Source organism: Pseudoliparis swirei, chromosome 4 (assembly GCF_029220125.1).
Source record: "Pseudoliparis swirei isolate HS2019 ecotype Mariana Trench chromosome 4, NWPU_hadal_v1, whole genome shotgun sequence".
Lineage (NCBI taxonomy): Eukaryota > Metazoa > Chordata > Actinopteri > Perciformes > Liparidae > Pseudoliparis > Pseudoliparis swirei.
Window position 1 is genome coordinate 33,545,923 of NC_079391.1, and position 70,937 is coordinate 33,616,859.

A 70,937-nucleotide genomic window follows, 5' to 3' on the forward strand; every position below is an offset into this window, starting at 1 on the left:
CCCACATCCCATATTCCATTACTGCACTCCTGCAAGAAAACATAACATTGGCAGACAGCAGTATGGAGGGTAAGGCTAATGGTGTCAGATACATTTACAAAATGTGTAGTAGGTCTTGTGTTATCAGGTACTGATGAGGTGAGATGAGTTGTAACTTGCTGCTTAAAAAGGGTTTCTGTAGTTTTCAATAAGTTTAATTTAAGTCCTTTTTTAGACCAATATGAATGCAATTTAATACGTTGATTCAAATCCAAACTAAAAAAATATACAGTATATTATGAAGGTTTTCACATGCGACTAATCCCACTTAAGTTGAGCATTTTCTTTTAATACATTAACAAGCCATATTGAATTTAAATCCACTTTCGAAAATGTGCGTCTCTTCCTAATCAAGTACATTTTTCAGAGCTGACAAAATGGTATTCAAGAAATTGTAAGATATTTCATTTTAAATGCATTTTTTTGTTTTTAAGGACCCACAGACACCCTGTTAAAACACCTCATAAAATGGGGATGATTTGTAATGTTTAGGGTACAAGGACAACAGTGTTTTCAATTACCTGTAAACGTCATTGTAGATGGTGAGGTTGTTCTTTACAGGCATAGTAGCTTGTCCAACAATTTTGCTGGAGAAGCCATCTATTGCCAGCACATGAGTCACGCCAAACATGACAATCTTCTCATTTTGGTCCATGTGGATTTTGTGACCCACATAGGCTGCATGGTAAGGAACAGGGTTGAGGTTCCTTGCTCCCTTAAACAGACAAAAAAGAACATCATGACCTTATTGAATAGCACAACATATTCTAATTTGAGAAAAAAAACCAACCTGGCATCGTGCCTTATGGTAAGGTGGGTGAATGTTGCGCAAAACAGCTCCAACACGACCCTCTGATGCGAAGACACCTGCAGCTGCAAGACTCCCAGTCATCATTTTCCTGCCATAGGTTGGACCACCCTGAAGATAAAGATAATATCTTTACTTTCAACACAAATCCTTTATGATTCATTTGGCTTGATTTTTAGTGGGCGGGTCATTATGACCCTGAACACAGGTGTCTCATCTCTATTTATCTACATCACCCCATGACAATTTTTAACTAAATGCTAATAAAATGTAGGAGAATATACATGTTATAGTAAACAAATGCAATTTAATTTAGATTTAGATTTTTTCAATGTACCTAAAAAATTGTTTGAACATGTATTTTTCATTAAATCTATGGAGGGGTGAATAACTCAATTCCACTAAAAACTGATTGGATTGTTAGTAATGGTGTTGGTGATGAGGTACAAACTATAGTTATTAGGATGTTTTGTTTCTGAACACTTTTGGGTCAAACTGACCCGGAGCATGACGACTGTATGTAAGAAACGAACATAACAGGAGGGTTAAAGTATAACATACTAACCTTACACACACTTATAGTTTCGTAGTATGCATTTTTTCGCGCAAATAAATTAACTGCACCCTACCTGTGTTATTGCATTGGAGACTGCAGCTTCAAGTTGTTGGTCCGTCACTCGCTGTCTTTTTAACCCGTGGTCTTTACAAAACTTCCGAATATTGGCCACGGACGTTCCTCTCGCAAGCCACATTCAAATATCAAGTGTTTTTATGTCCACATCACTACAGCCACTATGCATCATTTGTTGTACAATATCTAAGTAAGGTAACAGGCTGGAGTCCATCTTGCGTGCTTCAGTGCAAAAGGGTGTATATAGCAGTGGCGAACCTAAACACGTCTACTGCGGGAGATAAACACAGAATAAACTCAGTTACCCAAAATGCAACCCTTTGTAGTGTCAACTACATTTAACCCTCCTGTTATGTTGCGGGTCAAATTGACCATTTGTTTCTTTGTAAATGTGGGACAGTCTTTCTTGCTCCCTCCAACCATATGTTTCAAAACACACACACACACACACCCCGACACACACTCTCACACACACACACACACACACACACACACATTAAGTGAGAAGGTGATTCTTGCTGTGTACATGAATATTAAACTTCCCGTCGTCACCACTGTCGCTAACATATCCAGGTTTAATTCTTTATTCTTTATATTGACTAATTAATATTCTTCTAACGTTACCCTGCTGTGTTTGCATCGTTAAAATATTGTAGCGACCCTGTGATGGGCGGAGTAGAGGGGAGGCGGGGTTAACCTGTTGGGAAACGGGAAGTTAAGGGGTTGACGGAGAACTGTGGTTGTTGACGTTTGGAGCTGCGGAGCTGAGAGGAACACGCTGTCTGTGTTGGAGGATGCCCCAAATAAAGAAGGAGTAATAACGCCGTCCCGTCTCCGTGTCATCAGTCCATAACGTCTGAGACGTTACATTGGTGTCAGAAGTGATTTCGGACTAACAAGATTGATAAATCGGGTGGAGAGCTAACCTAGCGTGGAGAGAGCTAGCCGGTAGCCGACTGTTTGTCATGGATCGTGTCGGCGGACGAAGGTAAAGAGAGAAGATAGAGACATGGAGGAGGAGGGAGCTTGCGGATGGTCAGAGGACATCGCCAGAGAGTTCACGGGAGCTACAAGGGAGGCGAGGCATCGCCTGAGAGAGTCTGCAGCGAAGATGGCCAGAGACGCGGGTTTGAGTCCCGCAGCAACTTTTCGCGCCGTTTCTCCGCGGAATGTAGCGATACCGGAAGAGGGTTGCGGCCAACACTCAGTTGCAACGCCGACGGTAAAAACGCCGAAATACTCCGGTAAGGCGGCCTGGGAAGCCTTCCTTGCCCAATTTGAACTTCTATCACATGCTGGGCGATGGTCCACGGAGACTAAAGCACTGCAGCTGGCGTTGTGTCTCACGGACGATGCGCTGTCCTGCCTCCTACTGCTGAGCCCGGAGGACAGGCGGAGTTATCAAGCGCTGGTGGGGGCCCTGCAGAGGCGGTTTGGACAATGTTTACAGCCGGAGCTCCTGCGTAATGAGCTAAATAACCGCTGCAGAAAACCTGGGGAGCCGCTGCGTGTGTTAGCCAATGACATTGAATGCTTATCACGGAGGGCCTATGTACACATGCCCCCCGGGGTACAAAGCGAGCTGGCACGGGACCAGTTCATCAGAGCAATCTCCCCCACTGAGTTGCGGGTCCAAGTGCAACTACAACACCCACAGTCGTTGCAGTCGGCCTTGGAGATGGCCGTGGAGAGAGAATGTGGGTGTAGCGGCTGAACGCGTCAAAGAGGGTCCACCTGCCGTACGGTCTGCAATGCCGAGTCACTCAGAGGGAGAGAGACCGGCATGGGTGACTGAACTGATTAGAGCTGTGTCTCTACAACCAGCACACCGACCACGCCCCGGCCCCAGGCTCTGCTGGGGGTGCGGTCAGCCAGGGCACTTAGCCAGGGAGTGCCCCAAGTCAAGCGGGTCTCAGGGAAACGGTTCAGGGCTCGCATAGAGGAGGATATGCGGACCCCGACCCCAACTCCAAACCCCCATCCTCAAGTCTCGACAGCAGGAGCCCAACAGTACACCCGGGGGCACCAGACTCCACGTCCCCCAGAAGCAGACGACGACTCAGAACTGGAGCCTGTTGTGGCAGTGGGACGTACTGGTAAGGGAGACTCGTGCTATGTCCCCATCACTGTGGAAGGAGTGCCCTGCTTGGCGCTATTGGACACAGGGTCAACGGTAACCCTGGTTAGACCAGACATGGTCCCAAGCTGGATTCGTTTCAACGACACCACTGTTCGACTGCGCACTGTCACCGGAGAGCTGGCACCCATGAAAGGCAGAGGTCTACTGACCATATCGGTGGGGGGAGTGACGGTCTGTCATCAGGTGTGGATAGCGGCCGTACAGGACCCATGTATTTTGGGTGTGGACATTTTGAGGGCCACAGGCTGCCAGTTAGACCTGCAACGATGCACAGTGAGTTTCCAAGGAGGGCCTGCTATCGCGATGATCCCCAGTCTCAATTCAATTCAATTCAATTCAGTTTATTTGTATAGCCCAATTTCACAAATTACAAATTTGTCTCGGAGTGCTTTACAATCTGTACACATAGACATCCCTGCCCCAAAACCTCACATCGGACCAGGAAAAACTCCCAAATAACCCTTCAGGGGGAAAAAAAAGGGAAGAAACCTGGAGGAGAGCAACAGAGGAGGATCCCTCTCCTAGGATGGACAGATGCAATAGATGTAATGTGTACAGAAGGACAGATTTAGAGTTAAAATACATTCAATGAATATGACAGAGTGTATGAATAGTTCATAGTAGGCATATTCCACAATGGAGACCTCCACGATCCATCAGGCAGATGGCGGTGGGGAGGAGGAGTGGGCGGAGTCTCAACAGGACAGTGGCGTAGTCATGAGCAGGAATTCCACGACCCAGACGATCCATCAGGCAGATGGGATCTATGCCGTCTCATAGGGTCCGATGACCCCATGAGACGTAAAGTCAAAGGACTTCCGGGAGAAAGCAGAGTTAGTAACGTGTGATTGAGAGATGAAAATTCATCCTTAAGGAGAGAAAAAGAGGAGATAGGTACTCAGTGCATCCTAAACGTCCCCGGCAGCTATAAGCCTATAGCAGCATATCAAGGGGCTGGACCAGGGCAAACCTGATTCAGCCCTAACTATAAGCTCTGTCAAAGAGGAAGGTCTTAAGTCTACTCTTAAACGAGGTGACTGTGTCTGCCTCCCGGACTGAAATTGGAAGCTGGTTCCATAAAAGAGGAGCTTGATAACTAAAGGCTCTGGCTCCCATTCTACTTTTTAAGACTCTAGGAACTACAAGTAGTCCCGCATTTAGTGAGCGTAGCTCTCTAGTGGGCAATATGGTACGACAAGCTCCTTAAGATATGATGGAGCATCACCAATCAAGGCTTTGTAGGTTAAGAGAAGAATTTTAAAAGTGATTCTTGATTTTACTGGGAGCCAGTGCAGAGCAGCTAGTGCAGGAGTGATGTGATCTCTTTTCTTAGTTTTAGTGAGAACACGAGCTGCAGCATTCTGGATCAACTGGAGGAACCTAAGAGATTTATTAGAGCAGCCTGATAATAAGGAGTTGCAGTAATCCAGTCTCCAAGTAACGAACGCGTGAACCAATTTTTCTGCATCTTTTTGAGACAAGATGTGCCTGATTTTTGAAATATTACGTAGATGAAAGAATGCAGTCCTTGAGATTTGCTTTACGTGGGAGTTAAAGGACAAGTCGATCAAAGATAACGCCAAGATTCTTTACAGTGGTGTTGGATGCCAGGGCAATGCCGTCTACAGAATCCACATCACCAGATAATTGATCTCTGAGGTGCTCAGGGCCGATTAAAATTACTTCGGTTTTGTCTGAGTTTAACATCAAGAAGTTGCAGGTCATCCATGTTTTTATGTCTTTAAGACATGCTTGAATTTTACAGAGTTGGTTGCTCTCCTCTGGTTTTATCGATAAATATAATTGAGTGTCATCTGCATAACAATGAAAGTTTATGGAGTGTTTCCTGATAATATTGCCCAAAGGAAGCATGTATAAGGTAAATAAAATTGGTCCAAGCACTGCCTCCCTCCGGACCTCCCGCACCATCAGCGAGTACCGTAGAGACTGTAGACAGCAACCCAGGCCCCCTCACTGTCTCCCCTGGGGCAACCCTCGCTTCATCTGACCACACGATGAGCTTCACAACTACGCCCCCGTCCGGGTTGGTCCAGGTGGAGGTGGATGGGACGTTGATTGCGGTGAGGGAGGTGTGGAGCAAGAACTGTGGCGACCTACACCCTCAGCAGCAGGAGCAGTTGTGGCAGCTTCTGCTAGAGTTCCGAGGCAGTTTCGCAAAGAGTGAAGACGAGGTAGGTCAAACTCATCTAGTGCAGCATGAGATTGACACAGGGGACGCACGTCCTATCAAGTGCCGCCCACGCCGCCTCCCGCTGGCCCGTCAACAGGCATGTGACGAAGCGGTCGAGAGCATGCTGCAGGCGGGTGTCATCGAGCCTTCCGACAGCCCCTGGGCAGCAGCCGTTGTCATGGTTCCAAAAAAGATACGTGGCTGGCGACTCTGCGCTGACTACAGGCCTGTAAATGGGGTAACCAGGAAAGATTCATACCCACTGCCCCGCATTGATGAGTCTTTGGACCTGGTCTCTGGGTCCTCCTGGTTCTCTTCTTTGGACCTCCGCAGTGGATATTACCAGGTGCCTCTCGCTCCGGAGGCCCGGCCAAAGACTGCGTTTTGCACCGGACGGGGACTGTGGCAGTTCAAGGTCCTCAGTTTTGGACTATGTAACGCTCCTGCCACCTTCGTCAGGTTGATGGACAAGGTATTGGAAGGAATTCCACGTCAACAGTGCCTGGTTTACCTGGACGACATCCTGGTTCACGGTAACTCGTTCGAGCTAGCCCTGGCGTCATTGCGGTTGGTGCTGGAAAAAATCAGAGCGGCAGGCCTAAAGCTACACCCAGAAAAGTGCCACTTCATGCAGAGAGAGGTTTCCTTCTTGGGACATCGGATAGGTGGGGAGGGCATTGGCACAATGCAGGAGAAGGTGCAGGCAGTCGCCGACTGGCCCACCCCCACCAACCAAAAACAGTTGAAGAGTTTTTAGCCTGGCCTCGTACTACAGGAGGTTTGTACGAGGGTTTGCGTACTGCTGCGCCCCTGTTTCAATTGTTGCAGAAGGACAGCAACTTTGCCTGGACAGAGCAGTGCCAAACGGCGTTCAGCAGGCTTCGGCAAGCCCTGATTGAGGCGCCGGTGCTAGCCCCAGCCGACCCTAGCCTACCTTTCACGCTGGACACGGACGCGAGCGGATCAGGCGTCGGGGGAGTACTTTCTCAGGCAAGACCCGAAGGAGAGAGAGTGGTGGGGTACTTCAGCCGGGCGTTCAGCAAGGCTGAGCGCGCTACTGCGTTACCTGCAGAGAGCTCTTGGCAGTGGTGTTGTCAATCAGGCACTTCAAGTACTATCTGTGTGGCCAGACATTCACTGTGAGGACGGACCACTCTGCTCTGCAGTGGCTCATGACCTTCAAGGAGCCGGAGGGGCAGGTGGCCAGGTGGTTGGAGCAGCTGCAGGCTTCTGACTTCATCGTGGAGCACCGGGCTGGGACGCCACACGAATGCCGACGCGCTCTCCCGAAGGCCATGTGCCGCAGGCGAGTGCCGCTACTGCGAGCGGAGAGAGACTCGTGAGAAGGAACTGCGTGAAGAGAAAGGAGACTGTGCTGCAGTTCGTCGGTTGGAGGAGTTTGTATGCCGAGAGCTGCAGACGGTGGACTTGGCAGAGTGGAAACAACACCAAGAACAGGATGCAGACCTACAGCCGGCACTACGGTGGTTGGAGGCACAGCGGAGGCCACCGTGGGAAGAGGTGGCCGTGTTCTCCAAAGCAACCAAAGGTCTGTGGTCTCAGTTCGGGTCTCTGCGCCTGTCGCAGGGCGTGCTGCAGCGGGCATGGAAGGAGCCAGCAACGGAGAGGAAAAGTGGCAGATGGTGGTCCCCAAGGACTTACGGGATGCGGTGCTTGAAGCCATGCATGGAGCTGCAGGTTCTGGACATTTTGGGGTTTCTAAAACTCTGCGGCCTCCGGAAGGGCTTCTACTGGGGCCAGTGCAGGAGGGACGTGGAAGACTTTTGCCGTTGTGACCCCTGTATGGCACGGAAAGGTCCCCAGGTCGCTCTCACGCCCACTGCAGCAGTTTCCAGTTGGGGCACCGATGGAAAGGGTGGCCGTGGATGTGGTGGGTCCGCTGCCGTGCTCAGATGGAGGAAATCGGTATGTTCTCACCGCCATAGACTACTTCACAAAATGGCCAGAGGCGTATGCTATCCCAGACCAGGAGGCAGAGACGGTCGTAGAAGCCCTGGTTGGAGGCATGTTCAGCCGGTTCGGAGTACCGGAGACTATTCACAGTGACCAAGGGAGGAACTTTGAGTCGCGGGTGTTTGCTGCCATGTGCGAACGATTGGGCATGCACAAGACACGCACCTCCCCCCTGCGTCCTCAGAGTGACGGGTTGGTGGAAAGATTCCATCGCACCATGGGCCAGCAGCTTGCCATCCTCACTTCGCAACACCAGCGCGATTGGGACAAGCATTTGCCTTTGGTGCTCATGGCATGTCGCTCTGCAGTTCAAGAGACCTCATCCTGTACACCTGCGCTGCTCATGCTGGGGAGAGAACTCCGCACCCCAGCAGAATTGGCTTTTGGACGGCCCCCTGATTCCCCAGACGCCCCCCCAGGGCCTGAGTACGCCAGGAGACTGCAGGACTGCCTTGAAGTGGCCCATGCTTTTGCTCGAAAACAGCAACTGAGTGCAGGTGTGAGACAAACACGCAACTACGACGTGAGAGAAAAAGGCAGGCACTTTCAGGCTGGAGAACTGGTTTGGGTCTACAACCCGGTGCGCAAGAAGGGCCGGTGCCCAAAACTCGACAGTCAATGGGTCGGTCCATGCAGAGTGTTGGAGAGGTGGGAGAGGTCGTTTACAGGCTACAGCTACCTCCTAAGGGAAGGAGAGTGGTGCTTCATAGGGACCGACTCGCCCGTACAGAGGGGTTGCTTCGCCAATGGCATCAGTGGCACGGGAACCCTCCTCAGCCTCCCTCCTGCTCACTCCCTGGCCAGCTCTCCGGGTTTGACGGCCCCCTCCGACCCCACTGGTCCAGTAGACACAGCCCCACAAGCGGCTCAGCCGCGAAGACAGAGAAGGCCCCCGGGCCGGTTCAGAGACTTTGTGGTTTCTTAGGGGAGGAGAAATAAGTTAAAGTGAGACCGTAGGTTCCAGAAAGGGCAAGAATGCGCCCTGGTCTCACTGGAAGTGATGGTAGTCCACCCTGATCTTCTTTAAAGAAAAGGAAAAAAAAAAAAGGAAAAGTTCTTATTGTTTTCCCATTATTTTGGAGATGTATTGTTACTAATGTTGTTCCTGCTGTTGCTTATGTTGTTCCTCGTGTTACTAATGTTCCTGCTGTTGCTTATGTTGTTCCTCCTGTTACTAATGTTGTTCCTGCTGTTGTCAATGGTGTTCCTTGGGGGCAAGGAACTTTGTAAGGGGAGGGTAATGTAGCGACCCTGTGATGGGCGGAGTAGAGGGGAGGCGGGGTTAACCTGTTGGGAAACGGGAAGTTAAGGGGTTGACGGAGAACTGTGGTTGTTGACGTTTGGAGCTGCGGAGCTGAGAGGAACACGCTGTCTGTGTTGGAGGATGCCCCAAATAAAGAAGGAGTAATAACGCCGTCCCGTCTCCGTGTCATCAGTCCATAACGTCTGAGACGTTACAATATCTCCGTTTAATTATTTATTCTTTATATTGATTCATTAATATTCTTCTAAGGTTAATACGAATATGTATCACTGGCTTTTATTTTGACTTCATTTTAAGCACTTCCGTTCTGTCGTTTTTGGTTTCAGACAGCAGAAACGAAATACGGAGGTGGTATTCCGTTTTTCCGTTTTTGGTTTTCAAACGGAAAACGAAAAAACCACGTGATTTCCGTATTCCGTATTTGGAATGAAACGAAAAAACGAAATAACATTACGTACACGGACCCATGAGCTCCGCAGGACACGAGGAGACAATCCGGACGTTTCTACTGAAGCGGAACAACAGAGTCACGTGGACAGGGTCACGTGGACATTGTGGGTCGATGAAGGTTACGGTTGACCAGTCGGTCCCGTTAACTGTCGTCATAGTTACGGCAGCCGTTGAGAACAGCAAGAGAACACGTAGCTGTCCTCGTGAATGCCGGATTGTTTAATTCTGCATGTCTAACCTTCTCGTAAAGTCTCTGGTCTAAACATACCGGACTAGACGTTGTAGAGTCCGCTCGAGTTCTTCTTATTTTTATTATTTCTTCTTCTTCTTCTTTTTCTTCTTCTTTTACATTTGTTGGCGGATGGCATCCAGTGAACGGTGCATTTCTGCCACCTACTGTAGTGGAGTGTGGCCCAGAGACCCTATCCCCTTACAAAACCCAACAAACAAAACCAAAACCAACAAAATAATCACAAAACTAATAAAACAAAAAGAACGACACAAAACAAAAGGGAGATTCCAAATTCCAGTGATTTAAATTCTATTGCTCAATCCTGTTTCTTTCAAATATTGTAAAACTGTCCTGCCCCCAAATGTAATGCATCTGTTAGATTTAGTTCCTCCACTCCCAGCTGCCTCTTCAACCTGTGTCGCTCAAGTCTTTCTGGCAATGACAAATGAGATGCTCTCCAGATTCTGGTACTTGACAGATCGTCCTGTTGGGTGTTTATTTACTAGATGCATTGTTTTGTTCAGCCTTGTGTGCCCAATCCTCAGTCTGGTTTCTATGTTTTCTTCTGCGGTGCTTCTTCTTCTAATATATATTTAATATATTTAATTCACACACGTAAACCCTCAATTATAGTTTTAAAAACAACTGGTTCTGGGAGCTTTGCCGGCCAACCAGAACAGCAGAGGGCCGTGTATTGGATCCCTGGTGCGTCCCGATACGTCCCGTCTCGGTATGCTGGTGAGTTGATGTCCCACTGCTGCTGTAAGACAAGCTGCGGACGCAGAGACACACTTACTGGAAGGACTCCTCTCTGCCATTGATTTGATGTGTTGGTTTTTATGTTTACATGTCCAGCAAGAGACATTCAATTGATTCATTAATATTCTTCTAAGGTTAATACGAATATGTATCACTGGCTTTTATTTTGACTTCATTTTAAGCACTTCCGTTCTGTCGTTTTTGGTTTCAGACAGCAGAAATGAAATACGGAGGTGGTATTCCGTTTTTCCGTTTTTGGTTTTCAAACGGAAAACGAAAAAACCACGTGATTTCCGTATTCCGTATTTGGAATGAAACGAAAAAACAAACTAACAAAACGTACACGGACCCTCATGACGTCAGCGAGCTAGCAGGAGCCGAGCGGAGCCGAGCGACGCCGAGCGGAGCCGAGTGAGCAGAGCCGAGCGGCGCCGAGTGAGCGACGCGCGTTTCCCGGAGCTGTCTGGAGGAAACGTTTCTGAGCTCGTGAACATGTCTAAAGCCCAAATGCTGAGAGGATTCGTCAACCAGCGACTCACTGCGGCTGCGCAGGAGATCTGCGGGCTGTTTGAAGGAACGATCGCAGAGTACGAGGAGGAACTTTGTAGTTTAAAAGAGGAGAACGAGCGACACCGGAAGCTGCTGCACGCTGTGTTCAACCCGGAAGTCCGGGTCCAACGAGCAGGTGGGTTCTCTTTGTTTATCACTTTAACCCAGCGGTGCTCAAACTGTGGGGCGCGACCCTCACACGGGGCGCGGGGGGCATTGCGGATAACTTATATTTATAAATATTTACGTTACGGTTCCAGCGTTAATGGGTTACGCTTGCGCATGCGCGATTCCGACGTTTCAGACCATCGCAGAGAAAAGGAGCAAGAGGTCCCTGAAAGCACCACTGTGTTCACTCTGAGGAGACGGGAGGTCCCTGAAAGCACCACTGTGTTCACTCTGTGCGGAGACGGGAGGTCCCTGAAAGCACCACTGTGTTCGCTCTGTGCGGAGACGGGAGGTCCCTGAAAGCACCACTGTGTTCACTGTGCGGAGACGGGAGGTCCCTGAAAGCACCACTGTGTTCACTCTGTGCGGAGACGGGAGGTCCCTGAAAGCACCACTGTGTTCACTCTGTGTGGAGACGGGAGGTCCCTGAAAGCACCACTGTGTTCACTCTGAGGAGACGGGAGGTCCCTGAAAGCACCACTGTGTTCACTCTGAGGAGACGGGAGCTTCAGCTGCTCACATGAAGCTCGGTGGCTCTCACGAGGAAACGTGTTGTCTCGAGACTTTGAGCTCAGAAACATGAAACCTCCGTCATATGATGACGTATGTCATGCAGGACAAGGCAATTTAAATTGTACACATTATTCTGCAAAGTGGAGGTGGACTCAGTTTATCATTTATGTTTTCTTTAATATACTTTTTGAGGTCAAATGAATGAATTCAGCTATAATTATTCGGTTGGCTGACTAATAGTTTGTGATGAAATGGCTTATCTCAGTGACACATTTGGGAAGCTGAATGGATTAAATGTTCATCTTTAAGGCAGAGCAGTGGCGGCTCCTGAAAAAATTCTCAGGGGGGGCAATTTTTTTGATAATGATTAACCCTCCCAAAACCACAGACCTTCAGACAGCTGTCTATGTGTAGCTTTCTCACAATGCCATCAAGTCATGTGACTCCAGTCAGTGTGACGGCTGTGACTGAACTCTGTCTGTGAGCTTGTAGTTAGTTCATAAGCAGACAGACAGTCTGAGGCCGTCTGTGAGCTGCTGTCAGTAATCCAGCTCCTGGTCTTTGATTTGGTGATTTTTTTCAACAAGAATTAAATAATTATAATAATAATAAATATGAGATCCCCATTTGTGATTCCTGCATCTGTGCTTTTTCAAATAATAGAAGAAATACAATTGCAATCACTTTCAAGTAAACCAGATTGCTCCACCAGACAAGAAAAAGCTAAATGTTGAGCTTTTGTTTTGAAGGGCAACAGCAGAAAAGCCAAACTCACGGAGGTAAGACCTGGCAAGTCGCCAAGAATCTCGGCTGTCGCGCATGCGCAGGCGCAACTTGTAAATACCGTAACGTAAACATTTACATTAAGGTACAGGCATTTCAACATTTATTTATTCATGACTTAGTTTTATGTCGGTGTACTTTGACCGTGTGTAATATGTGGAGTTGTCTGCATTTCCCCTGCGCCTCACCTGTCGTCCTACGTTCCTCTTTCAGGAGCACAGCTGACAACACGGCTGTCAGAGAACCCGTTTACAGGCGTTCTTTAACATCAGGCGGAGATCTTTTCTGACGTCCATCTTCCAGTCAGGAAGAAAACGTTTCAGAAGACACCTCAGAAAATGTTCGAGAATGAGGAACAATGTGTTTCTGATTTTATTTTCATTTTATTTTGGAGAGCGACAGGGAACGTCTCCGAGGTCGACCGATCGACGTGTTGGCGACCGCTGGTCTAGGAGGTCCTACTTCTATTGTTGCCGATGTGTCTTCAATGTTACGCCGACTGAAAGGAGTCTCTTTCAAAGAAAGAATTGAATCGCTGCTGTTGCCCTGAGCACTGGCCGACTGAATACGCCTCTGTCGAAGCTGTATGACGTACTGAGACGCTTTTACGTCGATTAATTATGACAAGCCTGGAGGGGCGACTCCTCCCGGAAGCCATAGAGAATGCATTGAGAGCTCTGTTTTGTGAAAAAAATGGGTTTAACATTGGAGTCAATGGGAGAGGTCTGGGGCGATTTTCATTTCGCCCAAAATCGCCCCAGAAGGGGCGGGGCCATTTGAAGCACGACTTTAGGCTGACTGAATGACTGTTACCTGATTGGACAATGACATACAGAGGCAGAGCAGACGTCTAGTGGTAGAATGTGACTTTTTTCTTTTCTTTTTTCTTTTTTCTTTCCCCCGAGGCAGTGCGTCGCCCCAATCGCCCTAATGGACAAGCCGCCCCTGAGGCAGAGACAGACTGAACTAATACTGATGCAACTTGATGGCTCACACACATCTGCACGTTATTGTTCAGAACAGATATTTAGTGTAAAACTCTTTATTGCAAAATATTTAAACTTGTTTTTAGTTTTTCACAGGTTGCACTTATTGTTGTTATCTTGAAAAGATATTCAGTGCCAAACATGTTAATATCAGCCACAGTCAGCTAAAAGCTAGCTTTTTGCACAACATTATTTGCATTGTTCTAACTTCATATTTGTTTTTGTCTGATGCAGCAATTTGGTTTCATTAACAGTGAATGCAATGTTCTTTATTCTGTTATTTGAAAAAGCACAAGACCCGCACAAAGTTGTTATTTCAATATAAAGTCAGCGTGGAGCATTTAGTTTGTGCGGTGGGGCGTGAACATCTTTCTTTCTCTGAAGTGGCGCAACAGAAAACGTTTTTTAGAAGCAGTGGATTAACCGGATGGAACCAGTTCTGCAGGAAGTATTCACATCATGTACTGAGTTACAGGTACTGTGCTGCAGTATTTAAACATATGTTTACTACGCTACAGCTCACGGGTACATATTGTACTTTTTAGTGTTCTACACTAGGGCTGCAAGTATCAGTTAATCGGACTATTTTTTCGATTCATCGGATAAAAAAACAAAATACTTTAATGTTCAACCCTTTATTCAAAACGGTTTGTACGGTCATGGAAAACCTGGAAAAGTCCTGGAATTTTAAAATTATGATTTCCAGTCCTGGAAAAGTCATGAAGAAAATTAAATCCCCAAAGTTTTGGAAAAGTAATGAAAATGTGTTATGGTCATGTGGATGAACCTGTTCATTGGTCATGAGGATGAACCTGTTCATTGGTCATGAGGATGAACCTGTTCATTGGTCATGTGGATGAACCTGTTCATTGGTCATGAGGATGAACCTGTTCATTGGTCATGTGGATGAACCTGTTCATTGGTCATGTAGATTAACCTGTTCATTGGTCATGAGGATGAACCTGTTCATTGGTCATGTGGATGAACCTGTTCATTGGTCATGAGGATGAACCTGTTCATTGGTCATGTGGATGAACCTGTTCATTGGTCATGAGGATGAACCTGTTCATTGGTCATGAGGATGAACCTGTTCATTGGTCATGTGGATGAACCTGTTCATTGGTCATGAGGATGAACCTGTTCATTGGTCATGTGGATGAACCTGTTCATTGGTCATGTGGATGAACCTGTTCATTGGTCATGAGGATGAACCTGTTCATTGGTCATGTGGATGAACCTGTTCATTGGTCATGAGGATGAACCTGTTCATTGGTCATGTGGATGAACCTGTTCATTGGTCATGAGGATGAACCTGTTCATTGGTCATGTGGATGAACCTGTTCATTGGTCATGAGCAGTGGTCCCCAAACTGCGGGCCGAATCCGGCCCGCCTCTCCATGTGGCCCCGCCCCCTGAACAATACCAGAGACGCGTTCCGATTTATTATTTTTTTCACCTGGCCCGCTGCCGTTGAGATTGCAGTGAGACGCGGAGAAAATGTGGAGTGGTGCTCTTCGCAATAGAACATCTTCGATGGGACGTGTCGCGTCTCGGCCAATCAGCGTTCAGATGTCCACAGCGTTTGGGAAGTTAGGTTAGCTTGAATGTTAGTCCGCTACATCTGCTGCTGTCACGCTGCACGGTGTAGCGATACTAACGAAGTACCCGTACATTAAACACGATGTGATTTAGCATATTTTTAGTAACGATACTTCATTAAAAGAGCGATCAGAGCGCACGCGCTGCTCCGCTCCGTTAAATGTTGTCTGCACGCACAGCCACAGCGAGTGGCGCGCGCATCGCTCAGCCGTGATGCGCGCACACAGGTGAGCACATTCTCACTAGCACCCCCCCCCCCCCCCACATCCCCCGGCCCTCCAGCAGACAAGGCAAACGTTATGTGGCCCTCTTAGGAAAAAGTTTGGGGACCCCTGGTCATGAGGATGAACCTATTCATTGGTCATGAGAATGAACCTGTTCATTGGTCATGAGGATGAACCTGTTCATTGGTCATGAGGATGAACCTGTTCATTGGTCACGTGGATGAACCTGTTCATTGGTCATGAGAATGAACCTGTTCATTGGTCATGTGGATGAACCTGGTCATGACTCATGAGGATGAACCTGGTCATGACTCATGAGGATGAACCTGTTCATTGGTCATGAGAATGAACCTGTTCATTGGTCATGTGGATGAACCTGGTCATGACTCATGAGGATGAACCTGTTCATTGGTCATGAGAATGAACCTGGTCATGACTCATGAGGATGAACCTGGTCATTGGTCATGAGATGAACCTGGTCATGACTCATGAGGATGAACCTGTTCATTGGTCGTGTGGATGAACCTGTTCAACGCAGCGTTCACGTTGGTGAAGCAGCAGCTTTTTATTTAGAGGTCATGCTTCTGTCATTCTCACTAATTCACTGCTTTTTCATTGATGAATCTCTTGGATAATAAAGAGTTTAATATGAGATTCATAAGATATATTAATGTATTTTATTATTCCCCAGAGGACCCAGAGCCCCCCCACATTAAAGAGGAACAGGAGGACCCAGAGCCCCCCCACATTAAAGAGGAACAGGAGGACTTAGAGCCCCCCCACATCAAAGAGGAACAGGAGGACTTGGAGCCCCCCCACATCAAAGAGGACCAGGAGGACCCAGAGCCCCCCCACATCAAAGAGGAACAGGAGGACCCAGAGCCCCCCCACATCAAAGAGGAACAGGAGCACTTAGAGCCCCCACATCAAGAGGACCAGGAGGACCCAGAGCCCCCCCACATAAAAGAGGACCAGGAGGACCCAGAGCCACCCCACATCAAAGAGGACCAGGAGGACCCAGAGCCCCCACATCAAGGACCAGGAGGACCCAGAGCCTCCCCACATTAAAGAGGAACAGGAGGACCCAGAGCCCCCCCACATTAAAGAGGAACAGGAGGACCCAGAGCCCCCCCACATCAAAGAGGACCAGGAGGACCTCTGGACCAATCAGGAGGGAGAGCAGCTTCCAGGGCTGCAGGAGGCTGCTATCAGGTTCTCAGTCTCTCCTGTAAAAAAAGAAGATGATGGAGAGGAAGCTCAGTCCTCTCAGCTTCATCAAAGACAAACTGAACCGATGGAGACAGAAGCTGATGGAGCGCATTGTGGAGGACCAGAACCAGACAGGAAGTTAGATCCAGGAAGCGATCCAGGACCAGATACTGATGAGACTGAGTACAGTGATGATGGGGAGGAGACTCAGGAACCTCAGTCAGATGAGAACCCTCTGCTAAACAAAGAAGTCCCTGTAAGGGATGTGAACTGTAGTCCTGGAACTACATCAAGCAGCTCGCCTGCATGTGCTGCACGCTCTGACCACCAGGGACATCTGGAGAAACCCAGCAGCTCCAAAACAGGAGAGAAAACAGTTCAATGCTCTGTGTGTGACAAAATATTTAGATTCAATAACGATCTAAAGAGACACATGGCTGTCCACACAGGAGATAAACCATTTAGTTGTTCAGTGTGTAGCAAAACATTTAAACAAAAGGGACACCTGAACGCTCACATGACTGTCCACACAAGAGTCAAACCATTTAAATGCTCTCTTTGTGACAAAAGATTTGGATTCAATAACGATCTAAAGAGACACATGGCTGGCCACACAGGAGAGAAACCGTTTAGTTGTTCAGTGTGTAGTAAAACATTTACACAAAAGGGGCACATGACCTATCACATGACTGTCCACACAGGAGAAAAACCATTTAAATGTTCTGTTTGTGATAAACGATATGGATTAAATAACGATCTAAAGAGACACATGGCTGGCCACACAGGAAAAAAACCATTTAGTTGTTCTAAATGTGATAAAACATTTCGACATAAAAGAAACCTGACCTATCACATGAATATCCACACAGGAGAGAAACCATTTAGTTGTTCACTTTGTGATAAAACATTTTCACAAAAACCCAATCTGACACGACATTTAGTTATCCACACTAGAGAAACTAAGTAGTCGTGGAGTTCCTTCAACAAGATTATCTTGTCTCGGTTATTCCAAACATCTTTGAAGTATTCCTGAGAGTCTCTGAAATAAATCTGGTGAAACCCTTAAGAACTGTCAGGCTGATCCAGACTCCAACACAAGTGTCTTCAGCGAAGATGAAGCTGTAGCCATGTTGTCTACATCAGCGAGTCGCCTGCTGTGCCTGCATGCGGCACAAGGTGAGCAATTCTAAAGAAATCCCCGGCCCTCCAGCAGACAAGGCAAAGCGTTATGTCCTCTTGGGTTTGGGGAGCATGAATATATTCATTGGTCAGAGAGAACCTGAGGTCATGAGGATAACCTTCTATCCTGTTCATTGTAGATGAATGTTCATTTAGTTGGATGAGAACCTGGTCATGATTTCCATAACTGAGAGAATAACCTGTTCTTTATGAAATGAATGTTTGGTTCATGATGATGAACATGGTCTGACTAAATGAGGATAACCTTTATTGGTCATGTGAATGAACCGGTTGCTCATAAAATGGTCATTGGTCACTGATATGACGGGTCCACTCATGAGATAACCTGTTCATTTGTGTGATAATTTAACGATCTAAGCAGACACATGCTACAATCATCCATTTCACGTTTTTATTGATAAACTATTAGCATAAATAAAATTGCATCAATTAATAATACATAAGAATACATTATTTTATTTATTAACATCACAGAACCATACTCCCATTAAGTAGGAACTAGGAGAAACCTAAGAGACAGTGGAGCCCACAAGAGGAACAGGAGGACCTTGAAGCCCCCATCAAAGGGGAAGAGAAGAGTCTCCCCTTAAGAACCAGGAGGACCCAGACCCCCACACAAGAGGAACGGGACGGCCCAGAGTCCCCTCATTAAGAGGACCGAGGACCCTGAGCCCCTGTGACAGGAGGACCCAGAGCCCCCACGACAAAGACACCGATGGCCTCTGACCTCAGGAGAAGCGCTTCCACAGAGAGAGGCTTGAACAGGTCCACTCGAGGATGTAACCAATCCTCACTTCAGGGATGTAGATGAGCAGAGTATCCGGAGGTGGGAGGAAGAACCCGACGGCTTTCCAGCGTCAACAATATATGAGATGATACAGTTATATGAAGACACAAACTTCATGTGAAATGAAACAAGAAGTCCCTTAAAGGATTATCACTGAACACACAGCAGTCTGCATTTGTTGACTTAACAAATCAATTAAATACAGTACTCAAAAGGAGATAAACTATTCAATGCTTGTGGATCATATTTAGTTAAAAACGATCTAAAAACCATGCTGTCCAAAGAGATAAACAAGTTGTTCAGTGTAAACTTTATGACAAACGGTCTACCTGATCCATGACTGCCACAAAGGGCCGTAATGCACCTTGATGACAACGCATTAAATAACGAAAAGAAGACACATGTGACACGAAGAACCGTTAGGCGGGGAAACTTCTACACACGGCTCTGACCTCCAGTGATGTCCACACAGAGAAACTTTACAAGTTGCTTGTGATAAACGAATGGATTCTAACGAAAGAGACAAGGCTCCACAAGGAAAACCTTTGTTGTTCTAAGATGTGTAAACATTTCGACTAAAGTAACCTGACCGTCACTGAAGTACACACGGAGGCTTTACGTGTCACTTTGTGATAAAAATTTCACAAAACAATTCATGATACACATTTAGGTATGCACACAGAGCAAGGTGTGGACTAACTTATTTGACTGGTAAAACATTTTAAGTATTAACCTCAGAGCTCGAAATATTGGTGAGACCTAAACTGCGGGGCTACCGGACTCCCAAAGTCCAGCGAAGATAAGACACACGAATTCTTGAGCTCGAGTGTACTTGGCGTTTTCGGAGCTTGTCAGATATAGTTTCAATAGCTCCGTGATCCCATGGTTTGGCTAATTACACCAAAGTAAGAGGAATTTGTCAACCGCCCCGTTAAACTCAAACTCATTTAGTGAGAGAAACTGACGAGTCTACTGAAGAAACGTTTTTTAAACCAAGTATTGTTTATGAGAGATACTTTAATGGTTAGAATGAAAGAATTTAAACATGGACACATGAAGGAAGCCTCTGTTCACTTGTGTTCAACTGAAGATGTCCATGACAGCAGGTCCGTTCACTTTTGTTTACACTTTAACCAGACAGTGTCAATACTTTTTTTAGTTTTCCGTATCACACTGCAGCACGGAGGCGCAGGCCGGCATTGTCGATAACTTATATTAGAAGACATTTGTTCACGGTTAACCTTAATGGCGTTACGCTTCGCTCTCGAGCTAGACGCTTCACGACCCGAGGACACAAGCAGCGGTGGCCGAAGCACCGACTGTTCACTTCTGAAGGAACGTTCGAGCTCTGAACATGTCACCGACGAGATGTCCACCTCCTGGGTGCGAGAGATCGGAGCGTGGAGGAAGCATCGCGGTTCCACTCTAATTTAAATAGAAACGAGGACACCTGAAAGCACCACTGTGTTCACTCTAAGTCGGACGAGCAGGTGGTCCTTGTTTAACTTAACCACTGTGTTGTCAAACTGTGGGAGACGCGAGGCCTGAAGCACACTGTGGCGCGTCCGGAGCACGGATCCAACTAAAGAACACACTGTACGTTACTGAGGTTAGAGGACGGCTTCCATGGCGATCCAGTTGACCATCTCGGAAAAGGACGGAGGTCATGAAAGCACCACTGTGTTCACTCTTGAGGAGACGGGAGGTCCCTGAAAGCACCACATGTGTTACTCTGATTCGGAGACAGGAGTCAGCTGAAACTCCACAAGACAGCTCGTGTTCACTTGCTGTTGCCCGCGCGACTATGAGACAGTAACTGAAACCTACCATTTTCGTGGTCCACTCTGTCTGAGTCCAGATGCACCTGAGAAGACCATGTGTGCTCTTTGCGGAGACTTTGATTCACTGTTAAACCCACTGTGTTGCTTAGTGGAGACAGTACCTGACACCAGCGATGTTCACTGGGAGACGGAGTCCTGTAAGCTTCCCGGTGATCTGGAGCTTTTTGATGACAGTAAAGCCCTCTGAAGTTGCACCGACTGATGCGAGCTGTGCGGAGACTGGGTGTTTGAAGACACTGTCGTCACTCGAGGAGGACTGAGTTTAAAAGGTACACGACACCAGTGTGCCTGCAACCGAGGAAGACGTGGGTTCTCTGTTTATCATTTAACATGTAAACTTCCGTCAAGGATGACATTTGCAGGCAATGAACTTAATTTATAATATTATGTTAGCGTTAGTTAAGTGATTGAATGGCTTACCTGTGACGCATGGGCGATCCTGAAGTTTCAGAATGCAGAGAAAAGAGCGAGCCTGAAAGTCATCACTGTGTTCACTTGTGAGGCAACGAAAGGTTGTACACATCAGTGTGCATCTGTGGAGACGGAAGTTCCCATGTAAAATCTTTTTCACTTGTGCGGTAAACGGAGTTAAAGCCCACTGGTTCATTTGCGGAGGACATTGACAATGACCCTGTTCGTCTGTGGAGCGGATCCTGAAAAAAGTGTCACTTTGGGAGACGGAGGTTAAACATGTGTCACTGAGGAGACAAGGTCCTGAAACACACTGTGCACTCTGTGCGACAATCCGAAACACCACTGTTTCATTGTGCGGAGACGGAGGTCCCTGAAGCAACTGTGTTCACTCTGAGGAGACGGAGCTCAGTTAATGAACTGTGTTCACGAGAAACAGGTTGCGCGAGTTTGAGCTCGAAAATGAAATTCATAAACGTTTATCAGGTGTTAACAAGGCTCCAACTTGTATTATGTTACCGGTTTTTTGATTGAATACTAACCTGTGATTGTTAATGTGGGCGTGTACCGTTGTATTGACGTGTGATGATAAATCTGATTGTGAAGCCAGCTGGAAGTGTTATTTGAAGTCAGTCAGCGTGCGCATTTAGGCATTGTAAATTTAACATTTTCTGAAAAGAGTGGACCAATCATTTATGTTTTCTTGAAAACTTTTGGTAAAATGAATGAATCCAGTTAATCTATTTGGTCACTAATTTTGATGAAATGTTACAGGACTTGGGCAGTGAATGAAAATGTTCATCTTAAGCAGGACATGACTGTTCTAATACTGATGCAACTTGTTCATTACATCTGACTGTTATTGTTCATGGATAAAAATTTTGTAAATCTTTTGCAAATGTTTAACCCTTGTTTAGTTGTCACGGTGCATTGGTAACCTGAAAAGTTTCATGAAACATGTTAATTCAGCTCATGAGAAAATAGCTGTTTGGGAAAAGTAATGAAAATGTGTTATGGTCATGTGGATGAACCTGTTCATTGGTCATGAGGATGAACCTGTTCATTGGTCATGTGGATGAACCTGTTCATTGGTCATGAGGATGAACCTGTTCATTGGTCATGAGGATGAACCTGTTCATTGGTCATGTGGATGAACCTGTTCATTGGCCATGAGGATTAACCTGTTCATTGGTCATGTGGATGAACCTGTTCATTGGTCATGTGGATGAACCTGTTCATTGGTCATGTAGATGAACCTGTTCATTGGTCACCATGTGGATGAACCTGTTCAACGCAGCGTTCACGTTGGTGAAGCAGCAGCTTTTTATTTAGAGGTCATGCTTCTGTCATTCTCACTAATTCACTGCTTTTTCATTGATGAATCGCTTGGATAATAAAGAGTTTAATATGAGATTCATAAGATGTATTTTATTATTCCCCAGAGGACCCAGAGCCCCCCCACATCAAAGAGGAACAGGAGGACCCAGAGCCCCCCCACATTAAAGAGGAACAGGAGGACCCAGAGCCCCCCCACATCAAAGAGGACCAGGAGGACCTCTGTACCAATCAGGAGGGAGATCAGCTTCCAGGGCTGCAGGAGGCTGCTATCAGGTTCTCAGTCTCTCCTGTAAAAAAAGAAGATGATGGAGAGGAAGCTCAGTCCTCTCAGCTTCATCAAAGACAAACTGAACCGATGGAGACAGAAGCTGATGGAGCGCATTGTGGAGGCCCAGAACCAGACAGGAAGTTATATCCAGGAAGCGATCCAGGACCAGATACTGATGAGACTGAGTACAGTGATGATGGGGAGGAGACTCAGGAACCTCAGTCAGATGAGAACCCTCTGCTAAACAAAGAAGTCCCTGTAAGGGATGTGAACTGTAGTCCTGGAACTACATCAAGCAGCTCGCCTGCATGTGCTGCACGCTCTGACCACCAGGGACATCTGGAGAAACCCAGCAGCTCCAAAACAGGAGAGAAAACAGTTCAATGCTCTGTGTGTGACAAAATATTTAGATTCAATTACGAGCTAAAGAGACACATGACTGTCCACACAGGAGAGAAACCATTTAAATGCTCTCTTTGTGACAAAAGATTTGGATTCAATAACGATCTAAAGAGACACATGGCTGTCCACACAGGAGAGAAACCATTTAGTTGTTCTATATGCGATAAAACATTTCGACATAAAAGAAACCTGCCCTATCACATGAATATCCACACAGGAGAGAAACCATTTAGTTGTTCACTTTGTGATAAAACATTTCCACATAAAAGTAGCCTGATCTCTCACATGAATATCCACACAGGAGAGAAACCATTTAGTTGTTCACTTTGTGATAAAACATTTCAACATAAAAGAAACCTGACCGATCACATGAATAGCCACACGGGAGAGAAACCATTTAGTTGTTCAGTGTGTAGCAAAACATTTAAACAAAAGGGACACCTGAACGCTCACATGACTGTCCACACAAGAGTCAAACCATTTAAATGCTCTCTTTGTGACAAAAGATTTGGATTAAATAACTATCTAAAGAGACACATGGCTGTCCACACAGGAGAGAAACCATTTAGTTGTTCTATATGCGATAAAACATTTCGACATAAAAGAAACCTGCCCTATCATATGAATAGCCACACAGGAGAGAAACCATTTAGTTGTTCACTTTGTGATAAAACATTTCCACATAAAAGAAACCTGACCTCTCACATGAATATCCACACAGGAGAGAAACCATTTAGTTGTTCAGTTTGTGATAAAACATTTTCAAAAAAGCCCAATCTGACACGACATTTAATTATCCACACTAGAGAAACTAAGTAGTCGTGGAGTTCGCTCAACAAGATTCTCTTGTCTCGGTTATTCCAAACATCTTTGAAGTAAGTATTCCTGAGAGTCTCTGAAATAAATCTGGTGAAACCCTTAAGAACTGTCAGGCTGATCCAGACTCCAACACAAGTGTCTTCAGCGAAGATGAAGCTACACATGCATTTATATTCTTTGATGTGAGTGGCTCTGGTCTTGTGTTTCATGTGTTATGTATTGTCATGCATATATGAATTTAAATAGTTTACATCATCAAAGTGTTTCATGTCCTCACTGGTTTGAGCTGAATTATCATCGGAGAAGAAACTGAGGAACATTTGTAACCTTCTTCCTCTTCAGTTTAAACTCAATACTTCATTTAGTTTGACTGTAGAAACTGACATTGAGTTCCATAACTGAAGAATAACGTCTTTTCTTTTTTAACTCAATATTTGTGTTCATGATTGATGCTTTAATGGTTGTTAATGTAAGTTACATTTAAATTTGCATGGGAAAGGAATTGCCTCTATTTATAAAATGTATTCATCACTGATATGATGTCCACCCTGTTACATGCAGTCCTGAGTTTATTTTATGATAAATAAATAAAATCAACAAACATTAAATATCATTATCACTATTATTATTTAAACTATTAGCAACAATAATAATTGCAATCATTTTTATTAATACTATTAATAATACTATTATTTTTTATTTATAATAACATCGATATCATTTTCTTTACTGGCTAAACTGTCCTAAACCTGTACGCAGTGCGCCCAGCAGGGGGCGCCACGCACCTTTGAATCCGCCAATAAATTACAGAAGAAGAAGGTCTTCTCCTTTGTTTCTGGTCATGTGACCTTAGAGAAGACCCCATGACGGCCTCCTCCTTCAGCTTGACGGCTTCCCTGACCCCCGGTGTCCACCACCAGGTTCTCGGGTTGCCACCACGACAGACACCGATGGCCTTCCGACCCCAGCGCCTATCAAGCGCTTCCACAAGAGAGGCTTTGAACATGGTCCACTCGGACTGCATGTCCCCAACCTCCCTCGGGATGTGTGAGAGGTTCATCCGGAGGTGGGAGCTGAAGACATCCCGGACCGGCTCCTCCCCCATCACAAATATATATACATATATATACACAAATATATATGTATGTGCAGGCACGTGCACAGAGATTTTGGGGGGCAGGTGCTCAAACGAAAAAAAAGGGCACCCAATGCCAAAAATGTTTTGTGACAGAGTTGACGCATAAGCAGCAATACACTGACGATGCTGTCCTCGACCTGCGTCTCCTCCAGGCCCGGGGTGGGGAATCGGGAGAATTGGTTGAGTTCCCGGTGGGCCGCTTCACTTCTGGGCCGGTCGAGAATTTTATTTGTTGACATTTGTCACGTTAGTCCATCTTCTCTTAAAGTGGGCTACACACGTTCCACATTCTGACACCGCAGCCTCTGCATGGGTTGTACCATGCGAGGAAGTTCACCCCTCCCAAATAATAGAGTTGGTTCAGTCCATTATGGAACCAACCAACTCATTTTGGGAGAGGAGAACTTCACCCCTCCAAAATAGAGTTGGTTCGGTCCTTCGCCGTCTTTTCCAAAAAGTTTTCTCAGCTCCTGATAGCTGGGCCGGCCCGACCGCAACGATACGCGTCAGGGAGGATGGACGGGAGGAAGAGGGCAGGAGGGGATGAAAAAGCCAGGTTGAAAAAAAGAAAGGCATTGGAGGAGGATGCTGCCAAATGTGCCAAGCGTACAGATTTATTTTCAAGAGGACAAACACAAGTGGCAACTGGTAAAGAGAGACAAAGGCCTAATGATTAGCAACATAATGTTGTAGCCTTGATTAATATCATTGTAGCATTGTCAACCTATTCTCAAGCAAAATATTAAATTGAATAAAAATATTAGCCTTTTTATATCACCCAAAATATGGCGATCCATAGACTTTGCAAATATTATGCAAATATTGATATATACTATTGATATTGATATTGAAGTATGCAGTAATATGACTCTTAATTTTTCTTTGTAGCTTCGGAGCAGCAGATAAGAGTCTCCTGCTGAAAATGATGAGCCCGACATTTGCAATGAGGAGGCCATGACTACAGGGACAGGTAGAGAGGATAACAGAGGACACTATATGAATTAAAGTTATATATTCTAAGAAAGAGCAGTACAGTACTTGATGAACCAATATGCATTGTTTGCTCAGAAGTGGGTGTAGTAAAGGAGTAAATCACCACTATATAATACTCATGCAGAAAAATGATAATGACCATGACAATGACCATGACAATGACAATGACCATGACCATGACAATGACCATGATAATGACCATGACGGCCCCCATGAGGTCTCACTCCAACAAATCTGGCCTACTGCCTAATCTGAGTCTGACACCCCTGCTACGCCCTTCTGCCTTTTTTAATGTTGTGCATATTTTTTGTTAACTTCTCATCTTAAGTGGATTATTATTGTTGTATTTAACCGTTACATTATTTGTTGGACCATGGTATTAATAAAAGAACTACAGGATAGTAAGAGCTGAACTGTTGCTTCATTTATCCAATTTCCACTATACCATGAAAAAAGTGGGCTGGTCTTAAGCCTGAAATTCCCGGGCTGAAAAGTGGCCCCACTCCGGCCCTGCTCCACTCTGGCAGCATCAGACCGCTAGCTTACATTTTCTTTATGAATAAAGATGAATTATTGTATAGCAACAATAGTACAAGCGTTCTGATTGGCTAATGGGTCTTCATGCCAGCCACGTATTGCCCTCCAGGTCTGATTCGGATCCGTATTGCCCTCTTACGTCATTTTCAAAATGAGCGATATTGATAGACATCAACAGCCAAGAGCAGTGGTCCTCAAACTAAGGCCCGCGGGCCGGATACGGCCCGCCTCCACATTTGTCCCGGACCTCTGAACAATACCAGAGAGGCCTTATGATTTTTTTCTTCAGTCTGGCCACGCAAATCCTACACGAGCCCCTGTTAAATAGAACGGAATAAGAATACTCTCTCTATCTCTTCTCTCTCTTCTCTCTTTCCCTCTCTCTCTCCTCTAAATATAATTAACGTCAGTAAGCAGCTGCAAGGCTTTGAAATCACGGATTTCGTGAGTTTTTGTTTGTCTATTTTTTTAGGAAACGTCGGACCAGTTGTGACGTCATGTTTTCAGCAGCGTAATGTTGTGGTTGATTTAACACCAAACAACGTCAGGGGACAAACACGTCATGACCTGTTTGTCTGGTGCTGCGCGTCAGAGGAGAAGGAGGTGCAGCCGTTTGGTGGCGCGAGGAGCACTGCGCGGAGGAGGAAGTGGAGGAGGAGGGGCGCGGCGGGGGGAAGAGGGGGGGTGGGGGGGCTCGTGAGCGTCGCGCGGAGCATGTCGGGGCGAAATTCTCACAAGAACTCAAATAAATGCCCCGTCGGATATTAAAACAAATTTGGGGGGACTTGATGACAGAGAGAGTAACTTTTATTCTTAAATACTGATGAATGAAAAAAGTGGCTCCAGCAAAAAGGGCACTTTACTCATCCAGGGCAAAAGGGCTGGTGCTTGAGCACCACTAGGGCTCTATCTGTGCACGTGCCTGTGTATGTATATATATATATATATATATACACACACATAATTCAAAATGAAATAATTATATTTAAAGGATAATGAACAAAGCAAGGTTGGCATATTTTGTTTGACTGTAAAAAATAATTTACAGTGAATAATTGGAGTAAACTCATGAGCAAGAACAGCTGATGTGGTGACGTCATCAAGTCAGCTGCTGGGCGTCCGGACTCCCAAATCCAGACTCCAAAAGAACACAAGTCTGTACTCAGTGTACTTGGGATTGAGAAACGGCTTCAGTCGATCGTCTGATCCATACTCCGGACCAGAAGGGGGCGGTAATGCACCAATAAGATGGATGACAACCGCCGTTAAACCAGAAGAAAACAAAAAAGAAGAGGAAGAAGAAGAAGAACTCGAGCTGACTCTACAACGTCTAGTCCAGTATGTTTAGACCAGAGACTTTACGAGAAGGTTAGACATGCAGAATTAAACAATCCGGCATTCACGAGGACAGCTACGTGTTCTCTTGCTGTTCTCAACGGCTGCCGTAACTATGACGACAGTTAACGGGACCGACTGTTGAACCGTAACGCAGGTTTTCCCGCGCAAGTCCAACTCTTTGTCTTGTAGTTTCTTCAGATACAGCCAGGAGGAGCCGGCAGAGCCCGGATGTGTGGACTAACTTATTGAGGAGGACTTTGTTCACAGTTTAAACCTCAGACTCGCGAAGCTAGCAGGAGCTACACGGACCCGAGCGGAGCCGAGTGAGCGACGCGCGTTTCCCGGAGCTGTCTGGAGGAAACGTTTCTGAGCTCGTGAACATGTCTAAAGCCCAAATGCTGAGAGGTTTCGTCAACCAGCGACTCACTGCGGCTGCGCAGGAGATCTGCGGGCTGTTTGAAGGAACGATCGCAGAGTACGAGGAGGAACTTTGTAGTTTAAAAGAGGAGAACGAGCGGCACCGGAAGCTGCTGTGTTCAACCCGGAAGTCCGGGTCCAACGAGCAGGTGGGTTCTCTTTGTTTATCACTTTAACCCAGCGGTGCTCAAACTGTGGGGCGCGACCCTCACACGGGGCGCGGGGGGCATTGCGGATAACTTATATTTACGTTACGGTTACAGCGTTAATGGGTTACGCTTGCGCATGCGCGATCCCGACGTCCCAGACGTTTCAGACCATCGCAGAGAAAAGGAGCGGAGGTCCCTGAAAGCACCACTGTGTTCACTTTGTGCGGAGACGGGAGGTCCCTGAAAGCAACTCTGTGTTCACTCTGTGTGGAGACGGGAGGTCCCTGAAAGCACCACTGTGTTCACTCTGTGCGGAGACGGGAGGTCCCTGAAAGCACCACTGTGTTCACTCTGTGCGGAGACGGGAGGTCCCTGAAAGCACCACTGTGTTCACTCTGTGCGGAGACGGGAGGTCCCTGAAAGCACCACTGTGTGTTTTGAGGTCAAATGAATGAATTCAGCTATAATTATTCGGTTGGCTGACTAATAGTTTGTGATCAAATGGCTTATCTCAGTGACACATTTGGGAAGCTGAATGAATTAAATGTTCATCTTTAAGGCAGAGACTGACTGAACTAATACTGATGCAACTTGATGGCTCACACACATCTGCACGTTATTGTTCAGAACAGATATTTAGTGTAAAACTCTTTATTGCAAAATATTTAAACTTGTTTTTAGTTTTTCACAGGTTTCACTTATTGTTGTTATCTTGAAAAGATATTCAGTGCCAAACATGTTAATATCAGCCACAGTCAGCTAAAAGCTAGCTTTTTGCACAACATTATTTGCATTGTTCTAACTTTATATTTGTTTTTTTTGCAATCTGGTTTCATTAACAGTGAATGCAATGTTCTTTATTCTGTTATTTGAAAAAGCACAAGACTCGCACAAAGTTGTTATTTCAATATGAAGTCAGCGTGGAGCATTTAGTTTGTGCGGTGGGGCGTGAACATCTTTCTTTCTCTGAAGTGGCGCAACAGAAAACGTTTTTTAGAAGCAGTGGATTAACCGGATGGAACCAGTTCTGCAGGAAGTATTCACATCATGTACTGAGTTACAGGTACTGTGCTGCAGTATTTAAACATATGTTTACTACGATACAGCTCACGGGTACATATTGTACTTGTTAGTGTACTACACTAGGGCTGCAAGTATCAGTTAATCGGACTCTTTTTTCGATTCATCGGATAAAAAAACAAAATACTTTAATGTTCAACCCTTTATTCAAAACGGGGTTCGTACGGTCATGGAAAACCTGGAAAAGTCCTGGAATTTTAAAATGATGATTTCCAGTCCTGGAAAAGTCATGAAGAAAATTAAATCCCCAAAGTTTTGGAAAAGTAATGAAAATGTGTTATGGTCATGTGGATGAACCTGTTCATTGGTCATGTGGATGAACCTGTTCATTGGTCATGAGGATGAACCTGTTCATTGGTCATGTGGATGAACCTGTTCATTGGTCATGAGATGAACCTGTTCAACGCAGTGTTGACGTTGGTGAAGCAGCAGCTTTTTATTTAGAGGTCATGCTTCTGTCATTCTCACTAATTCACTGCTTTTTCATTGATGAATCTCTTCGATAATAAAGAGTTTAATATGAGATTCATAAGATATATTAATGTATTTTATTATTCCCCAGAGGACCCAGAGCCAAATTTCCCCTTGGGGATTAATAAAGTTTATATCTATCTAGAGCCCCCCCACATCAAAGAGGACCAGGAGGACCCAGAGCCCCCCCACATCAAAGAAGAACAGGAGGACCTCTGGACCAATCAGGAGGGAGAGCAGCTTCCAGGGCTGCAGGAGGCTGGTATCAGGTTCTCAGTCTCTCCTGTAAAGAGGGAAGATGATGAAGAGGAAGCTCAGTCCTCTCAGCTTCATCAAAGACAAACTGAACCGATGGAGACAGAAGCTGATGGAGCGCATTGTGGAGGACCAGAACCAGACAGGAAGTTAGATCCAGGAAGCGATCCAGGACCAGATACTGATGAGACTGAGTACAGTGATGATGGGGAGGAGACTCAGGAACCTCAGTCAGATGAGAACCCTCTGCTAAACAAAGAAGTCCCTGTAAGGGATGTGAACTGTAGTCCTGGAACTACATCAAGCAGCTCGCCTGCATGTGCTGCACGCTCTGACCACCAGGGACATCTGGAGAAACCCAGCAGCTCCAAAACAGGAGAGAAAACAGTTCAATGCTCTGTGTGTGACAACATATTTAGATTCAATAGTGATCTAAAGAGACACATGGCTGTCCACACAGGAGAGAAACCATTTAGTTGTTCAGTGTGTAGCAAAACATTTAAACAAAAGGGACACCTGAATGCTCACATGACTGTCCACACAAGAGTCAAACCTTTTAAATGCTCTCTTTGTGACAAAAGATTTGGATTCAATAAAGCGCTAAAGAGTCACATGACTGTCCACACAGGAGAAAAAACATTTAAATGTTCTGTTTGTGATAAACGATATGGATTAAATAACGATCTAAAGAGACACATGGCTGGCCACACAGGAAAAAAACCATTTAAATGTTCTGTTTGTGATAAACGATATGGATTAAATAACGATCTAAAGAGACACATGGCTGTCCACACAGGGAAAAAACCATTTAGTTGTTCTACATGTGATAAAACATTTCCACATAAAAGAAGCCTGACCTATCACATGAATATCCACACAGGAGAGAAACCATTTAGTTGTTCACTTTGTGATAAAACATTTTCACAAAAGCCCAATCTGACACGACATTTAGTTATCCACACTAGAGAAACTAAGTAGTCGTGGAGTTCGCTCAACAAGATTCTCTTGTCTCGGTTATTCCAAACATCTTTGAAGTATTCCTGAGAGTCTCTAAAATAAATGTGGTGAAACCCTTAAAGGGTACCTGTAGTCAAAAACAACAACGTGCTACATCCATTAGGCGCATCAAATAAATCATATTTTCCCTGCCGCTATTGTCAACAAGTCACGCATAGCCCGAGGCTTTACATTTCTTTGTCAACATTCCGAGTCCGTGAACGCTTCAGGGCGCAGACATCTTGCCAGTTATTTACTCATGTCAAAGGTCACTATGACGTAGAGTCGTTGAAAGGAATTCAGCCAATCCGGAGCCACTTCTACACGCGTTGCTTCTTGGGATAGATCGGTGGCCTCAAGAATTACACAATCTATATCAGGGGTGCTCAATACGTCGATCGCGGCGACCTGCCAGTCGATCGCGGCGTAGTATTGGTAGATCGCATGACATATAAAAAATTGGCCCGCCCCCCTGTCACTTTCTCTATAGCGCCACATTACAGCAGCAGCACGTCATTTCTGTCTCTACGTGTTGCGCTGACAGTCCTCTGCCCGCCGTCTCGTGCGCCATGGAGCTCCGACACCGGTTTGCGCGCATCGGGACGGACGGAGCAAAGAAAAAGTCACTAGCACCCCCGAACATGTCGGCCGATCATTGCATCAATGAAAGACATCTCCAGCGCTGGCTTATGCGCGATGTAGCTATCCAGCTCACGCTTTTGTGTAAAGCAGATTAGGTCTAATGTCACGATATCATCGGACATAAGTTCGTGTTCTTTACAACAAATGCACTCTATGTCTGTTTTTTGTGGCACACATTTCCCACAACTGCACCAAACGTCCGCCGACTTGCGTGCACGGTCCGCACGGTGAAGCATCTGGACCGGCGGTCCTTCGGCATCAACTTCATCAGAATCATCGCTATCATCGCTGTCACAATTAACTAAACGGGGATAGTCTGCTTTTAATGGTTCATACAAGTATCCAGTTGCTGAATCTGACAATCTTTCATCGTCCATATTTCGCCCGTTTTCTATATTATTATCAAGTTCTCAGCATTTGTTTGCGGCGCCGACGTTGTTTACATTGGTTTCTGAACACATCCGCTGTGGCTGGCTGTCGATCTATCAACGATGTGACGTCACACCACCGGCGCCATATTCAAGCTCCAGTGCAATGTCGCATGTCGGAGTTGAGGACTTTGAACAGCCTAAACTACGTATTGTTATTGAATACTGGACCGTCAGTGCATGAATAACCTTTAGAAACACATTATCTTTTGATCTGGCTACACATTCGAGATCACAACAGGTACCCTTTAAGAACTGTCAGGCTGATCCAGACTCCAACACAAGTGTCTTCAGCGAAGATGAAGCTACACATGCGTTTATATTCTTTGATGTGAGTGTCTCTGGTCTTGTGTTTCATGTGTTATGTATTGTCATGCATATACAGGGTGTCTGCGGGTCCTTAAAAAGTCTTAAATTGCTTTTCCTAAAAATAAGGCCTTAAATTGTCTTAAATTCAGATTGGATTGGTCTTAAATTTTTTGGGTGTCATGTCATTACGAATATGAGGCAATCTGTTCCACCAGGTCCGTATTTTGCTCCGGTTGCTCTGCGGTGTCTCTGGTGTCACCGGGGCCACGCCCCTTCTCTTAAAGGGGCCCCGCGTATTCGGTCCCATCCCCTACAACGTGAAGCATCGGCTAGTTTAGAAAACATGGGGGATGCAAGTTCAACAACGGCTTGAAAAGAACGAGTGTTTCTGGTCACGGTCGGTGAAATGCTTCTGAAGCTGCGTTATGTGTCGCGAGACTTTCCCGCGGTGGAATCTCACGAGCAGAGCAAGAAGCACAGAGACTAGCGAAGGCCAGCAGCCCGCGGGGCTAGCTGCTGCTCCGCCGCGAGCTCCTGCTCCGCCGCCCGCAACAACGTCAACTACAACGCTGGAGGTCACCGGAGGAAATCCAGCGCCGTGCAACAAAGAGCTCATCACCGAAGACCAACGCTGCAGTGCGTTCTTCATTCTGTTCCACGAAACTCTGGACCAGACCACCGCGAGCAGACAGCTGGACTTCATGTGCGCTATTGGTGAAATGACCAGGTCCCGTCAGGATCCTGTGGAGCTCATGGGCCGTGACACCAGGACCTACTTCAGCACCTCAAAGTAAGTCTAACATAAATATATGTATTAACTAACCTCTTGTATATGAGTATGTGTATCATATAGTTAAGCTTTACTCGTGTGTCAAGTTAATAACAGCTATGGATAGGCGCACAACACATTTATTAGACTAATTAAAAATAGTTTTAGAATGGTGTTTACCTGTCAATATGTCTACATAGTGTTCACTAGGCTCAAGGGATGGCTCACGTTGCTTAATTTGTAAAAATAGTATTCATTCATATTGATCCAGTCTGACATTAATCTGAAGTGGTGGTGTCATAAGAGATGTGGTGACTGTTGTTTGGCTAATGTCTGCCTTTTTTCTTTCTTTTTTCCAGGAGAATGGACCAAATGTCAACTGGAAGTTTTTATATTAATACAGTTTGAAAAGGATTGTTTTCCTAGTATATTCACAAAAGCTCAGGAGTAGACATGAACCTGTGCACAAAAATCCATCACATAGAGACATGAGAACTCACTCACTCACTCACTCACACACACACACACACATACATTCTATTATGTAAATGTATTTGCATTTTAAAAGCAGCTGGAAATGTTATTTATGTTATTTTATAGATTTTTTTGTTCAAAAGGAACTATGTTCCACGTATTGAAAAAATATATTTACTTGATTTTATAGACATTTGTTCATGGGACCTAAATGTTGTATTAATAAATATAATTTACAACAGCAATGACATTTGTGTTATCCTTTTGCATTACACCATACTGTTAATTTTGAACAGACATCAGTGTGTTTACTTTGAATTAATTATTTTAGATTAATGTATATTTCCTTCGTACGTTAGGTCTTAAATTTTATTTAGACGTGGTCTTAAAAAGTCTTAAATTTCACTGGTTTATTCCTGTAGACACCCTGATATATGAATTTAAATAGTTTACATCGTCAAAGTGTTTCATGTCCTCACTGGTTTGAGCTGAATTCTCATCGGAGAAGAAACTGAGGAACATTTGTAACCTTCTTACTCTTCAGTTTAAACTCAATACTTCATTTAGTTTGACTGTAGAAACTGACATTGAGTTCCATAACTGAAGAATAACGCCTTTTCTTTTTAAACTCAATATTTGTGTTCATGATTGATGCTTTAATGGTTGTTAATGTAAGTTACATTTAAATTTGCATGGGAAAGGAATTGCCTCTTTATAAAATGTATTCATCACTGATATGATGTCCACCCTGTTACATGCAGTCCTGAGTATATTTTATGATAATTAAATAAAATCAACAAACATTAAATATCATTATCACTATTATTTAAACTATTAGCAACAATTATAATTCAGAATCAGAATTGTATTTATTGCCAAGTAGGTTTACACCTACCTGGAATTTGTTCTGGTGTACAGGTGCATACAGTGAACATAAAACATAGAACATACAAACACAATAAGTACTACAATACAAAACAAAAAGCAGGGCAGGAGTGCAAAAGTGCATGTGCAATGTTCAGTGTGCAAAGTAGTGTGAGCATAACACAGGCTTGCGGTGGGGGAGGGGAAGTGACCACGTCAGGTGGGGGTCCGGGCCTTGTTCATGAGGCCCGGACCCCCTTGATAATTGCAATCATTTTTATTAATACTATTAATAATGCTATTAATTTTTATTTATAATAACATCGATATCATTTTCTTTACTGGCTAAACTGTCCTAAACCTGTACGCAGTGCGCCCAGCAGGGGGCGCCGCGCACCTTTGAATCCGCCATTAAATTACAGAAGAAGAAGGTCTTCTCCTTTGTTTCCGGTCATGTGACCTTACGAGAAGGCCCCGTGACGGCCTCCTCCTTCAGCTTGACGGCTTCCCTGACCCCCGGTGTCCACCACCAGGTTCTCGGGTTGCCACCACGACAGACACCGATGGCCTTCTGACCCCAGCGCCTATCAAGCGCTTCCACAAGAGAGGCTTTGAACATGGTCCACTCGGACGGCATGTCCCCAACCTCCCTCGGGATGTGTGAGAGGTTCATCCGGAGGTGGGAGCTGAAGACATCCCGGACCGGCTCCTCCCCCGTCACAAATATATATATATATATATACAAATATATATGTATGTGTATATATATATATATATATATACACACACACAATTCAAAATGAAATAATTATATTTAAAGGATAATGAACAAAGCAAGGTTGTCATATAGACAAAAGCTCCAGCTCTGGTTCAAAAAGCAGAACCCCCGCAAAGCAGCGGGCCCGGACTCCGTCTCCCCCTCCACCCTGAAGCACTGTGCTGACCAGCTGTCTCCGGTGTTCACCGACATCTTCAACACCTCCCTGGAGACATGCCACGTTCCAGCCTGCTTCAAGGCCTCCACCATCATCCCCGTCCCCAAAAAACCCAAGATCACAGGACTCAATGACTACAGGCCCATCGCCCTGACCTCTGTGGTCATGAAGTCCTTTGAACGCTTGGTCCTGTCACACCTCAAGACCATCACCGACCCACTCCTGGACCACCTGCAGTTCGCCTACAGAGCCAACAGGCCTGCAGACGATGCAGTCATCATGGCCCTTCACTACATCCGCCAGCATCTGGACTCCCAGGAACCTACGCCAGGATCCTGTTTGTGGACTTCAGCTCTGCTTTCAATACAATCATCCCGTCCCTGCTGCAGGACAAGCTCTCCCAGCTGCACGTGCCCGACTCCACCTGCAGGTGGATCACAGACTTCCTGACCGACAGGAAGCAGCACGTGAGGCTGGGGAAACACGTCTCAGGCTCCCGGACCACCAGCACGGGTTCCCCAAGGCTGTGTTCTCTCCCTCTGCTGTTCTCCTGTACACCAACAGCTGCACCTCCAGTCACCAGTCCGTCAAGCTCCTAAAGTTCGCGGATGACACCACCCTCATTGGACTCATCTCTGGTGGGGACGAGACCGCCACAGGTGGGAGACTGACCACCTGGTGACCTGGTGCAGCCAGAACAACCTGGAGCTCAACGCCTAAAGACAGTGGAGATGGTTGTAGATTTCAGGAGGAATGCAGCCCCACCCGCCCTCTCATCCTGTGTGACTCCCCGTCGACGCTGTGGAGTCCTTCCGCTTCCTGGGCTCCATCATCTCCCAGGACCTCAAGTGGGAGCTGAACATCGCTCCATCACCAAGAAGGCCCAGCAGAGGATGTTCTTCCTGAGGCAGCTGAGGAAATTCAACCTGCCAGGAGAATGATGGTACAATTCTACACGGCCATCGTTGAGTCCATCATCTGCTCCTCCATCACCGCCTGGCACCCTGCAGCCACAGCCAAAGACAAGCGCAGCTGCAGAGCATCATCCGCCGGCCGAGAGGGTTATCGGCTGCAATCTGCCTTCCTCCAGGTCCTGTTCACTTCCAGGTCACTGAAGCGGGCCAGAAAGATTGTCGCTGACCCTCCCACCCTGGACACTCCTGTTCGAGTCCCTCCTCGGGAGGAGGCTGCGTCCATCATGACCAAGACCACCCGCCACACCAAAGCTTTTTCCGACGGCGGTCGGGCTCATCAATGGACCCCGGGACTGACTGACTGTCACCCCCAGGACTACCACCTCTTCTTCCACCTTCCTCTCTCCTCCTTCTTCCCGCTCCTTCCTCTTCCTCCTCCTCACTCCTCCTCCCTCCTCCTTCTTCTTCCCTCCTCCACACACGTCACTTTAACATGCACTTTAACTAAAACACACCACTTGAAGCACACACCCAAACACTTCACATTATTTGTTGTCTTTCTGTCGTGTTGATTGTTGTTTGTTTGTCATGTCCAAATGTTGCACCTTCCACCAAAAAAAATTCCTCGTTTGTTTGTGAAAACATTCCTGGCAATAAAACTGTTTCTGATTCTTCTGATTCTGATATTTTGTTTGACTAAAAAATAATTTACAGTGAATAATTGGAGTAAACTCATGAGCAAGAACAGCTGATGTGGTGACGTCATCAAGTAAACTGCTGGGCGTCCGGACTCCCAAATCCAGACTCCAAAAGAACACAAGTCTGTACTCAGTGTACTTGGGATTGAGAAACGGCTTCAGTCGATCGTCTGATCCATACTCCGGACCAGAAGGGGGCGGTAATGCACCAATAAGATGGATGACAACCGCCGTTAAACCAGAAGAAGAAGAAAACAAAAAAGAAGAATAAGAAGAACTCGAGCTGACTCTACAACGTCTAGTCCAGTATGTTTAGACCAGAGACTTTACGAGAAGGTTAGACATGCAGAATTAAACAATCCGGCATTCACGAGGACAGCTACGTGTTCTCTTGCTGTTCTCAACGGCTGCCGTAACTATGACGACAGTTAACCGGACCGCCGGTTGAACCGTAACGCAGGTTTTCCCGCGTGAGTCCAACTCTTTGTCTTGTAGTTTCTTCAGATACAGCCAGGAGGAGCCGGCAGAGCCCGGATGTGTGGACTAACTTATTGAGGAGGACTTTGTTCACAGTTTAAACCTCAGACTCGCGAAGCTAGCAGGAGCTACACGGACCCGAGCGGAGCCGAGCGACACCGAGCGGAGCCGAGTGAGCGACGCGCGTTTCCCGGAGCTGTCTGGAGGAAACGTTTCTGAGCTCGTGAACATGTCTAAAGCCCAAATGCTGAGAGGTTTAGTCAACCAGCGACTCACTGCGGCTGCGCAGGAGATCTGCGGGCTGTTTGAAGGAACGATCGCAGAGTACGAGGAGGAACTTTGTAGTTTAAAAGAGGAGAACGAGCGACACCGGAAGCTGCTGCACGCCGTGTTCAACCCGGAAGTCCGGGTCCAACGAGCAGGTGGGTTCTCTTTGTTTATCACTTTAACCCAGCGGTGCTCAAACTGTGGGGCGCGACCCTCACACGGGGCGCGGGGGGCATTGCGGATAACTTATATTTATAAATATTTACGTTACGGTTACAGCGTTAATGGGTTACGCTTGCGCATGGGCGATCCCGACGTTTCAGACCATCGCAGAGAAAAGGAGCGGAGGTCCCTGAAAGCACCACTGTGTTCACTCTGAGGAGACGGGAGGTCCCTGAAAGCACCACTGTGTTCACTCTGAGGAGACGGGAGATCCCTGAAAGCACCACTGTGTTCACTGTGCGGAGACGGGAGGTCCCTGAAAGCACCACTGTGTTCACTCTGAGGAGACGGGAGGTCCCTGAAAGCACCACTGTGTTCACTCTGTGCGGAGACGGGAGGTCCCTGAAAGCACCACTGTGTTCACTCTGAGGAGACGGGAGGTCCCTGAAAGCACCACTGTGTTCACTCTGAGGAGACGGGAGGTCCCTGAAAGCACCACTGTGTTCACTCTGAGGAGACGGGAGGTCCCTGAAAGCACCACTGTGTTCACTCTGTGCGGAGACGGGAGGTCCCTGAAAGCACCACTGTGTTCACTCTGAGGAGACGGGAGGTCCCTGAAAGCACCACTGTGTTCACTCTGAGGAGACGGGAGGTCCCTGAAAGCACCACTGTGTTCACTCTGTGCGGAGACGGGAGGTCCCTGAAAGCACCACTGTGTTCACTCTGAGGAGACGGGAGATCCCTGAAAGCACCACTGTGTTCACTCTGAGGAGACGGGAGGTCCCTGAAAGCACCACTGTGTTCACTCTGTGCGGAGACGGGAGGTCCCTGAAAGCACCACTGTGTTCACTCTGAGGAGACGGGAGGTCCCTGAAAGCACCACTGTGTTCACTCTGAGGAGACGGGAGGTCCCTGAAAGTACCACTGTGTTCACTCTGAGGAGACGGGAGGTCCCTGAAAGCACCACTGTGTTCACTCTGAGGAGACGGGAGGTCCCTGAAAGCACCACTGTGTTCACTCTGAGGAGACGGAGGTCCCTGAAAGCACCACTGTGTTCACTCTGAGGAGACGGAGGTCCCTGAAAGCACCACTGTGTTCACTCTGAGGAGACGGAGGTCCCTGAAAGCACCACTGTGTTCACTCTGTGCGGAGACGGAGGTCCCTGAAAGCACCACTGTGTTCACTCTGAGGAGACGGGAGGTCCCTGAAAGCACCACTGTGTTCACTGTGCGGAGACGGGAGGTCCCTGAAAGCACCACTGTGTTCACTCTGAGGAGACGGGAGGTCCCTGAAAGCACCACTGTGTTCACTCTGAGGAGACGGGAGGTCCCTGAAAGCACCACTGTGTTCACTCTGTGCGGAGACGGGAGGTCCCTGAAAGCACCACTGTGTTCACTCTGAGGAGACGGGAGATCCCTGAAAGCACCACTGTGTTCACTGTGCGGAGACGGGAGGTCCCTGAAAGTTAGTTAGTTAGTTAATCGTTTTATTTGAAGAGGGACAATGCACATTAATGAACACTTTAGACAGGTTATGTTTTCAGTGTAAATATGCCAGATTATAGCTTTGAGCTAATTTCCATCCGTAGTCCCTGACGTACAATATATAATAACATGACATTTGTAAAAATATTAAATACATGTTATGCAAAAAGAGCAAGAGCAGCATACATGAGTATTTACCACATGGCAGTACAATATAGCAGCAGTGACATGTAAAGTGCAATACAAGATAAGATAAAAGTGCTACATAAAGTGCAAGAGGAGAATACCCCTATGCTAAAGTGCATTTAGCGGTGATTGCACGTCTGTGTGTTTCTCAACCATTCTTTTAGTTGACCTTTAAAGCTGTTGAGGGTGGCACAATCCCGTATCTGAGTTGGGAGGCTATTCCACAATGAGCTTCCTTTAACGGAGAGGACATTTTGGCCAAAAGTGGTCCGTCTATGGGGACTTCACAGTCTCCTCTGGTTTCTGACCTGGTGGAGCGTCCAGTGTTTTTCTGTGGATGAACTCCCTAAGGGAGGGTGAGCCAGTCCATGTAAACATTTATAAATAAAACCCATACTTTTAAAAGACTTTAAATTGTCAAAACTCAGGAAATGGTGTTTCTCAAGGATAGTACAGTGGTGGTATGAATTAGGCTTTCTGTCAAACACCTTGATAGCCCTCTTGTACAGCTGTTGTATTGGTTTCAGGTTTGTGGCACAGGCAAATGACCAATTTGTAAAACAGTATTCAATGTGGGAAAAGATCATACAGTGGAGGTATGACTTTGCAGCATTGATGGTTAAGAAGGGTATAATTTGTTTAAAATTTTGCAGATTGAATTTTATGGTGTTGGAGATTTTTTTAATATGTTTTTTAAAATTCAAGTCTGAGTCTAGTATGACCCCAAGATACTTGAAGTGGGGGACTAGTTGTAGTTCTGCTCCGTTTAAAAACACATTTGATCCTTCGATTACGACTGGTCGTTTACTGAACATCATGCATACAGTTTTTTTTGCATTTAACTGTAAGCAAATGTTGTTCAGCCAGTGTTGGACCTTGTCCAAAGCATTTGAGAGACACAATGAGATCATTTCAGTATTTTTTCCCTGTACAAAGATGACCGCATCATCGGCATACATTTGTACATTTAACTCAGGACATACATTAGGTAAGTCATTTATGTACAGTGAAAACAGTAATGGTCCAAGAATGGAACCTTGTGGAACCCCTACAGGGTTGACAAGGTATGGGGATTTGGCACCATTGACCAAAACACTCTGTTTTCTGTTTGATAAATATGACTCAAGCCACTGTATTGAGTCTGCTGAAAAGTTGAAATAAGTCAGCTTTGTCAGGAGCACTTGGTGGTCAACAGTGTCAAAAGCTTTCCTGAGGTCTAGGAATACAGCACCCACATACGGGCTTGTGTCCAACATACATTTAACCTTTTCCACAAAGACACAGTTAGCTGTCTCAGTGGAGTGTTGAGCACGAAGACCAAACTGCATTGGGTGGAGAGGAACGAAACCTTTGTCTAAATGTTTGGTGATTAGTTTTGACACCCATTTCTCAGCTACCTTAGAGACACAGGGGAGGATGCAGATAGGTCTGTAGTTGGACATTATTTCCTTATCCCCAGATTTAAAAATCGGTATTACCGTGGCCATTTTCCAGGATGATGGGACTTCCCTCATGCTGATTGATTGATTTACAAGCATAGTAATTGGTTTTATTAGACCGTCAATATTTGTTTTTAAAAAGTTGATGTCTAGATCATCTGCATCCCTAGCCTTAGAACCTCTTAATCCTGAGATTATACTTTTTACCTCCACCTCTGTGATTTCCTCCAGCTCAAAGACTGGATTTGTATACACAATCGGGCTGTGGGAGACCTCAGATGGTGGGAAGAACTTTGTGACATCCAGAGCACTATTTATAAAGTACTCATTTAGAGAGCTGGCTAACACAGCAGGGTCTTTTATGGAGGCATCATTGATTTTTAATTCTATAGTATTATTTTTCTGTTTATTATCTTTACCTAATAATTTATTTAGGATTTGCCAAACGTTTTTACTGTTACCTTTTGCACCTTCAATTATGTTGATAAAAAAGTTTGCTTTGGCCTGTCTTATTGTTTGAGTCACCTTGTTACGAGCATGAGTGAATTTCTGTCTGTCAGTAGATAGTCCAGATTTCAAACTCTGCTTTAATAGTTGGTCTCTAGTTTTCATTAAATTCCTACAGGCGATGTTAAGCCAGGGAATGTGGTGCTCCTTCCTCTCCCTACGACCCCCTTTCTTTGAGAATGAAGACATTGTTTCATTGATTTTTGGATATAAACAGATTACTGTTTACACCAATGTCTTCAGAGGACAGAGTGTCCCCCCAGTCAATAATTTGTATTGCCTCCATGAAACGTTGCTGCAGGTTTTTGGGGATGAAGCGTGAGCCCAAGGCAGGCGTTTTAGCTTTGGCAATGAGCCTTTTTTTTGTGAGTTTCCTGGCAAAAAGGACAAGATTGTGGTCAGAAAGACCTGTCAGGAAGTTGTAGGTTTTAACTATCCTGTCAGCCTTGTTTGTAAACAATAAATCTATCATAGTTTTTGAGGTTTTGGTTATTCTGGTTGGTTGATCTACCAGCTGTGTTAAATTGTGTTTATCCGTGATTCGTTTTAAGATTTTTCTATTTTTTTTGTCATTCCAGTTAATGTTAAAATCACCTATGATAATTAGCTCTTTGTTGGAGTCACATGAGTTCAGCAGGAGTTTTACCTGGTCATAGAAATCCACCTTAGCGGTGGGTTGGCGATACAGGCAAATCATAGTGAGGGACATTTCCTCAGATAGTGTGATTTCTACACCAACACAATCAAATGCAATGTTAGCTGGGAGTTTGATTTCCCTACAGGTGAAAGTATCCCTCACATAAAGTAGCACACCCCCTCCTTTTCCCCTCAGTTTATCTTTCCTAAACACATGATATCCTGACATAGACACAAGAGCGGATGGTGATGACGGTTTTAGCCAAGATTCTGATATTCCTAAACAGTCAATATTGGACTCAAACAGCAGATGTTCTAATTGTTCATGTTTATTAGAAATGCTGCGAAAGTTTAAGTGTCCACTGAATAGTCCCTTCGGCTTGCACCGAGGATCCCACACTGTTTTAGCATGATTCAATGTTTGAAACATTTTTGTGCAGCGGTGTTTTTTAAATACTGGATTTCTGGGCTTTACCTCGGTCCCGCTGTTGATGGTGGAGCATTCAGAGCTTGCTAGTGGAGTCTCTGCTGCTATCAGAGCTAGCTGTTTAGCTAGCCGGTAGCTTGTGGCGCCGTGATGTTTGGTGATGTTCATGATGTCCCGTGATGTGATGATCTCCGCTGTTGTGCTGCTAGCCCTCCGTGATGGTACGTGGTTCTCCGGCGATGCAGGAGATGCAGAAGCCCTCTGTCCTCCGCCGAGACCGCCGAGACGCGGCGGGGCGATGAGCTCCGCTGTAACGCTGCTGTCCCTGTGTGAAGACTCGCCGCTCTCCGGCGAAGCAGAAGCCCCCCGTCCTCCGCCGAAACCCCCCAGCGGTGCATGGATCCGGCTACCAGTCCCCAGCATGGATCCGTCGCCTCCCGAAGCCCGAAATGCTGCTGCTAGGCAGCTATTCTTCCGCGTGACCCCGTAGAGGCTAGCCGGCGAAGCTAGCTGCCTAGCTAGAGTCACCGGTGAGTCCAGCTGTGAAGCTAGCGGTAGCATTAGCTGCCCAGCTAGCATAGCTTCTGTTGTTGTGTTGAGTGGCCCGGGACATGGGTGTACATCTCCCGAGAGTAGTAGAGACAGCAAAACCAGCAGCCCAATACTCTCCTCTTTTCGTTTCAGACCCTTTGTTTTCTTTGATGGAGTCTTCCAGGAGTGCCATATGAAAGAGCCGTAGACAATATGCCGACCATGGCCGAAATGTTTGTAGCCCAGAGACGCTGCCGGCGTGGTCATCGATGTATCCACACGATCAGTGGTGCCGCCACACAGCGGTCCGATGTGCAGTAGAAACACGCAGAGGCAGATCCCCGCTACTGCACCCGAACTGCCTGCCGCCACTGTGTTCACTCTGAGGAGACGGGAGGTCCCTGAAAGCACCACTGTGTTCACTCTGTGCGGAGACGGGAGGTCCCTGAAAGCACCACTGTGTTCACTCTGTGCGGAGACGGGAGGTCCCTGAAAGCACCACTGTGTTCACTCTGAGGAGACGGGAGGTCCCTGAAAGCACCACTGTGTTCACTCTGAGGAGACGGGAGGTCCCTGAAAGCACCACTGTGTTCACTCTGAGGAGACGGGAGCTTCAGCTGCTCACATGAAGCTCGGTGGCTCTCACGAGGAAACGTGTTGTCGCGAGACTTTGAGCTCAGAAACATGAAACCTCCGTCATAGGATGACGTATGTCATGCAGGACAAGGCAATTTAAATTGTACACATTATTCTGCAAAGTGGAGGTGGACTCAGTTTATCATTTATGTTTTCTTTAATATACTTTTTGAGGTCAAATGAATGAATTCAGCTATAATTATTCGGTTGGCTGACTAATAGTTTGTGATGAAATGGCTTATCTCAGTGACACATTTGGGAAGCTGAATGGATTAAATGTTCATCTTTAAGGCAGAGACAGACTGAACTAATACTGATGCAACTTGATGGCTCACACACATCTGCACGTTATTGTTCAGAAAAGATATTTTGTGTAAAACTCTTTATTGCAAAATATTTAAACTTGTTTTTAGTTTTTCACAGGTTGCACTTATTGTTGTTATCTTGAAAAGATATTCAGTGCCAAACATGTTAATATCAGCCACAGTCAGCTAAAAGCTAGCTTTTTGCACAACATTATTTGCATTGTTCTAACTTTATATTTGTTTTTTTGCAATCTGGTTTCATTAACAGTGAATGCAATGTTCTTTATTCTGTTATTTGAAAAAGCACAAGACTCGCACAAAGTTGTTATTTCAATATGAAGTCAGCGTGGAGCATTTAGTTTGTGCGGTGGGGCGTGAACATCTTTCTTTCTCTGAAGTGGCGCAACAGAAAACGTTTTTTAGAAGCAGTGGATTAACCGGATGGAACCAGTTCTGCAGGAAGTATTCACATCATGTACTGAGTTACAGGTACTGTGCTGCAGTATTTAAACATATGTTTACTACGATACAGCTCACGGGTACATATTGTACTTGTTAGTGTTCTACACTAGGGCTGCAAGTATCAATTAATCGGACTATTTTTTCGATTCATCGGATAAAAAAACTAAATACTTTAATGTTCAACCCTTTATTCAAAACGGGGTTCGTACGGTCATGGAAAACCTGGAAAAGTCCTGGAATTATAAAATGATGATTTCCAGTCCTGGAAAAGTCATGAAGAAAATTAAATCCCCAAAGTTTTGGAAAAGTAATGAAAATGTGTTATGGTCATGTGGATGAACCTGTTCATTGGTCATGAGGATGAACCTGTTCATTGGTCATGTGGATGAACCTGTTCATTGGTCATGTGGATGAACCTGTTCATTGGTCATGTGATGAACCTGTTCATTGGTCATGAGGATGAACCTGTTCATTGTTCATGAGGATGAACCTGTTCATTGGTCGTGAGGATGAACCTGTTCATTGGCCATGAGGATGAACCTGTTCATTGGTCATGAGGATGAACCTGTTCATTGGTCATGTGGATGAACCTGTTCATTGGTCATGAGGATGAACCTGTTCATTGGTCATGTGATTAACCTGTTCATTGGTCATGAGGATGAACCTGTTCATTGGTCATGAGGATGAACCTGTTCATTGGTCATGTGATTAACCTGTTCATTGGTCATGTGGATGAACCTGTTCATTTGTCATGAGGATGAACCTGTTCATTGGCCATGAGGATGAACCTGTTCATTGGTCATGAGGATGAACCTGTTCATTGGTCATGTGGATGAACCTGTTCATTGGTCATGAGGATGAACCTGTTCATTGGTCATGTGATTAACCTGTTCATTGGTCATGAGGTTGAACCTGTTCATTGGTCATGAGGATGAACCTATTCATTGGTCATGTGATGAACCTGTTCATTGGTCATGTGGATGAACCTGTTCATTGGTCATGTGGATGAACCTGTTCATTGGTCATGAGGATGAACCTGTTCATTGGTCATGTGGATGAACCTGTTCATTGGCCATGAGGATTAACCTGTTCATTAGTCATGAGGATGAACTTGTTCATTGGTCATGAGGGTGAACCTGTTCAATGCAGCGTTCACGTTGGTGAAGCAGCAGCATTCTCACTAATTCACTGCTTTTTCATTGATGAACCTCTTCGATAATAAAGAGTTTAATATGAGATTCATAAGATATATTAATGTATTTTATTATTCCCCAGAGGACCCAGAGCCCCCCCACATTAAAGAGGAACAGGAGGACCCAGAGCCCCCCCACATTAAAGAGGAACAGGAGGACCCAGAGCCCCCCCACATCAAAGAGGAACAGGAGGACCCAGAGCCCCCCCACATTAAAGAGGAACAGGAGGACTTAGAGCCCCCCCACATTAAAGAGGAACAGGAGGACTTAGAGCCCCCCCACATAAAAGAGGACCAGGAGGACCCAGAGCCCCCCCACATCAAGGAGGACCCAGAGCCCCCCCACATTAAAGAGGAACAGGAGGACCCAGAGCCCCCCCACATTAAAGAGGAACAGGAGGACCCAGAGCCCCCCCACATCAAAGAGGACCAGGAGGACCAGGAGGACCTCTGGACCAATCAGGAGGGAGAGCAGCTTCCAGGGCTGCAGGAGGCTGCTATCAGGTTCTCAGTCTCTCCTGTAAAAAAAGAAGATGATGGAGAGGAAGCTCAGTCCTCTCAGCTTCATCAAAGACAAACTGAACCGATGGAGACAGAAGCTGATGGAGCGCATTGTGGAGGACCAGAACCAGACAGGAAGTTAGATCCAGGAAGCGATCCAGGACCAGATACTGATGAGACTGAGTACAGTGATGATGGGGAGGAGACTCAGGAACCTCAGTCAGATGAGAACCCTCTGCTAAACAAAGAAGTCCCTGTAAGGGATGTGAACTGTAGTCCTGGAACTACATCAAGCAGCTCGCCTGCATGTGCTGCACGCTCTGACCACCAGGGACATCTGGAGAAACCCAGCAGCTCCAAAACAGGAGAGAAAACAGTTCAATGCTCTGTGTGTGACAAAATATTTAGATTCAATTGCGAGCTAAAGAGACACATGGCTGTCCACACGGGAGAGAAACCATTTAGTTGTTCAGTGTGTAGCAAAACATTTAAACAAAAGGGACACCTGAACGGTCACATGACTGTCCACACAAGAGTCAAACCTTTTAAATGCTCTCTTTGTGACAAAAGATTTGGATTAAATAACGATCTAAAGAGACACATGACTGTCCACACAAGAGTCAAACCATTTAAATGCTCTCTTTGTGATAAACGATATGGATTAAATAACGATCTAAAGAGACATATGGCTGTCCACACAGGAGAGAAACCATTTAGTTGTTCTACATGTGATAAAACATTTCGACTTAAAAGAAACCTGACCTATCACATGAATATCCACACAGGAGAGAAAACATTTAGTTACACATGTGTTTATATTCTTTGATGTGAGTGTCTCTGGTCTTGTGTTTCATGTGTTGTGTATTGTCATGCATATATGAATTTAAATAGTTTACATCGTCAAAGTGTTTCATGTCCTCACTGGTTTGAGCTGAATTCTCATCGGAGAAGAAACTGAGGAACATTTGTAACCTTCTTCCTCTTCAGTTTAAACTCAATACTTCATTTAGTTTGACTGTAGAAACTGACATTGAGTTCCATAACTGAAGGACTGAATTGAGAAAAGGATTGTGGGTAATTGCCTCCTTCCTCCTTTCTTCAACATCATCCTCTCCTCATCTCCTCTTTGAGATTTGGGGATTCCTTTGTTTTACGGCGTGAATATTTGACCTTTTGTTGACCGCTCGTTCTCTTGGATTCACTCGTGTTGGAACAGCTGTTCAAGTCTTCTGTTGTTGTTGTTTTCTTGGCTCAAACATTTGGAAAGTTCAGCCAACGTTTCCACCAACATGACTTCAGTTCAATGTTCTTCTATATTTGTCCCAGAGTTTGTAACCAAGCTGCAGCTGCTGGCTTTTCTTTTAAAATAAATATGTGTTCATGATTAATGTCGTTTTTTCAATCATAATTAAATGAAATCAACAAACATTAAGCATCTATTTGTGGTTACTTGCAGGTTTTGAAATATTCAATCAATGTCGGATTAGAGCAGTGATTCTCAAACTGTGGGTTGTGACCCTCAAGCGGGTCGCCTAGGCATTACAGATGGGGCGGGGGGGGAGGGGGGTTATAGTTAGACCTGAACCAGGTTCATCTGGTCACATGACATCTATTGTTCATCGAGTCACATGACCTCTATTGTTCATCTGGTCACATGACATCTATTGTTCACCTGGTCACATGACATCTATTGTTCATCTGGTCACATGACATCTATTGTTCATCTGGTCACATGACATCTATTGTTCATCTGGTCACATGACATCTATTGTTCATCTGGTCACATGACCTCTATTGTTCATCTAGTCACATGACATCTATTGTTCATCTAGTCACATGACATATATTGTTCATCTGGTCACATGACATCTATTGTTCATCTAGTCACATTACCTCTATTGTTCACCTGGTCACATGACCTCTAGTGTTCATCTGGTCACATGACATCTATTGTTCACCTGGTCACATGACATCTATTGTTCACCTGGTCTCATGACATCTATTGTTCATCTGGTCACATGACATCTATTGTTCATCGAGTCACATGACATCTATTATTCATCTGATCACATGACCTCTATTGTTCACCTGGTCACATGACCTCTAGTGTTCATCTGGTCACATGACATCTATTGTTCACCTGGTCACATGACATCTATTGTTTATCTGGTCACATGACATCTATTGTTCTGTTCATTCTGTAGAGGGACCAAAATAAACTGAATTGAAAACTGAATTATTGCAGAAACAGTTAAAGATGGACTCGAGGACTAGAGGCTATAAGCACCGTGGTGAGTAACCAAGAGACTCCATCATCATCATCATCACCATCATCATCATCATCATCATCATCATCATTACCATCACGATGATGTACTTGTGCCAAATACCACAATAAAGTTCAGTCCCGTGTTCCTCGTCTTGAGATATTGGCCAATCACTGACGGCCGTCTGGCCCAGCACAGCCTCAGACTCTACCACCAGGTCGTCCTGGTGCTGTGGACAGCCAGGTGGCACCTTCTACCTTCAGGTCACATGTCGTCATGAAAAGGGCTGAAGCCGCTGTGGGATACAAGGTGGTGCATGTCGTACACGGCTCCCGCCACTAGAGGGCAGTGGCGCCTCCTTCAACAGGAGCGTTAACAGAAGCTCTTGGTCCCAGAGCTGAGGGTGAGTTGTGGTCGTGTGTGGAACACCAAACCCTGGAGAGCATCAGGAGACCACCTGCTGAGCATCACGTGGTGTCCTCTGCTGCTCACTCAACTCACTCAGCACCTTCAGAACAGACAGGTCACGTGACAGAGGCTGCTTCACATGTGTAGTGTACATGTAATAAGATATAATGATATTATATCAATAGATTTATTATATATTATTTTATGACATATTTATTATATGACTGGAAGGAACGATTCTGCCGAACAAGTAACTATATTTATAGTTATATATAAATATATGAATATATAATAATAATAATATACATTTATATAAACAAGATGTTTTACCAGATGGCATGTTCTGTGTGTTATGGACCCCTTTTGTCTGCCTGTCTGACAGGCAAGGCAGGCAGGCAGGCAGGCAGACAGACAGACAGACAGACAGACAGGCAGGCAGGCAGACAGACAGGCAGGCAGGCAGGCAGACAGGTCGCAGCGTCACAGCCTGTGTCGGACCTCGCGTGAGCTGCGGTGGAAGCTGCGGGGAGAGGCGGTTCTTGGAAGGCGTGGAAACCCACGCAACGTTCCCGATAACGGGATATCGATCTCAAGTGATCGGTGCCGATGAAACGAGCCGGAAGAGAAGAAGAGACTTTTACAGGTGAGGAGCTCCTTTTAATCCGAGCTGACGGGAGGAGGTGTAGCTAGCAGGCTAGTAGCCCTCGCTGCAGCAGACGAGCCCCCAGCTGAGACTCGAGGACCCCCGGGTTGTTTTAGAGAGGGGGGGGGGGCTCACTCAGGTAACTCAGGTAACTCACCAGGTGACCCGCTGTCACACCTGCACGCGACACTGCGCCCCGTCTGTGACTCCAGGTGTTTGATGCTAGCTGAGTGACGTGAGGAGAGAGGTAGCTAACGCTAGCTCGCTGCCTTGAACAGGATCAGTTAACAAAACACACAGCCAACAACAACAACAACAACAACAACAACAACAAACAACAGCAGCAGCGTTCCCCGGTGCTCGCGTGGTGTCTGTACTTCTTGTAACGGTGACGTTTATCTGAGGCTACATGACGCGTCCAGTTAGCTCGCTAGCTAGCTGCTAACCGCCCAATCATAATGGAGTTAGTGCTCCTGTATGTAGCATTAGTGTGTTTTAACACCAGAGGGTACATATATATTATATGTATATATATATTTAATATATATATATTTACTTAATTATATATGAACATATACATATATATATATATATCTACTTAATTATATATGAACATATATATATACTTAATTATATGTGAACATGTATATATATGTATATATATTTTTTAAATATATATATATATACTTAATTATATATGAACATATACATATATATGTCTATATATATGTGTGTGTACATATGAATATATTTATATATGTGTGTTTATATATATATGTATATATGAATACATATACATATATATATATATACAAGTAACTATATGTATATATATATATATATATATAGTTACTTGTTAAACTGAAAGGTTCCTTTCAGAGTCATATAATGTTAATAATAAATGTAATATAGTAATAATATAATAAATATACCATAAATATATGTGTATGTATATATTAATATATTATAACATGTAGTTAGTTGTTAGGCAGAATGGTTTCTTTCAGACTCAGAATAAATATATCATATATAATAAATACAACATATATATACAATTTATATTGATATATATATATAACTTTAAAATATGGTTACTTGTTAGGTATAATATAATAAATACAACATCTATTTATAGAAATGTCATATAATACTCATATAATAAATATATCATATAATATATTAAATATAACATATATTTATACAGAAAAGTCATATAATACTAATATAATAAATATATCATGTATATTGAATGGAGTGAGATGTTATGCATGTACAATATTGGTACAAGTCAAAATAATACTTTAAGTCTTAATCCATTGTAATTCAACCAGAGCTGTGAAGCTCCCTTCTCTGAACATTTGGTTTACTGAGATCCGTTTTGGGTGGAAAACATGCACGGTTCTCTATGTTTGATATCGGGTCCTGTAAACATGAACATTGAATCAAAAACAATAAATATACTTATTTAGGCTCACAGGATATGAGCAATTGTCATAAAAATGGCAATAAAAAGACTATTAGACAATAATAAGACTATTAGGCAATAATAAGACTCTTAGGCAATAATAAGACTATTAGGCAATAATAAGACTCTTAGGCAATAATAAGACTCTTAGGCAATAATAAGACTATTAGGCAATAATAAGACTTAGGCAGTAGTCTTTTGATTCAAAGTGTTTTATTACATTTTTTGAACAGAAAACATAAATCAGACAATCCTATTCAGTTTTATTCTTTTTTGTTTGTGGTTATTTAAACAACTATTAACAATTATAACTTATTTCTTAGTTTCATTATAATTAAACATTATATGTATTGATTTAGTTGTGTGTGTACCGAGTGCAGGAAGTACAGAGAGGACACGCACAACAAAACAACACGCGATTAAATGATCATAATGATTAGAGGACGTTTGTTGCCCCTCTAGTGACATCAGGGGCAACATTATATTTCTGAGGCTTTGTTTCCGACGCTGCCCTCAGACCTCAGACTTTTGCTTCATGTGTACATTTCAAATACAAATGTCCGTCCTGCACTCATCCCCCTCCCGCAGGCCCGATGGCTCCTCAGTGACCCGCCATGGCGTTGATGATCCCCCCGGTGAAGCTCAAATGGCTGGAGCACCTGAACAGCTCGTGGATCGCGGAGGACAGCGAGTCCATCGCCACGCGGGCCGGCGTCTCGCTGCTGTACGCCAAGCTGCTGGCCAACAAGGAGGCGGTGCTGCTGCCCCAGCAGGCGCTGTGCCTGAAGGGCCCCCAGCTGCCCGACTTTGAGCGCGAGTCCCTGTCCAGCGAGGAGCAGGAGCACTACCTGGACGAGCTGCTCGGCAGCCAGCTGGCGTTGGCCAAGACGGTGTGCTCCGACTCGCCGTTCGCCGCCGCCCTGCGCAAGCGCGTGCTGGTGCTGCAGCGCGTCTTCTACGCGCTCTCCAACAAGTACCACGACAAAGGGAGGGTCAAGCAGCAGCAGCACTCGCCGGAGAGCAGCGCGGGCGGCGCTGCCGACCCGCACGCCGCCGGCGAGCGGCCGCGCTCCAGCACGGACGCCCTCATCGAGATGGGCGTCCGCACGGGCCTCAGCCTCCTCTTCGCGCTGCTGCGCCAGAGCTGGACGATGCCGCCGCCGCCCGGCCCCGGAGGCGTCGCCGGGGGCAACATGAACCTGTGCAACGACGTCATCCGCACGGCCATCGACGTGGTCGGCTCGCTGCCGCCGCTCTCGCTCGCCAACGAGAGCAAGATCCCGCCCATGGGCCTGGACTGCCTGGCCCAGGTCACGGCCTTCCTGAAGGGGGTCACCATGCCCGGCTCCGGGGCGGACGTCTCGGGGCGGCGGCTGGCGTCGGAGCTGCTGCTGGGCCTGGCCTCCCAGAGGGGGTCGCTGCGCTACCTGCTGGAGTGGATCGAGATGGCGCTGTTGGCGGCGGCGGCCGTGGTCAGCGCCATGGAGGAGAACAAGCTGCAGAGCCAGGAGGGGCTCATCGGATACGAGTGCTTCATGAACATCCTCATGCAGATGAGGCGCTCGTTGGTAAGCTGGCAGCCGGTGTGTCTTCTGTTTACCAGCAGGCAGCGAACACGAACCGTCATGCAGTCACCCATCCAGCCGGTAGCCTCCTCGTGAGGCGTGACGGCTGTGAACGGTCACCGATGATGACGTCATCAGCTTTTAGACTTTAGATTGTTTTGGGATTCAGATTATTAGTATCTTTATTTAAACCACGTCACCATTTGATGCTCTTAACCAGATTGTAGCTCCAGCTAATTAGCATCTGTAGTGGGGGGGGGGGGGTGATCATTGCCACGGTGTGGACGTCTGAACATATCTCCATGTGAACCCCCTCAGGGCTCGTCAGCGGACCGCAGCCAGTGGAGAGAACCCGCCCGGACCCCCGATGGGCTGTGCTCGCTGTACGAGGCGGCGCTCTGTCTTCTGGAGGAAGTGAGACGTCGCTACACTCTGAATAATACACCTGGAAACGCTTTACTACGTCCACACCGTCTCCCCTTTTCCTCCAGGTGTGTCGAATGGCGTCCGACTACTCTCGCACCTGCGTCAGCCCCGACAGCATCCAGGCCGGCGACGCCCCTGTGGCGTCGGAGACCTGCGAGGTGTACGTGTGGGGCAGCAACAGCAGCCACCAGCTGGTGGAGGGCACGCAGGAGAAGATCCTGCAGCCCAAGCTGGCCGCCGGCTTCGCCGACGCCCAGACGGTAAGAGAGAGAGGCGGGCCGTGTGCAGAGCTGAGAGAGGGGTGGGGCGTGTGCAGAGCTGAGAGAGGGGCGGGCCGTGTGCAGAGATGAGAGAGGGGCGGGCCGTGTGCAGAGATGAGAGAGGGGCGGGGCGTGTGCAGAGCTGAGAGAGGGGCGGGGCGTGTGCAGAGCTGAGAGAGGGGCGGGCCGTGTGCAGAGATAGAATAGAATAGAATATACACTTTTATTAATCCCCAAGGGGAAATTAGTTCTCTGCATTTAACCCATCCTTAGTGATTAAGGCAGTGGGCTGCGCGTGGCGCCGAGGGGAAGCAAACAGGGGTTGCTGCCTGCCTCACACTGCAACTTGCAAACTAAATGGGGAGAGAGGGGGACCCACAACCCCTGCCTTGCAGGGGACCCTGGACCCTGAGAGAGGGGCGGGCCGTGTGCAGAGCTGAGAGAGCGGAGGGGCGTGTGCAGAGATGAGAGAGGGGCGGGCCGTGTGCAGAGATGAGAGAGGGGCGGGGCGTGTGCAGAGCTGAGAGAGGGGCGGGCCGTGTGCAGAGATGAGAGGGGCGGGGCGTGTGCAGAGCTGAGAGAGCGGAGGGGCGTGTGCAGAGATGAGAGAGGGGCGGGCCGTGTGCAGAGATGAGAGAGGGGCGGGGCGTGTGCAGAGCTAAGAGAGGGGCGGGCCGTGTGCAGAGCTGAGAGAGGGGCGGGGCGTGTGCAGAGCTGAGAGAGGGGCGGGCCGTGTGCAGAGATGAGAGAGGGGCGGGGCGTGTGCAGAGCTGAGAGAGGGGCGGGTCGTGTGCAGAGATGAGAGAGGGGCGGGCCGTGTGCAGAGATGAGAGAGGGGCGGGCCGTGTGCAGAGCTGAGAGAGCGGAGGGGCGTGTGCAGAGATGAGAGAGGGGCGGGCCGTGTGCAGAGATGAGAGAGGCGGCTGTGCAGAGCTGAGAGAGCGGAGGGGCGTGTGCAGAGATGAGAGAGGGGCGGGCCGTGTGCAGAGATGAGAGAGGGGCGGGCCGTGTGCAGAGATGAGAGAGGGGCGGGGCGTGTGCAGAGATGAGAGAGGGGCGGGCGTGTGCAGAGATGAGGAGTTTGTGGACCGGGGGCTCTGTGGTACTTGAGTATTTCTCGTCCTCTGATGCTGCTGTGAGGCTCCAGATGGACTCTGGAGGAGAGAGAGGCTTTCATCCAATCAGCAGCTGACAAACAGACACATGACGTCACCAGAGACAGACAGAGCTCCTCAGGATCACTCTCTCTCTCTCTCTCCCCCCTCTCTCCCCCTCCCTCTATCTCTCCCCCTCTCTCCCCCTCCCTCTCCCCCCTCTCTCCCCCTTCCTCTCCCTCTCCCTCCCTCGCCCGCTGCAGATCGAGGCGGGTCAGTACTGCACCTTCGTGATCTCGTGTGACGGCTCGGTTCGGGCCTGTGGGAAGGGCAGCTATGGCCGCCTGGGCCTGGGCGACTCCAACAACCAGGCCACGCTGAAGAAGCTGACCTTTGAACCCCACCGCGCCGTGAAGAAGGTGTCGTCGTCCAAGGGCTCCGACGGCCACACGTTGGCCTTCACCACGGAGGGGGAGGAGTTCAGCTGGGGCGACGGCGACTACGGCAAGCTGGGCCACGGCAACAGCTCCACGCAGAAGTACCCCAAACTGATCCAGGGCCCGCTGCAGGGGAAGGTAGGCTCCGCCGGGCGGCGCCGCGCTGACCCGGGACCAGCGTCAGTAAATACCCTGTTGCCCCTGATCTCACAAGCAGAGGGCAACGCATGACCCCAGAGTGACCTCTCATCATTATGAGGCTTTAATGAACGATACGACCCGGTCCAGCCGGCAGATCAGGTTTGGGTTTTTGCCGTGATGTGAGGACTTCATCAAGAAATACGTTATAAGTGTTAATAGTAACAAGAAATAACCACAAAGAAATAAAAATAACATTGAATACGATCGTCTGATTTATGTTTTCTGTTAAGAAAATCTCAGAAAACACTTTGAATCCGTATTATTATTATTATTATTATTATTATTATTGCCTAATAGTCTTATTATTGCTATTTTTATGACAATTGCTCATATCCTGTGAGTCTAAATAAGTATATTTATTGTTTTTGAACAAATGTTAAATTTAAAAAGTGCCGCCAATTAATTTTTTTATTGATTTCAGTCAGTGGGGCAAAAGTTTCCCCCGAAAAAATATGTACATTTCCTCGTGTGTGTGTGTGGTGTGTGGTGTGTGTGTGTGTGGCCAGGTGGTGGTGTGTGTGTCTGCCGGCTACAGACACAGCGCCGCGGTCAGCGAGGACGGAGAGCTGTACACGTGGGGCGAAGGAGATTTCGGTCGATTAGGTAAGTCGCCCGGACTCATCGGTACGATTGTTTTGGCGAGCCGTGGTCTTATTGTCTGGTTGCTCGGGGCGACGCAGGTCACGGCGACAGCAACAGCCGGAACATTCCCACGCCGGTGAAGGACGTCAGCAACGTGGGCGAGGTGTCGTGCGGCAGCTCACACACCATCGCGCTGTCGAAGGACGGCCGCACCGTGTGGTCCTTCGGGGGCGGGGACAACGGTGAGGAGGCGTGGCCTGTGTTCAACACGACAGACCATAATACTCTCATAGTACTATCATAGTACTCTCATAGCACTCATAGTACTATAATACTCTCATAGTACTCTCATAATACTCTCATAATACTCTCATAGTACTCTCATAGTACTCTCATAATACTCTCATAGTACTCTCATAGTACTCTCATAGTACTCTCATAATACTCTCATAATACTCTCATAGTACTCTCATAGTACTCTCATAATACTCTCATAGTACTCTCATAATACTCTCATAGTACTCTCATAGTACTCTCATAGTACTCATAATACTCTCATAGTACTCTCATAATACTCTCATAGTACTCTCATAGTACTCTCATAGTACTCTCATAATACTCATAGTACTATAATACTCTCATAGTACTCTCATAATACTCTCATAGTACTCTCATAGTACTCTCATAATACTCTCATAGTACTCTCATAATACTCTCATAGTACTCTCATAATACTCTCATAGTACTCTCATAATACTCTCATAGTACTCTCATAGTACTCTCATAGTACTCTCATAGTACTCTCATAATACTCTCATAGTACTCTCATAGTACTCATAATACTCTCATAGTACTCTCATAATACTCTCATAGTACTCTCATAATACTCATAGTACTCTCATAATACTCTCATAGTACTCTCATAGTACTCTCATAATACTCATAGTACTCTCATAATACTCTCATAGTACTCTCATAGTACTCTCATAATACTCATAGTACTCTCATAGTACTCTCATAATACTCTCATAGTACTCTCATAATACTCTCATAATCCTCTCATAGTACTCTCATAGTACTCTCATAATACTCTCATAATACTCTCGTAGTACTCTCATAATACTCTCATAGTACTCTCGTAGTACTCTCATAATACTCTCATAGTACTCTCGTACTCATAATACTGTCATAGTACTCTCGTAGTACTCTCATAATACTCTCATAGTACTCTCATAGTACTCTCATAGTACTCATAATACTCTCATAATACTCTCATAATCCTCTCATAGTACTCTCATAGTACTCTCGTAGTACTCTCATAATACTATCATAATACTCTCATAGTACAATCATAATACTCTCATAATACTCATAGTCCTCTCATAATACTGTCATAAGACTCTCATAGTACTCTCGTAGTACTCTCATAATACTCTCGTAGTACTCTCGTAGTACTCTCATAATACTCTCATAGTACTCTCGTAGTACTCTCATAATACTCTCGTAGTACTCTCATAGTACTCTCGTAGTACTCTCATAATACTCTCGTAGTACTCTCGTAGTACTCTCATAATACTCTCGTAGTACTCTCGTAGTACTCTCATAATACTGTCATAGTACTCTCATAATACTGTCATAATACTCTCATAGTACTCTCGTAGTACTCTCATAATACTCTCGTAGTACTCTCATATTACTCTCGTAGTACTCGTCGTACTCGCCGCTCTAAGAGACCCGCTGCCCCTCCAGGTAAACTCGGCCACGGTGACACCAACAGAGTCTACAAGCCCAAGGTGGTGGAGGCGCTGCAGGGCCTGTTCATCAGGAAGGTGTGTGCAGGCAGCCAGTCGTCCCTCGCCCTCACCTCCACCGGACAGGTACGCCGCCCTGAGGGCCTTTGGGCCTCTGGTTCTCTGGGTTCTCTGGGTTCTCTGTTTATCGGCCTCTGTTCTGTGTCTCTGGTTCTCCAGGTGTATGCGTGGGGCTGCGGCGCCTGTCTGGGCTGCGGTTCCTCGGAGGCCACGGCGCTGCGGCCCAAACTCATCGAGGAGCTGGCCACCATGAGGGTGGTGGACGTCTCCATCGGGGACAGCCACTGCCTGGCCCTGTCCCACGGTACGCCCCCCCGCCCTCATCACGAGAGAAGCTCCGCCCCCACCGGGAGGAGCGAGGCGCAGACGCAGTTACAATGATATCACACGTTAAAAAAAGTGACATTTATTTGTTGATTTCTTTTACAAAAATTGGAAAACACTGCAGAAACTATATATTAATAATCAATAATAATTAGAGGCTCTACATGTTATATATACTGAGGAGCTCAACGTCAGATGTTTTTAGACAGAATCTGGTCAACGTAAGCAGTTTATTTGGGCGAGATTGTATCCCGAAATAACTGAATTTGAAGCTTCACTTGAGTGAGTGTTCCAGCACATGGTGTGTTCAGGGGGGGTCAGAAAAACCACAATCTGACGATACAGAGTGAAGTTCTGTGATAATCGGCGTGACGTAGCAGCCGGTCCGTGGACCCTGTTTGTTTGAATGCTTCTCTGAAGCTGGAGGTTACGTAAGGCCGTGCAGGTTCAGTGTGAGGTTCTTCACTGTTTACCTCGATGTGCACGTCTAACCTCACATTGCGTCTCCCACCGCCGTGCAGACAATGAAGTGTACGCCTGGGGCAACAACTCCATGGGCCAGTGCGGCCAGGGCAACTCCACGGGGCCCATCACCAAGCCCAAGAAGGTGGTCGGCCTGGACGGGGTCGCCATCCAGCAGATCTCAGCCGGCACCTCCCACAGCCTGGCGTGGACCGCACTGCCCAGAGACAGGTAGGGGGGGGGGGGGGGGGCTGTGTTCAGGAGGGGTTGCATAATAGAGGTCAAAGGTCAGTCACGCATAATAGAGGGCAAAGGCCGGTAGTGAATCTAATGAGGTGAGAAATACATTAACTGGGCAGTTCTTTGCAAATGAAAGTGTCTGTTGTTTCATATATATTATGTATATATATATATATATATTTAATGGTTCATCATAATACTGATGAACCATTAAATGTTATATAATATTTTTTAAATATATAATAAATTGAGATTTATGTAAACTAATATTATTTATATATATATGTATGTAAAAGATATTATATATAAAAGATATAAAAATGTTAAAGAATATGTTTTACTTAAATAAATTGAGATTTATATAAACTCATATTATTTATACATGTATATATAAATCTCAATTTATTTCAGTAAAAATATTTATGTAAACTAATATTATTTATATATATAAGGTATTATATATAAAAGATATATACATGTTAAAGAATATTTGTTACTTAAATAAATTGATATTTATATAAACTAATATTTTTATATATATAGATAAAAGATATTATACGTTATATAATATTTTTTACTGAAATAAATGTAAATTGAATTAAACTCATATATATTTATAAATCTCAATTTATTTCAGTAAAAATATGATTTAACATGTAATGCTTCATCAGTATTATGATGGTGTAGTGTAGGTTCATTTTTAAAGACGAAGATTTCAGAAAAAATTAATCGGATAATCTTTTCAAATAAACCCACAATGCTTCACTCCACATGAGTTCTGATGGTGCCACCATGTCCCCCTCAGGCAGGTGGTGGCGTGGCACCGGCCCTACTGCGTGGACCTGGAGGAGAGCACCTTCTCCCACCTGCGCTCCTTCCTCGAGCGCTACTGCGACGGCATCAACAGTGAAGTCCCTCCTCTTCCCTTCCCGTCATCCAGGTAACTCCACACACACACACACACACACACATACATATAACTGTGTATTCATCATCTCAAGTGGATGTCTGGCTAGAACATCATACATTAAACACATCTTCTCCCAGGGAGCACCATAACTTCCTCAAGCTGTGCCTTCGGCTCTTGTCCAATCACCTGGCTCTGGCTCTGGCGGGGGGCGTGGCCACCAGCATCTTGGGTCGGCAGGCCGGCCCCCTGAGGAACCTGCTCTTCAGGCTCATGGACTCCTCGGTGCCGGATGAGATCCAGGAGGTCAGAAGAGGCTCTGTGCTCGACGACACTCCATTGACCCTCACTGTGACCCAACCGAGGACACACAGCTGCTGGTGTAACCAACGTGTGTGTGTGTGTGTGTGTGTTCGTGTGTGTGTGTGTGTGTGTGTGTTCGTGTGTGTCCCACCAGGCGGTGATCGAGACCCTCTCAGTCGGGGCCACCATGCTGCTGCCTCCCCTGAGAGAGAGGATGGAGCTGCTCCACTCGTTGCTGCCTCAGGGCCCCGACCGATGGGAGAGTCTCTCCAAAGGACAGGTACACAGACAGACAGACAGACAGACAGACACATAAACACACACACACAGACACACTCACACACAGACACACAGACCCCCCCACCCAAACACACCCACACACACACACACACAGACACACGCACTCACCATCACACACACATGGACAGACACACACACACTCACTCACACACATTAGCTCACGGTTTAATGGCTGTAGCCTGATATCAAAGTGGAGATATATAAGTGATATTGATCATATTGTGTGTGTGTGTGTGTGTGTGTGTGTGTGTGTGTCTGTGTGTGTGTGCGTGTTCTCTCCCACAGAGGATGCAGCTGGACATCATCCTCACCAGCCTGCAGGACCACACCCACGTGGCGTCCCTCCTGGGCTACAGCTCCCCGGCCGACGGGCCCGAGGTGCTCGGCTCCGGGCCCGTCGGCTTCGCGGCCGCCCCGGAGCCCGGAGCGTACGGCGCCGCGGCCGGCGGCCCCCCCGACACCCACCTGGCCGAGATCCTCATGAAGACGCTGCTCAGGAACCTGGGCTTCTACACCGTGAGTAGACAAGTCGCTGTATCCCTCATGGCTCCTCCCACTGCTGGAGGCGGAGCTAACGCATCCATAATGCTTTGTTATCATCAGCTGCACACACACACACACACACACACACACAGCTCCTTTCTTCATCTCTACCTTTGAATAAAGAAATATAATTTAACAAAATAATGTTATTTAATCTAACGTGAAGTTATTCAACAGGTCGGTCTTGTTTTTAAATACATATATTATTTAATAATTTTTTCATTTTAATAATAATACATCATAATTAATGTGTTGATTAGATTTAGTTTTTGCAAATAAATGTAATGGCGTTGAAACGTGAACCCGTTAGTCGAGGACTCGTACTTCAGGTTTTGGGCTCGCTGAACAATTTTCTGCAATAAAAAAAAACACGATGAACTCTGTCCCTCGACCTTTAACCTCTGCCCCCCCCCCCCCCCAGGACCAGGCCTTCGGCGAGCTGGAGAAGAACAGCGACAAGCTGCAGCAGGGCCCCTCGCCCTCCGACAGCAGCCAGCCGGCTCACCTCCACCAGCTGCTGTGCTCCCTGCAGAAGCAGCTGCTGGCGTACTGCCACATCAACTCCGCCACCGAGGTGAGACACGCCCCCTTCTCGCCCCCTTAACACCTCCACACCTAAACACCTCCACCCCTCCTCCGCCCTCAGAGCTCCAGCAGCGTGGCGCTGCTCCACAAACATCTGCAGCTGCTGCTGCCGCACGCCGCCGACATCTTCGGCCGCTCGGCCGCTCTCATCCAAGAGAGCTCCTCCCTCAACGGCAGCATCCGGGAGAAGCTGCAAGGTGGGAGGAGCCTCCACCTGTCTGACTGTCTGTCTGACTGTCTGTCATTCTGTCTGACTGTTTGTCTGACTGTCTATCTCTCTGTCTCTCTCTCTCTTTCTGTCTCTCTCTCTTTCTCTGTATCTCTCTCTTTCTCTCTCTCTCTCTCTCTCTCTCTCTATGTCTCTCTCTCTCTCTCTTTACTTCTAATGCACGTTATATTTGGCCTTATTTTAATCTTAGATGTTTATATTATTATTTACAAAGTCCTTGTTATGTGTCTGACCCTCCTCTCTCCGTGTGACTTTATTCCCTGACAGCAGATGTGTCCTTGTCTCCTTGTTGTCGTCTCCTCGTCTCCTAGGTGTGCTCTACGTGTCCGCGGCCGGCAGCATGCTGTGCCAGATCACCAACTCCCTGCTGCTGCTGCCGGTGTCGGTGGCGAGGCCCCTGCTGAGCCCCCTGCTGGACCTGCTGCCCCCTCTGGACCGCCTCAACCGGCTGCTGCCCGCCGCCGGCCCCCTGGAGGACCAGGAGCTGCAGTGGCCCCTGCACGGTGAGCAGGAAGCCGGGGAAACCCCACGCATCATAGGTCCCGGAACTTTAAAAGGGTTATTTACAGGCCTGGAGAAGTCCTGTTAATGTTGTTATATTCACATGTTCATTGACACTGAGTTTTAAATAATTAATATGCTTTTAAAAGAAAGACGCTCTAAATATAAGCCGGCATACGCTCTTTTATACTCCGCGCTGCAAGTGAACGCACCTTCACTGAAAAGACGTGAATGTTTAATCTTTTAATCTAAACTGTTGTCTCATTCATTTGAGTCATTTAAGGTTATTTACTGAACGCTTCTGAATCCTCTTTGTTAGTTTAAATACGACATGTTATCTCTTGCATGTTTATACACCGAGATTTCACAAATGCTTGGTCATTGAAATTTGGTTTAAAGTCCTGGAACCTGTTCATTGGTCATGAGGATGAACCTGTTCACTGGTCATGTGGATGAACCTGTTCATTGGTCATGAGGATGAACCTGTTCATTGGTCATGAGGATGAACCTGTTCATTGGTCATGTGGATGAACCTGTTCATTGGTCATGAGGATGAACCTGTTCATTGGTCATGAGGATGAACCTGTTCATTGGTCATGAGGATGAACCTGTTCATTGGTCATGTGGATGAACCTGTTCATTGGTCATGTGGATGAACCTGTTCATTGGTCATGAGGATGAACCTGTTCATTGGTCATGTAGATTAACCTGTTCATTGGTCATGTGGATGAACCTGTTCATTGGTCATGTGGATGAACCTGTTCATTGGTCATGAGGATGAACCTGTTCATTGGTCATGAGGATGAACCTGTTCATTGGTCATGTGGATGAACCTGTTCATTGGTCATGAGGATGAACCTGTTCATTGGTCATGTGGATGAACCTGTTCATTGGTCATGAGGATGAACCTGTTCATTGGTCATGTGGATGAACCTGTTCATTGGTCATGAGGATGAACCTGTTCATTGGTCATGAGGATGAACCTGTTCATTGGTCATGAGGATGAACCTGTTCATTGGTCATGAGGATGAACCTGTTCATTGGTCATGTGGATGAACCTGTTCATTGGTCATGTGGATGAACCTGTTCATTGGTCATGAGGATGAACCTGTTCATTGGTCATGTAGATTAACCTGTTCATTGGTCATGTGGATGAACCTGTTCATTGGTCATGTGGATGAACCTGTTCATTGGTCATGAGGATGAACCTGTTCATTGGTCATGAGGATGAACCTGTTCATTGGTCATGAGGATGAACCTGTTCATTGGTCATGTGGATGAACCTGTTCATTGGTCATGAGGATGAACCTGTTCATTGGTCATGTAGATTAACCTGTTCATTGGTCATGTGGATGAACCTGTTCATTGGTCATGTGGATGAACCTGTTCATTGGTCATGAGGATGAACCTGTTCATTGGTCATGAGGATGAACCTGTTCATTGGTCATGTGGATGAACCTGTTCATTGGTCATGAGGATGAACCTGTTCATTGGTCATGTGGATGAACCCTGTCAGTCTCTAAAAGTGCTCTCGACCTTCCTCCGTCCAGGTGCGTCGGACTTCGCCGAGCCGGCCTCGGGGGCGGCCCTGCCCCCGCCAGCGCTCTCCTGGGTGTGGCTGGTGGACCTGGAGAGGACGGCCGCCCTGCTGGTGGGCCGCTGCCTCGGTGGGATGCTGCAGGGGGCGCCAACCTCGCCGGAGGAGCAGGACACCGGCTACTGGCTCAAGACGCCTCTCTTCAGCAACGGCTTGGAGACGGACGTCCCGCAGCTCGGTACGGGGGGGGGGACTGGCCTCAGTCCTCTCGGTCGTGCGGTTCCTTCCCTCTAACGCCGGGTCCGCTCGTCTCCTCCAGACTGCAGCATCAGCTCCTTACTGGAGGCGGCGCTGTCCGGGAACGAGGAGCAGAAGCCCTTGGACTCCACGCTGCGGCCCGACCTGAGCGTCCTGGTGGACTTGGCGCTGTGTTCCTCTAAAGAACCTGCCAACAGCCTCTGGATCAACATGCAGGACTACGGCATGAGCAAAGGTAGCCCCCTTTGGGCTCCTAAGGCCCCCGGTGCCTCTGGGCCACACCTGACCGTGTGTTCTGTTGCAGACTGGGACAACGCGTCCCTCAGCAACGAGTCGCTGCTGGACACCGTGTCCAGGTTTGTGTTGGCGGCCTTGCTGAAGCACACGGGCCTGCTGCACCAGGCCAGTGGGGAGGGAAGGTACCGTCACATGTCCGATGTGTTCAGAGCTCTCTGCGTTGTGCCACAGGGCCAGGATGCAGCAAACGCCTCATGGCTGAAGGGTGTTTTCATTTCCCCGTCAGGTACCAACCCTCGAAGACCCTGGCGGATGTCTACCGCAGTGTCTATAAGGTCCGGAACCGCCTGCTGGCCTGTAAGAACATGGACTTCATCCAGACCAGGTCCTCTTCCCGGGAGAGGAGGGTGAGTGTTTGAAGTCCTCAACGCTTTCCTTTCTCTAAGTAGATAAAACAAGTCTGCTGTTTCATCACCCACCGTGCTGGTGCAACGGATTACGGGTAACGGTTAGCGGATCACGGGTAACGGATTACGGGTAACGGGTAACTGGTAACGGATTACGGGTAACTGGTAACGGATTACGGGTAACTGGTAGCGGATTACGGGTAACGGATAACTGGAAACTGGTAACGGTTAGCGGATTACGAGGAACGGATTACGGGTAACGGATAACTGGTAACGGATTACGGGTAACGGATAACTGGTAACGGTTAGCGGATTACGGGTAACGGATTACGGATAACTGGTAACGGTTAGCGGATTACGGGTAACGGATTACGGGTAACAGATAACTGGTAACGGTTAGCGGATTACGGGTAACAGATAACTGGTAACGGATAGCGGATTACGGGTAACGGTTAACTGGTGAAAGTTAACGGTTAGCGGATTACGGGTAACGGGTAACGCTCCACTGTGAACAAATCTGTAGGAAAGCTCGTCATGTTAGCAGCAGCGCTAACGGCTAACGAGTTACATTATGACGTTATCGTGATGTGTTCAAATGTAATCTTGTAAAATGTAGATTCATTTGATTAAAGTTGTTTGAAGGAGATGTTTTTATTTTAACTTCCCAACACAAGCATTCAGTGGCTCGTAATATATCATTAAAACAAAGAACACAAATATGATCTTTTGATTCCTGTTTATGCAAACACACTTTTACAGGCGCCTCACGTTCAGAATGTTTGACCGTTCACGAACTCTTCAGGACAGTTGAAATACATTTTTCTACCGTATTTGTTCATGATAAATGTTCACGGACGTTGTTTTTAAACTTTTCTGTCAGATTTCGGACAACCAGGACTCCCTGGACCCCCAGGAGAACTCGTTCACGCGCACCATCGACGAGGAGGCGGAGCTCGAGGAGCGGGCCGACCGCGAGCGAGAGGAGGGCCATCAGGAGCAGGACGATGAGGAGGAGGAGCGGGAACACGAAGTCATGACGGCTGGAAGTGAGTACGAAATTCAAGATTTCCCATCACAGGTATCGCCGTGTGTGTGTGTTTCAATCATGGATCACTAGTTGCTGAAATGGTTTATTTGTAGCGAGATTTCGTCACAAAAGCTTCATTGTGGTTTTCCTGACGTGATGCGTTCAGGGACCTTTTGAAAAGATGGAACTCTGATCAGTGTCGTGTTGATTGACTCGCAGCTCGGCGTGGGCTCTGGCTCTGGTCTCTGCAGCCGGTCATCGTTGAGTGTTTTGTGCGGCTGCTCGTCCTCTAACCCGGCATCATGTGTGTGTGTGTGTGTGTGTTTTATTTGTGTATGTGCATCCTGCACCACACAGAAATCTTTCAATGTTTCCTCTCAGCGCGGGAAGTGGCTCGCAGCCGGGACCGAGAGCGGACCGGCAGCAGCACGGGACCCGGGTCCGGCTCCAGGAGCGGAGGAGGTGGAGGAGGAGGAGGAGGTGGAGGAGAGGAGGACACCATCCTGTCTCAGGAGGGGAGGCGGGGCAGCACCGGCCTCCCAGAGGGGCAGGACCTGTACACCACCGCCTGCAACGCCGTGATCCACCGCTGTGCCCTGCTGCTGCTGGGGGTCAGCCCCGTGCTGGGGGAGCAGGAGCAGGAGCAGGACCAGGACCAGACCCAGACCACCACGGGGGGGACCCAGGAGGGGCTGAGCTTCATGACCAGGTGTGGGTCCAGTCAGGAGGGGGAGGGGCCGGTAGAACCTCCCCTCTACTGTCTCATTAGAATATATTTAACGTGTGATGTTCATCTTAATATTCAAATAGCTTGAGGCGCATAAAAAGATTCAAGTACCATTTCAAAGATTTATCTTCTTAACCCTCCTGTTACCTTCGGGTCAATTTGACCCCATTCAATGTTTAACCCTCCTGTTACCTTTATATTTACTGACATATTTTACCCTTGGGGTAAATTTGACCCCAGCAATTAAAACCTCCAGAAAACTATTAGAATTAATATTGTTTTCCAAGTTTAAGTGTGAGGTACTTTATGTTTGTTTGTTGACTACCGAAATAGCCCTTTAAATATCTAAAAAAGTTGATATTTCTTATATGTTTGACACAGTGAAAAACAGCCTGGGGTCAAATTGACCCCAAAGAACACCGACATTAAACATTGAATGGGGTCAAATTGACCCTCAGGTAACAGGAGGGTTAATAACTGAGTCAGACGGAGCAGGAGGATCCGGTTCTGTGTACATTATCATACACGCGTTCCATTAGCTCTACATATGCGTTTTGAGTTTTTTTTATACGGTTTAAATATATGTTTTATAGGTTTTTTATTAGGTCTAAATATGTGTTTTATTAGATTTTGATATGTGTTTTATAGTTTTTTGAATAGATCAAAATATGTATGTTATTAGATTAGAATATATGTTTTGTTAGATTAAAATATGTATTTTATTAGATTAAAATATGGGTTTCATGGGTTTTTGAACGTCGTGTTTCACCTGATGAACGTCGTGTTTCACCTGGATGAACGTCGTGTTTCACCTGGATGAACGTCGTGTTTCACCTGGATGAACGTCGTGTTTCACCTGATGAACGTCGTGTTTCACCTGGATGAACGTCGTGTTTCACCTGATAAGCGTCGTGTTTCACCTGATGAACGTCGTGTTTCACCTGATGAACGTCGTGTTTCACCTGGATGAACGTCGTGTTTCACCTGATGAACGTCGTGGTTCACCTGATGAACGTCGTGTTTCACCTGATAAACGTCGTGTTTCACCTGATGAACGTCGTGTTTCACCTGATAAACGTCGTGTTTCACCTGATGAACGTCGTGTTTCACCTGATGAACGTCGTGTTTCACCTGATGAACGTCGTGGTTCACCTGGATGAATGTCGTGTTTCACCTGATGAACGTCGTGTTTCACCTGATGAAAGTCGTGTTTCACCTGATGAACGTCGTGTTTCACCTGATGAACGTCGTGTTTCACCTGATGAACGTCGTTTTTCACCTGATGAAAGTCGTGTTTCACCTGATGAACGTCGTGTTTCACCTGATGAACGTCGTGTTTCACCTGATGAAAGTCGTGTTTCACCTGTAGAACGTCGTGTTTCACGTGATGAAAGTCGTGTTTCACCTGATGAACGTCGTGGTTCACCTGATGAAAGTCGTTTTTCACCTGATGAAAGTCGTGTTTCACCTGATGAAAGTCGTGTTTCACCTGATGAACGTCGTGTTTCACCTGATGAAAGTCGTGTTTCACCTGATGAACGTCGTGTTTCACCTGATGAACGTCGTGTTTCACCTGATGAAAGTCGTGTTTCACCTGATGAACGTCGTGTTTCACCTGATGAAAGTCGTGTTTCACCTGATGAAAGTCGTGTTTCACCTGATGAAAGTCGTGTTTCACCTGATGAACGTCGTGTTTCACCTGATGAACGTCGTGTTTCACCTGATGAAAGTCGTGTTTCACCTGATGAACGTCGTGTTTCACCTGATGAAAGTCGTGTTTCACCTGATGAAAGTCGTGTTTCACCTGATGAACGTCGTGTTTCACCTGATGAACGTCGTGTTTCACCTGATGAACGTCGTGTTTCACCTGATGAACGTCGTGTTTCACCTGATGAAAGTCGTGTTTCACCTGATGAAAGTCGTGTTTCACCTGATGAACGTCGTGTTTCACCTGATGAACGTCGTGTTTCACCTGATGAACGTCGTGTTTCATCTGATGAACGCCGTGTTTCACCTGATGAACGTCGTGTTTCACCTGATGAACGCCGTGTTTCACCTGATGAACGTCGTGTTTCACCTGGATGAACGTCGTGTTTCACCTGATGAACGTCGTGTTTCACCTGATGAACGTCGTGTTTCACCTGATGAACGTCGTGTTTCACCTGATGAACGTCGTGTTTCACCTGATGAAAGTCGTGTTTCACCTGATGAACGTCGTGTTTCACCTGATGAAAGTCGTGTTTCACCTGATGAAAGTCGTGTTTCACCTGATGAAAGTCGTGTTTCACCTGATGAAAGTCGTGTTTCACCTGATGAACGTCGTGTTTCACCTGATGAACGCCGTGTTTCACCTGATGAACGTCGTGTTTCACCTGATGAACGCCGTGTTTCACCTGATGAACGTCGTGTTTCACCTGGATGAACGTCGTGTTTCACCTGATGAACGTCGTGTTTCACCTGATGAACGCCGTGTTTCACCTGATGAACGTCGTGTTTCACCTGATGAACGTCGTGTTTCACCTGATGAACGTCGTGTTTCACCTGATGAACGTCGTGGTTCACCTGATGAACGTCGTGTTTCACCTGATGAACGTCGTGTTTCACCTGATGAACGTCGTGTTTCACCTGATGATCGTCGTGTTTCACCTGGATGAACGTCGTGTTTCACCTGGATGAACGTCGTGTTTCACCTGATGAACGTCGTGTTTCACCTGATGAACGTCGTGTTTCACCTGATGAACGTCGTGTTTCACCTGATGAACGCCGTGTTTCACCTGATGATCGTCGTGTTTCACCTGGATGAACGTCGTGTTTCACCTGATGAACGTCGTGTTTCACCTGGATGAACGTCGTGTTTCACCTGGATGAACGTCGTGTTTCACCTGATGAACGCCGTGTTTCACCTGATGAACGTCGTGGTTCACCTGATGAACGTCGTGTTTCACCTGGATGAACGTCGTGTTTCACCTGATGAACGTCGTGTTTCACCTGATGAACGTCGTGTTTCACCTGATGAACGCCGTGTTTCACCTGATGAACGTCGTGGTTCACCTGATGAACGCCGTGGTTCACCTGATGAACGCCGTGTTTCACCTGATGAACGTCGTGTTTCACCTGATGAACGTCGTGTTTCACCTGATGAACGTCGTGTTTCACCTGATGAACGTCGTGTTTCACCTGATGAACGTCGTGTTTCACCTGATGAACGTCGTGGTTCACCTGGATGAACGTCGTGTTTCACCTGATGAACGTCGTGTTTCACCTGATGAACCTCATGTTTCAGAAGCTGATTCCAGTTGTTTCCTCTGCAGGAGTGAGAGTCTGAGTGCTGAGCGCTCGGTGCAGAACGACCCGAGTTACAGGCTCCTGAAGTCCAGGAGCGAGTCGGACCTCTCCCAGCCCGAGTCTGATGAGGAGGGCTACACTCTGGTAGGAGGCACACACACACACTCACACACACACACACACACATACACACAGATTCTGACCACATTCGTCTCCTTCAGAGCGGGAGGAGGAACGTTGACCCGGACTTGACCTTCTCTCACAAAAAGAGAGGTAAGCATCACCTGCGTGGCGCGCGTGTGTCTGATGATGAAGACGAGTGAGGAAGGTGACAGGTCGTCAATCACACCTTCCTCTTGTCCATCTAGGTCTACTCCTCAGCTCCCCGGACTCCCTGGCCGAGTCCTGGTTCCGGGCCAAGCTGAGCCGCCAGCGCAGCTACGGCTCCGCCCTCTTCTACGAGGAGGCGGAGCTAGACCTCAGCCGCTCGCTGGGCGTCCACGCCCTCATCGACAACACAGTCAGCTTCGTGAGCGGCGACGTGGGCCTCGCGCCGGCCTTCAGGGAGCCCGAGGAGAGCATGTCCACCGGGCCCCAGGCCACGGTGCTGGCCATGGAGCAGCAGCAGAGCAGGGCGGAGGTGAGGGGGGCCGGGGGTCTGGGGCTCTAGAACTCTTGGGTGAGGGGGTCTGGAACTCTAGGGGTCTGGGGCTCTAGGGGTCTGGGGCTCTGAGACTCTAGAACTCTAGGGTGAGGGGGTCTGGGGCTCTAGAACTCTTGGGTGAGGGGGTCTGGGGCTCTAGGGGTCTGGGGCTCTGAGACTCTAGAACTCTAGGGTGAGGGGGTCTGGGGCTCTAGAACTCTTGGGTGAGGGGGTCTGGGGCTCTAGGGGTCTGGGGCTCTGAGACTCTAGAACTCTAGGGTGAGGGGGTCTGGGGCTCTAGAACTCTTGGGTGAGGGGGTCTGGAACTCTCGGTGTGTGTGAGCGCGGCGTGGTGCTGGTGTGTATGTAACCCGCTCTGCTCTCCAGCTGCGGTTGGAGGCGCTCCACCAGATCGTGGTTCTGATCTCCGGCATGGAGGAGAAGGGCCCGCCCGGCGCCGCCGACCGCTTCCCGTCCTCCTCGCTGCTCACCTCGGTGCGGCTGCAGTTCCTGGCCGGCTGCTTCGGCCTCGGCACCGTGGGCGCCGCGGGGCTGAAGAGGGAGAGCGTGCAGCTGCACCACTACCAGGTACCGCAGGCCCGGTACCGGCGGCCCGGTAGGGACCGGGTACCGAGGCGAGCTGACGCGTGTCTCCTCAGGATGGCGTGAAGGCCGCCAGGAGGAGCCTGCAGCTCCTCATCCAGACGGCCGTCCACAAGATCTACCGGCAGCTGGCCGGCACCCTGGAGAGAGCGCTGACCGCCAACCGGCACCACGTCGGTACGAGAGCTCCCCTCTTCCTCATCCTCCTACTCCTCATCCTCCTCCCCTCTTCCTCATCCACCTACTCCTCATCCTCCTCCTCCTCCCCTCTTCCTCATCCACCTACTCCTCATCCTCCTCCTCCTCCCCTCTTCCTCATCCACCTACTCCTCATCCTCCTCCTCCTCCCCTCTTCCTCATCCGCCTACTCTTCCCCTCTTCCTCATCCGCCTACTCCTCATCCTCCTCCCCTCTTCCTCATCCACCTACTCCTCATCCTCCTCCCCTCTTCCTCAT

General features: G+C 46.9%; 4 protein-coding genes across 12 annotated transcripts in view; all 4 read left to right on the forward strand.

Annotated features, from left to right (window-relative positions):
- The first annotated feature begins 16,404 nt into the window (after positions 1-16,404).
- Positions 16,405-17,634, forward strand: LOC130193043 (gastrula zinc finger protein xLCGF3.1-like). The gene has a single exon (XM_056413358.1). The coding sequence runs from the start codon at positions 16,605-16,607 to the stop codon at positions 17,484-17,486; it is 882 nt and encodes a 293-aa protein (XP_056269333.1). The 5' UTR covers positions 16,405-16,604; the 3' UTR covers positions 17,487-17,634.
- A 4,693-nt stretch (positions 17,635-22,327) lies between these two features.
- On the forward strand, positions 22,328-24,187 carry LOC130193029 (gastrula zinc finger protein XlCGF8.2DB-like). The gene has a single exon (XM_056413336.1). The coding sequence runs from the start codon at positions 22,452-22,454 to the stop codon at positions 23,583-23,585; it is 1,134 nt and encodes a 377-aa protein (XP_056269311.1). The 5' UTR covers positions 22,328-22,451; the 3' UTR covers positions 23,586-24,187.
- A 3,405-nt stretch (positions 24,188-27,592) lies between these two features.
- On the forward strand, positions 27,593-32,021 carry LOC130193024 (gastrula zinc finger protein XlCGF8.2DB-like). Of its 3 annotated transcripts, none has more exons than XM_056413330.1 (2): positions 27,593-28,157; positions 29,800-32,021. In XM_056413330.1, exon 2 carries the CDS (start codon positions 30,060-30,062, stop codon positions 30,939-30,941), a length of 882 nt encoding a protein of 293 aa, XP_056269305.1. In that variant the 5' UTR covers positions 27,593-28,157; positions 29,800-30,059; the 3' UTR covers positions 30,942-32,021. The 3 variants fall into 3 exon arrangements, with proteins under 3 accessions (XP_056269305.1, XP_056269303.1, XP_056269306.1); XM_056413328.1 differs by having other exon boundaries at positions 29,854-32,021; XM_056413331.1 differs by having other exon boundaries at positions 29,854-30,157.
- A 17,358-nt stretch (positions 32,022-49,379) lies between these two features.
- The window catches only part of herc1 (HECT and RLD domain containing E3 ubiquitin protein ligase family member 1), a 61,443-nt gene continuing 39,885 nt past the window's right edge, over positions 49,380-70,937 (forward strand). For 4 of the 7 annotated variants that reach the window (XM_056413224.1, XM_056413229.1, XM_056413226.1 and 1 more), the window contains exons 1-28: positions 49,383-49,522; positions 51,576-52,555; positions 52,871-52,966; positions 53,044-53,238; positions 54,596-54,907; positions 55,477-55,573; positions 55,651-55,794; positions 57,302-57,429; positions 57,523-57,667; positions 58,209-58,380; positions 59,195-59,329; positions 59,437-59,602; positions 59,754-59,879; positions 60,185-60,415; positions 60,864-61,016; positions 61,089-61,224; positions 61,568-61,759; positions 63,308-63,532; positions 63,614-63,787; positions 63,857-63,971; positions 64,076-64,196; positions 65,077-65,242; positions 65,581-65,932; positions 69,262-69,379; positions 69,457-69,508; positions 69,604-69,875; positions 70,266-70,466; positions 70,538-70,658. In XM_056413224.1, coding sequence (XP_056269199.1) covers positions 51,602-52,555; positions 52,871-52,966; positions 53,044-53,238; positions 54,596-54,907; positions 55,477-55,573; positions 55,651-55,794; positions 57,302-57,429; positions 57,523-57,667; positions 58,209-58,380; positions 59,195-59,329; positions 59,437-59,602; positions 59,754-59,879; positions 60,185-60,415; positions 60,864-61,016; positions 61,089-61,224; positions 61,568-61,759; positions 63,308-63,532; positions 63,614-63,787; positions 63,857-63,971; positions 64,076-64,196; positions 65,077-65,242; positions 65,581-65,932; positions 69,262-69,379; positions 69,457-69,508; positions 69,604-69,875; positions 70,266-70,466; positions 70,538-70,658 — 5,299 coding nt within the window. In that variant the 5' untranslated portion in view covers positions 49,383-49,522; positions 51,576-51,601. Of the gene's footprint in view, positions 49,523-51,575; positions 52,556-52,870; positions 52,967-53,043; positions 53,239-54,595; positions 54,908-55,476; positions 55,574-55,650; positions 55,795-57,301; positions 57,430-57,522; positions 57,668-58,208; positions 58,381-59,194; positions 59,330-59,436; positions 59,603-59,753; positions 59,880-60,184; positions 60,416-60,863; positions 61,017-61,088; positions 61,225-61,567; positions 61,760-63,307; positions 63,533-63,613; positions 63,788-63,856; positions 63,972-64,075; positions 64,197-65,076; positions 65,243-65,580; positions 65,933-69,261; positions 69,380-69,456; positions 69,509-69,603; positions 69,876-70,265; positions 70,467-70,537; positions 70,659-70,937 lie in introns of all 7 variants that reach the window. The other 3 variants (XM_056413230.1, XM_056413225.1, XM_056413228.1) reach the window with 3 other exon arrangements.

Excerpts from the sequence above, each read along its gene's own strand:
- LOC130193043 (XM_056413358.1), top strand. The coding sequence starts at position 16,605 with ATGGAGACAGAAGCTGATGGAGCGCATTGTGGAGGACCAGAACCAGAC.
- LOC130193029 (XM_056413336.1), top strand. The coding sequence starts at position 22,452 with ATGGAGACAGAAGCTGATGGAGCGCATTGTGGAGGCCCAGAACCAGAC.
- LOC130193024 (XM_056413330.1), top strand. The coding sequence starts at position 30,060 with ATGGAGACAGAAGCTGATGGAGCGCATTGTGGAGGACCAGAACCAGAC.